General features: G+C 45.6%; 1 protein-coding gene across 14 annotated transcripts; it reads right to left on the bottom strand.

Annotated features, from left to right (window-relative positions):
- Positions 1 to 18,886: 18,886 nt before the first annotated feature.
- On the bottom strand, positions 18,887 to 66,062 carry PDGFRA (platelet derived growth factor receptor alpha). 14 transcript variants are annotated; one of them, XM_067736016.1, is made up of 25 exons: positions 62,045 to 62,177; positions 61,172 to 61,469; positions 56,887 to 57,022; positions 55,296 to 55,356; positions 53,515 to 53,832; positions 49,789 to 50,049; positions 48,419 to 48,549; positions 46,313 to 46,484; positions 46,030 to 46,219; positions 42,771 to 42,886; positions 41,717 to 41,843; positions 40,466 to 40,659; positions 39,583 to 39,677; positions 39,231 to 39,363; positions 37,430 to 37,534; positions 36,935 to 37,045; positions 36,535 to 36,688; positions 35,528 to 35,694; positions 33,170 to 33,285; positions 32,686 to 32,808; positions 31,633 to 31,744; positions 30,443 to 30,542; positions 30,223 to 30,328; positions 28,680 to 28,921; positions 18,887 to 21,942 (listed from the first exon to the last, which is right to left on the bottom strand). In XM_067736016.1, exons 4-25 carry the CDS (start codon positions 55,342 to 55,344, stop codon positions 21,795 to 21,797), a joined length of 3,270 nt encoding a protein of 1,089 aa, XP_067592117.1. In that variant the 5' UTR covers positions 55,345 to 55,356; positions 56,887 to 57,022; positions 61,172 to 61,469; positions 62,045 to 62,177; the 3' UTR covers positions 18,887 to 21,794. The 14 variants fall into 14 exon arrangements, with proteins under 14 accessions (XP_067592117.1, XP_067592119.1, XP_067592121.1 ...); XM_067736018.1 differs by lacking the exons at positions 61,172 to 61,469; positions 62,045 to 62,177 and adding an exon at positions 64,849 to 65,059; XM_067736020.1 differs by lacking the exons at positions 61,172 to 61,469; positions 62,045 to 62,177 and adding an exon at positions 63,669 to 64,225.
- Between the last annotated feature and the right edge of the window lie 5,410 nt (positions 66,063 to 71,472).

The raw sequence follows: 71,472 nt of genomic DNA, 5'->3' as shown, positions 1-71,472 counted from the left end.
AGTGCTCATTGTGATTAAGACCTATTTCAGACATTTCAGACAACTAGGAAAGTGCAGGTGTCTCCAGGCATGGGATGCACACTCATTCTGTACAAAGTTCCCTCGCAAAATTTCCCCAGAAAATAATTTTTAAAAATATGTATATAGGGGACTTCCTTGGCAGTCCAGTGGTTAAGACTCCGTGCTTCCACTGCAGGGGGTGTGGGTTCGATCCCTGGCCAGGGACCTAAGATCCCACATGCCATGTAGTGCAGCCAGAAAAAAAAAATGTACCTAAACCTCATGTTATTCTCAGTTCCCTCTGGTCCGCTAATTCTTCTGGAATTCTGTCTCCAGGTTGCCTGGCCAAAGGGGTGAGGGTTGAAATCCAGCCTAAACTTAGCTCCCAAAGTCTACCATGGGGTCAGGTCGGGTCACCCTGGAAGCAGTGGCACTTTTCATAATTTGTTCATTCAGAAGAGGCAACTTTTAGCAATTGATACAAAGATGCTTGCTCTGCTAGCTGGTTCCATGGTAGATACATGAGCCAACATTATTCCTTTCCTCTGAAAACCAGGTTGATTTAGATTGCATTCAAGAAGTTGAGGTCAGGGACTTCCCTGGTGGTCCAGTGGTTAAGAATCCGCCTTCCAATTCAGGGGACGCAGGTTGAATCCCTGGTCGGGGAACTAAGATTCCCACATGTCGCGGGGCAACTAAGCCTGCATGCCGCAACGACTGAGCATGCGGACCACAACTAGAGAGAAGCCCACACCGCACAACGAGGAGCCCGCGCAGTGCAGCAAAGATCCCACTAACCACAACTAAGACCCGATGCAGCCAAAAATTAAATAAATAAATAAATATTAAAAAAAAAAAGTTGAGGACTAGGAAAGCATATTAGGAGTCCCTCCGCACAGCAGGGAAGACGGATAAAGCTCTTTGAGACATTGGTATAAAGGAAATTATTACACGCAGACAGATATGGGTAATCCACAGCAGAGCCATATCCACTAAGTAAATGTAACCCCAAATGGAAGAAAACGTCTTACTTCCTACCAAGACCAAGGAAATGAGGATGTGGCCAAAAGGGGACATTTCAAAGAAGTTCCTTTAGAGTTTCTGTTGCTCTCTAGCATCCCCTTGTGGTACTTAAAACAATCTGCGGGACAGTGCCTCTATTCCAGGCCTGGTTCTTAACTGCAAGAGATTGGAACTATAAGACTCTGATACCCTGGATGCATTATACTCCCTACCCTAGGCACAAGAATCTTACAGATCTTTTAAGAAAAAGTTAACAGTAACCAAAATAAAACTAGCAATGAGTCCATTCCTGCACACCAATAAAACTCAATTCTTTAAGAGAACCAATTTGGTTAAGAATTTCAATCGTTCTCTCTCTGTCTCTGTCTTTGTCTCTCTCTCTCCATCTATCATCTATCTATCTATCTATCTATCTATCTATCTATCTATCTATCTATCTATCTATCTATCTATCATCTATCATCTATCTATCTATCTATCTATAATCTACCTATCTATCTATATCTTCATTCTCCAAACATTTAATAAGATCCTATTACGCACCAGCCCTAGGATTGTGGCTCAGGTCAGTAGGTGGACACAATGTCATAGTTTTGTAGGATAGACAGCTAGGAGAAGAGCAAAGGTCAAATCATGAAAGATCCTTTGTATTCTACTGAGAAATATGAAGGAGATAGGGAGGCATGTAGGATGTAAGCAAGGAAGTAATGTAATCAACTCTGTCATTTACGAGTGATCATTCTGGAAACAGGATGAAGCTAGTTGGGTGTGGGTATAGGATTATGAGACTGAGAAGTCGAGACAGCCTGACCCAAGGCAAGGGCAGTAGGCAGTGAGAAAGAAAAGGACCAACTGAAGAGATATTCAGGAGTAGAATTGAAGGATGTAGCAGATGGGTCAGGTTTCCAACTAAAGCAGCTGAGTGGTTGATGAACTAATGTTGCAAACTAGGAGGTTTGGAGTGGGGTAAGGGATGTGGAGGCCGGAAGATGGAGAATTTGATGAGTTTGGATGGTTTCATGGAAACAGCTTTATATCTGGAGTCAAGTTTCTGCTCTGATACCGTTTTGTTCTAACTGTATTTTCTTGGACTGTATTTGTCTATTTGGCATTCATTAATCACAGGGCCAAACTAATGACCAAATTTGTTTACATCTCCCCTGCTATCCAGCTTTCTCAGGTGCACAAAAGTCATATTACAAACTCTCCAACCAACCTCAAGCCCATACCTCCAACCACCTCCTTTATCTCACTAACACCAAGTCAGTATTTCCCCTGTCATATATCAACCCAGGGCCAGACATCTTGGGACAACCCCTAAGCCCCAAAACTTGCTGGAATTATTCAAACTAGCCAATCCCAAAGTGTTTAATCTGCCTTGCCTTTCTGGAAGAAACTCTAATAAGGTTGTACCTATACTTTTCCCTTTTCCTTCTGCCTCCTGACCGACTCTGGTACTTCCCCATATGCCCCTACATGGCACGGTGTGTGCTCTCTCCTCTCAGGAAATGTAAATAATAAAAATCTTCTTTCAATGGCATTAACCTCTCTGTCCTCTTTATAAAATAGACCTGGTCACAAATCACACCTCTTCCTTTGTAATTCTAGACATTACTACATTCTTTGAATATTCCTTTGCTCATCTAAAATAAATAATGTTGAACCTGGAATAACATGGGTTTGAAGTTCAGGGGTCCACTTATATGCAGATTTTTTCCAGTAGTAAATATTACAGCCCTACATGATCCAAGGTTGGCTGAATCTGTGGATGTGGAACCGTGGATATAGAGGAACCTCGGATATAGAGGATCAGTTATAAGTTACATGCAGATTTTCAGCTGGGCTGAGGGTCTGTGCCCCTAACCCTTGCATTGTTCAAGGATCAACCGTATAAGAATGATAATAATAAGAGTTAGCTCATGTGATTATCATGAGGCTTATTTAAGATATGTGATAGCAGTCTTTGCACATTATAAGCATATTCATTACTATCATTAGTTCTCAAGACTCTGATCTGTTAGTGCCTTTCCCCAGAAAAACCAACTTCTGAGTTTTTTCTGACAATATAGTTGGTCGATGAATCATACTCACGAAGCATCATCCCTGTGCAGGTGCAGAGTTTCTTATCATAACCCAAGTAAATTCATGTGACCTGACCAAAGCAACAGATACAGAGCTACAAGGAGCTGACCTGGTTAGTCTTTCCTAATGCAATATCATATACAAAAGTTCATATTTAAAAAGAAAAATCAGTAAAAGATTCCCCTAATGTATAAAACAACTGGATTCATCATTCTAGTTAGAACTTTTCAGGAGTCCAACTAATCAGAACTTGACCCTTAAGCCTTTGTTTAAACCCAGTTGCTAGTTTATAAAAACTTTCCACCAGATTCTTAATTATTGTTATATCAGAAACACAATGATTTGGCAACAGAAATGGAATAAATGATGTTTGTGGGAAAAGGAAAGACAATCTTTTGGGAGGAAAGAGGGAAATAGGAGGAAAATGCTCTTCTCCAGCAGCAAATGGTACTATTTATTCCAAAAAATAACAGTTTCCACAGAGAGCTCTCCATAATTTCAAGACGCTAACGAGGAAAGGTTTGTCCAAGGCCAGAGACCATCAGAATCAAAACGGTGACACTATTTAAGGGAATTCAGCATGAAGAAATTCTAGATTTCCTGGAGCATCTAATGCCAACTCCAATTGGTTCAGAATGGGAACAGATTACAGCAGGACCATGACGACAAGGGTAAGGCAAGTGAGATGCCTAGGGTGCAAAATTTGAGGCACTTGAATTCCGGGCTCTGTGAGAGCCCCCTGGTCCCTACCCTTCAGTACAACCACAAGAATAAATAATTTCTATTGTAGTGTCATTAACATAGAGGAGCTCTATCAAGTGGCTAGCCCTCAGCTGTAGCATAATCATAATGCAGACTATTGTGTGCCGTACTCCATGCTGAAGTATGCCTCTATGGACGGACTGGGTTCTTTGCCAAGTAGCCCCCATCGAAACCTTACCAGAGTCCTGAATTTGAAGAGGAATTGGGACTAAACAATGTTCGCTTATTCATTACAGAAGTGGAACAAATTCTCAATCTTGGTGAGGTAAAAGTCAGTGTTTCTGAGAAATTCACCTCAAGGTCTACAAATACATAAGTGTATTTCTTATGAAAATAGCCACCACCCAAGACCACCCACATACTTAATTCCAATAGTGTTCAGGATCAGAAATTCCTCCGCCTCTGGTTCTTGCTTTTGCTTCACTCCAGGCTTGGACAGGTTGCCAGCAAAACTCTGGGGTTTATTTAAAATAAGAATGTAGGACTTCCCTGGTGGCGCAGTGGTTAAGAATTCACCTGCCAATGCAGGGGACATGGGTTCAAGCCCTGGTGCAGGAAGATCCCACATGCCGCAGAGCAACTAAGCCCCTGTGCCACAACTACTGAGCCTGCGCTCTAGAGCCCATGCTCTGCAACGAGAAGCCACTGCAATGAGAAGCCCGCGCACCCCAACGAAGAGTAGCCCCCGCTCGACACAACTGGAGAAAGCCGGCGCGCAGCAACAATGACTCAACGCTGCCAAAAAAATTAAAAAATAAAAATAAGAATGTAATTCTTCCCATAAGTCTAAAAAGGATGTTATGGTGGCAAAGAGCTTCAATGGAGGGTCTGAGTTTTCTGGATTCAAGAGAAACTCTATTTAAACACTTTTTCAGCACTTTTCAGATGTGTCCCTGCTAAAAAACTTCCCACACATTCACTATCATGTTTGTTGTCCCTTTTTTCATTCGAGAAGAGCACAGCCATTATGTCATAGGCATTTTCGATCGACATACATAGGTAGGAGCTTTAGGTCAATGTTGAATTTGACCTCCAACTTAAGTGTTGCTTTCTCCATTTGTCTGCTGCCCTAAAGCCTCCTGAAACTCCTCCCTCTGTGGATGGGGATTCATTCAATCCTGCATCAAATATTTACTAAACACTTACTCTGGACCAGGCACTATTCTAGGCACCAGGGATAAATCAGTGAAGAAAACAGATACAAATCCTGCCATCGTGTAGCTTAGTTTCTAGCATCGGAGATAGAAAATAACCATGAGCTCGTGGATAAACTATACAGTGAGTTAGAAGGTTACAAGTTGGGGGACGGGGAGAGTATAGCAGGGTAAGTGCAGGGAGCAGAGGCAGCATGGGTGGGGTGGTGGATGGAGCTGAGGTCAATATTAAATAGGGCAGTCAGGGTCAGTCCCATGGAAAAGGTGAAGTTGAGCAGACACGTGACGTGAGACAATTATCCAAACATAGCAAGAGGAGGAGCATTCCAGGCAAAGGGAACAACCAGCCCTAAGGCCATAACATGGGTGTATCCTTCCTGTGTTCTAGAACGGCGGCAACGAGGCCAGTGAGGTTGGAAGGGAGTAAGCAAAGGAGAGAATGGGAGAAACTGGGAGATGCCAGAGGCTGGATCTTGAAGGGCTTTGACAGCTATTTGAAACACTTTATGTTTTACTTTGAGTAAAAGAGGGAGTCACTGCAGGATTTTGAGCAAAGGGGTGACCATGATCCTACTTCATTTTAAAAGGATCACTCTGGCTGCTGCTTTGAAAAGTCTGTTGTAGAAGGGGAAAGAGCAAAGCAAGGTAGACATTTCAGGACTACTGCAGTAGTCCGGGCAAAGGGTGATGGTGGCTTGACCCAGGGTGGTAGCAATAGAGGTAGTGAGAAGTGGTCAGATTCTAAGCACATCTTGGAGATGCTTAAGGTAGAACCAAAGTCTTAACAGATTAGATGCAGAGTGTGAGAAAGAGAAAAAGAATTGTCAAGGATGACTCTGAGATTTGGGGTATGAGCAACTGGAAGATTATAGAGTTGCCATTAACAGAGATGAGGGAGCTTGAGGTTAGATCAGCTTGAGGGAAGAAGTAGGAGTCAAGTTTTGAAGTTAAGAGGTCAACTCTGATATCCAAAGGAAGATGTTGAGCAGGTAGTTGGACACATGAATCTGTAGTTCAGGAGCGAGGACTCGGCTAGAAACATACAATTAGGAGCTTCCAGCGTATAGATGCTATTTGAAGCCATGAGGATAGGTGAGATCAAAAAAATGAAATTCAAAGACTTAGCCTTAGGGCACTCCAACACAAATAGAGGCCAGGAGAAGAGAAGAATCAGCAAAGAAACTGATAAAAAAAAGCCACCAGTAATGCAGGAGGAAAACCAAGAGAGGTTAATGTCTTGGAAACCCAGTGAAGAAAGTATATTAAAGATGGGAATTACAAACATTCCCATAGAAATTTTTCATTTGTTCCAAAAGGGTTGCATCACTTAAGAATGCATTTGTTGGGCTTCCCTGGTGGCGCAGTGGTTGAGAGTCCGTCTGCCGATGCAGGGGACACGGGTTCGTGCCCCGGTCTGGGAAGATCCCACATGCCGCGGAGCGGCTGGGCCCATGAGCCATGGCCACTGAGCCTGCGCGTCCGGAGCCTGTGCTCCGCAATGGGAGAGGCCACAACAGTGAGAGGCCCGCGTAACGAAAAAAACGAAGACCTAAGTAAATGAAGAGATATAGCATGTTTACAGATTGGAAGACTCAATATTGTCAAGAGCATATGTCCTTCAACACAAGCAACCTTCAAGTATCTACTGTATCATGTCTGATAACATCCTGGTAGTCAAAGACAGTCACACAGTCAAGTCCAACATCAATGAAGGGAGAATATCTGCTCCTATGAGGCTGAGGGGGAGGAATAGAGTTCCAAAGTATAATTCGATTAACCACAATGTTCACTGAACGTTAGTGCTATTAGTATCCCTAGGACTTAACATATATGGAAAATGGTTGTTGAACAATGACTAAATAAGTGTCTTTTTAGAAAAGTATGCCAAAATATCACTTTATATTTCAGTTTGGAAGGATCCTTGTTTCCAAAATCATAACTAGAAAGTCATGACCTTACCATATGGTCATGATATCACCTCACCATCCACATCTTTTAGACTCTACCATCACTATAGTCTCACTCTGGTTGCAAAAGGAGTTATGATAGCAGCTGAATGGCAGCACCAAAATACAATCATTCTCTTTTTTTTTTTTTTTGCCACCTTGAACCCCTACGTTGTGTTTTGTTTTGGTTTAATTTTTATTGGCGTGCAATTGATTTACAATGTTGGGTTAGTTAAAATACAATCATTCTTGAAAGTCTGGGAGGATGGGTGTGAAGGGGGCCATGGTGTCTGGAATCCAGCAAGGGGATTGCAAGAAGTGAGGCCACCAGGTCTGGCTACCCTAGCCCCAGCTCCCATTCTCGAACGTTCCAACAACACTTGTGTCCTCTGGTTGCAGAAAAGCTTTCTTTTTATCAGAAGGTTCCATCTACATCCTACTCCTCTGGCTCTTTGTTACCCCCAAGTAAGGACTGTGGCCTCCACCTACTGCAGTTCTCGGCTCTGTGCTGCTCTACTGTCCCATACCGTTCCCCTCAGGTAATTAGCTCGTTGGAATCAGGTCTGCCAGCTGCCTCATTTAGGCGTAAGCATTCTAGAGATCAAGGAAACAAAGAAAAGGCTGTTCTCTAATATGTATTTGTTGAAGGAATTAATTAAAAAATGACTTTCTGGGGCCGGATTATTCCATTATGTTCTCACACATTTTCTCCATTTAGGAAGGAAACCCCAACCTTTCTCCAAAGAAAGGATGTCTAATTATCTCAGGCTAATGAAAGACGCATCCATTCTGGAATTGTCTTCATATATACCGGATATCACACGCTATCCTGTAGGAACTCAAAAAATTAGAAACGCAACGGGCTTCCCTGGTGGCGCAGTGGTTGAGAGTCCGTCTGCCGATGCAGGGGACACGGGTTCGTGCCCCGGTCTGGGAAGATCCCACATGCCGCGGAGCAGCTGGGCCCGTGAGCCATGGCCGCTGAGCCTGCGCGTCCGGAGCCTGTGCTCCGCAACGGGAAAGGCCACAGCAGTGAGAGGCCTACGTACCACAAAAAAATAAAAAATAAACAAAAATAAATGCAATGTAATCCTCAGGACACAGAAGAAAAAGGTTTTCTTCATTTCAAAGAGTTACTTAATTCCTAATCAAGCCTAAAACTTTAACCAACCAAACAATCGGCAGTTTATGTGCCACACAGAAAATACTGGATCTGATTCTCTTTGGAGCAGTCAGCATGAAACGTAATGAAATTCAAAATAGACAGGATACACATGCTCCAGAGGGAAGTCATTAATACCCATGAATAATGATAAAGCAAAATACCATCTGCCAGGATAATGTGGCAAATCTCTTTAAAATTCCAATTAGCTTATAAACCAGAAACAGTGAGCAAATATGCTTCCCTGGCCACGTGAGACCATGTGTCCTTGACGTCTCCATCGCTTTAAATGTAGACAAGAATGTGGGTGATGGAAACATTACCCATGTATGAATACATCTGGGAGGATACATCCATTATTCTTTAGGACACGGGTGCTATTTATGTAACTGGGTGGAACAGAATGTTGGAATCTGCTAATTAAGGCCACATTTATATTTTCACATATATTTTAATGATGAGGGTGAAAAAATTGTGTCTGTTATAAACACAGTATATTAATTTTGCTGTAACAATGTGGTTGGACTTAATCCTTATATGTATTTGGAGTCAGAGATAATAAAGCATTTCTATCGCCCTGTTATCCCAGGGAAAATTGCCTAGTTTATGATGGTTTCGGATATTCTAAGCTATTTCCCTGAGCTGCATTTTATGAAGCACATAGCTATTAAAATCATAATGTCCATTATTAGAACTGTAGTACAGCCTGAAAAGAGATTGTTCTTATACAAATGCATAAAACAGTTCTATAGGCTGGCTAGTCCATCACTTGTCTTTTGAAATATTTCAAGAAGCAAAGCAACCTATTTCTGAATACTGACATTTCCCAGTAACTCTTGCTTTTCCATGGTGTGTTGTAGTGCAAACAACACTGGAATTAGTATATTTGGAATTTCTAATCCCAGTGCTCTCATTACTGTTGTATGATTTTTAGAAATCATGTGGTTTCCTCAGCTATAAAAAGTCTTCCCTGCCTCAGTGTTACTGTAAGATTCAAAATAAGTAAACATGAAAAGGATCTTTGAAAAAGTTTTAAAACCTTCCAACAGTAAAAATCATTTTTATTATTATGACTGTATAAAGTAGGAGAATTGCCTGCATTAAATTAAGAGGTAGAATTATACAGTAAAAAAGGAGAACAAGAAGATCTCTCGGCAGTGCTTGGAGCACTGATTTGATGCTAGATTAGGAAGCTATCGTTTAATCAGTAGGATTATTGTTCCTGATGATCTACCTTCTTCCTGGGCTGGAACAGAGGCTGAGCCAATATCCAACCAGCAGCCAAACTCCTTTCAGCTTCAACTCCAAGGAGGCGTGCTTTAATCTGCAGCCTACCTGAACATGGGCAATAAGGAGTTACATTGGAATAGGAGGCTATATTCCAATTAACAACATAATCAACCTGCATTATCCATGAATTGAAAATAAGACGAATTTATCTTTTTATTACTTCCTAAAGTCTTTTGATTTGGCATGCTTCAGAGCCCAAAACCCCACATCCTCCCACACGTCACATCAGTGAGCACTGTGAGGCAGAGGAAACCCTGTAAAACTGCAAGTAATTAGCAAAACAGACGATTCACATGCAGACATTCAAGAATTTACTGTGACAATCATATCTGAAGACATGGGCTCAATATCAGTTTACTTCTGCACACCATTTGGCCTAGCAATTTATTTCTACGAATTTGTCCTAACAAAACACTTCTGTATGTGCACAAGGATGTATGTGCAAGGACGTTCAGGAAGTCATTTTACATTTTTTTAAATTTATTTTATTTTATTAATACATTTTTAACATTTTTTAACATCTTTTTGGACAATAATTGCTCTACAATGGTGTGTTAGTTTCTGCTTTACAACAAAGTGAATCAGTTATACATATACATATGTTCCCATATCTCTTCCCTCTTGCATCTCCTTCCCTCCCACCCTCCCTATCCCACCCGTCTAGGTGGTCACAAAGCACCCAGCTGATCTCCCTGTGCTATGTGGCTGCTTCCCACTAGCTATCTATTTTACGTTTGGTAGTGTATATATGTCCACGCCACTCTCTTGCTTTGTCACAGCTTACCCTTCCCCCTCCCCATATCCTCAAGTCCATTCTCCAGTAGGTCTGTGTCTTTATTCCTGTCTTACCCCTAGGTTCTTCATGACATTTTTTTTTCTCTTAAATTCCATATATACGTGTTAGCATACAGTATTTGTCTTTCTCTTTCTGACATACTTCACTCTGTATGACAGACTCTAGGTCCATCCATCTCATTACAAACAGCTCAATTTCATTTCTTTTTATGCCTGAGTAATATTCCATTGTATATATGTGCCATATCTTCTTAATCCATTCATCCGATGATGGACACTTAGGTTGTTTCCATCTCTGGGCTATTGTAAATAGAGCTGCAATGAACATTTTGGTACATGACTCTTTTTGAATTATGGTTTTCTCAGGGTATATGCCCAGTAGTGGGATTGCTGGGTCATATGGTAGTTCTATTTGTAGTTTTTTTTTTTTAATTTTTTTATTTTGTGGTATGCAGGCCTCTCACTGTTGTGGCCTTTCCCGTTGCGGAGCACAGGCTCCGGACGTGCAGGCTCAGCAGCCATGGCTCACGGGCCCAGCCGCTCCACAGCATGTGGGATCTTCCCGGACCGGGGCACAAACCCGTGTCCCCTGCATCGGCAGGCGGACTCTCAACCACTGCACCACCAGGGAAGCCCCTATTTTTAGTTTTTTAAGGAACCTCCATACTGTTCTCCATAGTGGCTGTACCAATTCACATTCCCAGCAGCAGTGCAAGAGTGTTCCCTTTTCTCCACACCCTCTCCAGCATTTATTGTTTCTAGATTTTTTGATGATGACCATTCTGACTAGTGTGAGATGATATCTCACTGTAGTTTCGATTTGCATTTCTCTAATGATTAATGATGTTGAGCATTCTTTCATGTGTTTGTTGGCAGTCTGTATATCTTCTTTGGAGAAATGTCTATTTAGGTCTTCTGCCCATTTTTGGATTGGGTTGTTTGTTTTTTTGTTATTGAGCTGCATAGCTGCTTATAAATTTTATAGATTAATCCATTGTCAGCGGCTTCATTTGCAAATATTTTCTCCCATTCTGAGGGTTGTCTTTTGGTCTTGTTTATGGTTTCCTTTGCTGTGCAAAAGCTTTGAAGTTTCATTAGGTCCCATTTGTTTATTTTTGTTTTTATTTCCATTTCTCTAGGAGGTGGGTCAAAAAGGATCTTGCTGTGATTTATGTCATAGAGAGTTCTGCCTATGTTTTCCTCTAAGAGTTTGATAGGTTCTGGCCTTACATTTATGTCTTTAATCCATTTTGAGCTTATTTTTGTATATGGTGTTAGGGAGAGACATAATCTCATACTTTTACATGCACCTGTCCAGTTTTCCCAGCACCACTTATTGAAGAGGCTGTCCTTTCTCCACTGTACATTCCTGCCACCTTTATCAAAGAAGAGGTGACCATACGTGCGTGGGTTTATCTCTGGGCTTTCTATCCTGTTCGATTGATCTATCTTTCTGTTTTTGTGCCAGTACCATACTGTCTTGATTACTGTAGCTTTGTAGTATATAGTCTGAAGTCAGGGAGCCTGATTCCTCCAGCTCCGTTTTTCATTCGCAAGATTGCTTTGGCTATTCGGGGTCTTTTGTGTTTCCATACAAATTGTGAAATTTTTTGTTCTAGTTCTGTGAAAAATGCCAGTGGTAGTTTGATAGGGGCTGAATTGAATCTGTAGATTGCTTTGGGTAGTAGAGTCATTTTCACAATGTTGATTCTTCCAATCCAAGAACATGGTATATCTCTCCATCTATTTGTATCATCTTTAATTTCTTTCATCAGTGTCTTATAATTTTCTGCATACAGGTCTTTTGTCTCCTTAGGTAGGTTTATTCCTAGATATTTTATTCTTTTTGTTGCAATGGTAAATGGGAGTGTTTTCTTGATTTCACTTTCAGATTTTTCATCATTAGTGTATAGGAATGCCAGAAATTTCTGTGCATTAATTTTGTATCCTGCTACTTTACCAAATTCATTGATTAGCTCTAGTAGTTTTCTGGTAGCATCTTTAGGATTCTCTATGTATAGGATCATGTCATCTGCAAACAGTGACAGCTTTACTTCTTCTTTTCCGATTTGGATTCCTTTTATTTCCTTTTCTTCTCTGATTGCTGTGGCTAAAACTTCCAAAACTATGTTGAATAAGAGTGGTGAGAGTGGGCAACCTTGTCTTGTTCCTGATCTTAGTGGAAATGCTTTCAGTTTTTCACCATTGAGGATGATGTTGGCTATGGGTTTGTCATATATGGCCTTTATTATGTTGAGGAAAGTTCCCTCTATCCCTACTTTCTGCAGGGTTTTTATCATAAAGGGGGTTGCATTTTGTCGAAAGCTTTCTCTGCATCTATTGAGATGATCATGTGGTTTTTCTCCTTCAATTTGTTAATATGGTGTATCACGTTGATTGATTTGCATATATTGAAGAATCCTTGCATTGCTGGAATAAACCCCACTTGATCATGGTGTATGATCCTTTTAATGTGCTGTTGGATTCTGTTTGCTAGTATTTTGTTGAGGATTTTTGTATCTGCTCATCAGTGATATTGGCCTGTAGTTTTCTTTCTTTGTGACAACCTTGTCTGGTTTTGGTATCAGGGTGATGGTGGCCTCGTAGAATGAGTTTGGGAGTTTTCCTCCCTCTGCTATATTTTGGAAGAGTTTGAGAAGGATAGGTGCTAGCCCTTCTCTAAATGTTTGATAGAATTCGCCTGTGAAGCCATCTGGTAGTGGGCTTTTGTTTGTTGGAAGATTTTTAATCACAGTTTCAATTTCAGTGCTTGTGATTGGTCTGCTCATATTTTCTATTTCTTCCTGATTCAGTCTTGGCAGGTTGTGCATTTCTAAGAATTTGTCCATTTCTTCCACATTGTCCATTTTATTGGCATAGAGTTGCTTGTAGTAATCTCTCATGATCTTTTATATTTCTGTAGTGTCAGTTGTTACTTCTCCTTTTTCATTTCTAATTCTATTGATTTGAGTCTTCTCCCTTTTTCTCTTGATGGGTCTGGCTAATGGTTTATCAATGTTGTTTATCTTCTCAAAGAACCAGCTTTTAGTTTTATTGATCTTTGCTATCGTTTCCTTTTCATTTATTTCTCATCTGATCTTTATGATTTCCTTCCTTCTGCTAACTTTGGGAGTTTTTTGTTCTTCTTTCTCTAATTGCTTTAGGTGAAAGGTTAGGTTGTTTATTCGAGATGTTTCCTGTTTCTTAAGGTAGGATTTTATTGCTATAAACTTCCCTCTTAGAACTGCTCTTGCTGCATCCCATAGGTTTTGGGTCGTTGTGTCTCCATTGCCATTTGTTTCTAGGTATTTTTTGATTTCCTCTTTGATTTCTTCAGTGATCATTTCGTTATTAAGTAGTGTATTGTTTAGCCTCCATGTGTTTGTATTTTTTACAGACCTTTTCCTATAATTGATATCTAGTCTCATAGCATTGTGGTTGGAAAAGATACTTGATACAATTTCAATTTCCTTAAATGTGTTTGTATTTTTTACAGACCTTTTCCTGTAATTGATATCTAGTCTCATAGCATTGTGGTTGGAAAAGATACTTGATACAATTTCAATTTCCTTAAATTTACCAAGGCTTGATTTGTGACCCAAGATATGATCTATCCTGGAGAATGTTCCATGAGCACTTGAGAAAAATGTGTATTCTCTTGTTTTTGGATGGAATGTCCTATAAATATCAATTAAGTCCATTTTGTTTAATGTATCATTTAAAGCTTGTGTTTCCTTACTTATTTTCATTTTGGATGATCTGTCCATGGGTGAAAGTGGGGTGTTAAAGTCCCCTACTATGAATGTGTTACTGTCGATTTCCCCTTTTATGGCTGTTAGTATTTGCCTTATGTATTTAGGTGCTCCTATTTGGGTGCATAAATATTTACAATTGTTATATCTTCTTCTTGGATCGAACCCTTGATCATTATGTAGTGTCCTTCGTCTCTTGTAATAGTCTTTATTTTAAAGTCTATTTTGTCTCATATGAGAATTGCTACTCCAGCTTTCTTTTGGTTTCCATTTGCATGGAATATCTTTTTCCATCCCCTTACTTTCAGTCTGTATGTGTCTCTAGGTCTGAAGTGGGTCTCTTGTAGACAGCATATATATGGGTCTTGTTTTTGTATCCATTCAGCCAATCTGTGTCTTTTGGTGGGAGCATTTAGTCCATTTACATTTAAGGTAATTATCGATATGTATGTTCCTATTCCCATTTTCTTAATTGTTTTGGGTTCGTCATTTCTTTTCGTCAAGGTCTTTTCCTTCTCTTGTGTTTCTTGCCTAGAGAAATTCCTTTAGCAGTTGTTGTAAAGCTGGTTTGGTGGTGCTGAACTCTCTCAGCTTTTGCTTGTCTGTAAAGGTTTTAATTTCTCCATCAAATCTGAATGAGATCCTTGCTGGGTAGAGTAATCTTGATTGCAGGTTTTTCTCCTTCATCACTTTAAATATGTCCTGCCAGTCCCTTCTGGCTTGCAGAGTTTCTGCTGAAAGATCAGCTGTTAACCTTATGGGGATTCCCTTGTGTGTTATTTGTTGTTTTTCCCTTGCTGCTTTTAATATGTTTTCTTTGTATTTAATTTTTGACAGTTTGATTAATATGTGTCTTGGTGTATTTCTCCTTGGATTTATCCTGTATGGGACTCTCTGTGCTTCCTGGACTTGATTAACTATTTCCTTTCCCATATTAGGGAAGTTTTCAACTATAATCTCTTCAAATATTCTCTCAGTCCCTTTCTTTTTCTCTTCTTCTTCTGGAACCCCTATAATTCGAATATTGGTGCATTTAATGTTGTCCCAGAGGTCTCTGAGACTGTCCTCAATTCTTTTCATTCTTTTTTCTTTATTCTGTTCTGAAGTAGTTATTTCCACTATTTTATCTTCCAGGTCACTTATCCGTTCTTCTGCCTCAGTTATTCTGCTACTGATCCCATCTAGAGTATTTTTCATTTCATTTATTGTGTTGTTCATCATTGCTTGTTTCATTTTTAGTTCTTCTAGGTCCTTGTTAAATGTTTCTTGCATTCTCTTTATTCTATTTCCAAGATTTGGATCATCTTTACTATCATTATTCTGAATTCTTTTTCAAGTACACTGCCTATTTCCTCTTCATTTGTTAGGTGTGGCGGGTTTTTATCTTGCTCCTTCATCTGCTGTGTGTTTTTCTGTCTTCTCATTTTGCTTATCTTACTGTGTTTGGGGTCTCCTTTTTGCAGGCTGCAGGTTCGTAGTTCCTGTTGTTTTTGGTGTCTGTCCCCAGTGGCTAAGGTTGGTTCAGTGGGTTGTGTAGGCTTCCTGGTGGAGGGGGCTGGTGCCTGTGTTCTGGTGGATGAGGCTGGAGTTTGTCTCTCTGGTGGGCAGGTCCACATCTGGTGGTGTGTTTTGGGGTGTCTGTGGACTTATTATGATTTTAGGCAGCCTCTCTGCTAATAGGTGGGGTTGTGTTCCTGTCTTGCTAGTTGTTTGGCATAGGATGTCCAGCACTGTAGCTTGCTGGTCGTTGAGTGAAGCTGGGTACTGGTGTTGAGATGGAGATCTCTGGGAGATTTTTGCCATTTGATATTATGTGGAGCTGGGAGGTCTCCTGTGGACCAGTGTCCTGAAGTTGGCTCTCCCACCTCAGAGGCACAGCACTGACTCCTGGCTGCAGCACCAAGAGCCTTTCATGCACACGGCTCAGAATAAAAGGGAGAAAAAGTAGAAAGAAAGAAAGAAAGAAAGAAAGAAAGGAGGAAGGGAGGGAGGGAGGAAGGAGGGAAGGAAGGAAAGAAAGAAAGAAAGAAAAATAAAATAAAGTAAGATAAAATAAAGTTATTAAAATAAAAAAAATTATTAAGAAAAAAATATTTTAAAAAAACAAAAAAAGGAAGGATAGAAGCCTAGGACAAATGGTGGAAGCAAAGCTATACAAAATCTCACACAGAAGCATACACATACACACTCACAAAAAGAGAAAAAGGGGAAAAATATATATATATTGTTGCTCCCAAAATCCACCTCCTCAATTTGGGATGATTCGTTGTCTGTTCAGGTGTTCCACAGACGCAGGGTACATCAAGTTGATTGTGGAGATTTAGTCCACTGCTCCTGAGGCTGCTGGGAGAGATTTCCCTTTCTCTTCTTTGTACGCACAGCTCTGGGGGTTCAGCTTTGGATTTGGCCCTGCCTCTGCGTATAGGTCGCCTGAGGGCGTCTGTTCTTCGCTCAGACAGGACGGGGTTAAAGGAGCAGCTGATTCGGGGGCTCTGGCTCACTCAGGCCAGGGGGAGGGAGTGGCACGGCGTGCAGGGCGAGCCTGCTACGGCAGAGGCCAGCGTGACGTTGCACCAGCCTGAGGCGCGCCGTGCGTTCTCCCGGGGAAGTTGTCCCTGGATCCCGGGACCCTGGCAGTGGCGGGCTGCACAGGCTCCCCGGAAGAGGGGTGTGGAGAGTGACCTGTGCTCGCACACAGGCTTCTTGGTGGCGGCAGCAACAGCCTTAGCGTCTCATGACTGTCTCTGGGGTCCGCGCTTTTAGCCGCAGCTCGCGCCCGTCTCTGGAGCTCCTTTAAGCGGCGCTCTTAATCCCCTCTCCTCGCCCACCAGGAAACAAAGAGGCAAGAAAAAGTCTCTTGCCTCTTCGGCAGCTCCAGACTTTTCCCGGACTCCCTCCCGGCTAGCCGTGGTGCACTAACCCCTGCAGGCTGTGTTCACGCCGCCAACCCCAGTCCTCTCCCCGCGCTCCGACCGAAGCCCGAGCCTCAGCTCCCAGCCCCGCCCGCCCCGGCGGGTGAGCAGACAAGCCTCTCGGGCTGGTGAGTGCCGGTCGGCCCTGATCCTCTGTGCGAGAATCTCCCCGCTTTGCCCTCCGCCCCCGTGTGGCTGCGCTCTCCTCCGCGGCGCCGAAGCTCCCCCCTCCGCCACCCGCAGTCTCCGCCCGCCAAGGGGCTCCTAGTGTGTGGGAACCTTTCCTCCTTCACAGCTCCCTCCCACTGGTGCGGGTCCCGTCCCTATCCTTTTGTCTCTGTTTTTTCTTTTTTCTTTTGCCCTACCCAGGTACGTGGGGAGTTTCTTGCCTTTTGGGAGGTCTGAAGTCTTCTGCCAGCATTCAGTAGGTGTTCTGTAGGAGTTGTTCCACATGTAGATATATTTCCAATGTATTTGTGGGGAGGAAGGTGATCTCCGTATCTTACTCTTCCGCCATCTTGAAGCTCCTCCCTCTATTTTTTTTTTTTTTTTTTTTTTTTTTTTTTTTGCGGTATGCGGGCCTCTTACTGTTGTGGCCTGTCCCGTTGCGGAGCACAGGCTCCCGACGCGCAGGCTCAGCGGTCATGGCTCACGGGCCCAGCTGCTCCGCGGCATGTGGGATCTTCCCGGACAGGGGCACAAACCCGTGTCCCCTGCATCGGCAGGCAGACTCTCAACCACTGCACCACCAGGGAAGCCCCTCCCTCTATTTTATTTATTTTATTTTATTTATTTTTGACTGCGTTGGGCCTTTGTTACTGTGCGCGGGCTTTCTCCAGTTGAAGTGAGCAGGGGCTACTCTTCGTTGCGGTGCACGGGCCTCTCATTGCGGTGGCTTCTCTTGTTGCAGAGCACGGGCTCTAGGCACGCAGGCTTCAGGAGTTGTGGCCTACAGGCTCAGTAGTTGTGCTCATGGGCTCTAGAGCGCAGGCTCAGTAGTTGTGGTGCATGGGCTTAGTTGCTCTGCAGCATGTGGGATCTTCCCAGACCAGGGCTCAAACCCGTGTCCCCTGCATTGGCAGGAGGATTCTTAAACACTGCGCCACCAGGGAAGTCCATGAAGTCATTTTAACAGCAAAGGATTGGAAACTATAAATCTATCTATAGGAACGAGATTGCATAAATTATGGTATATTTACACAATAGGATACTATGCAGCTGATAAAAAATTAGGAAGGTTTACCTATATATACTTGTGACAGAGATCTCTAAAAGATAGCACTTAAAGAGAAGAAGCACTGTGGACTCTGGTGATAATGATGTGTCAATGTAGGTAACAAAGGTACCACTCTGTGGGGGATGGTGATAATGGGAGAGGTGGTGAATGTACGGGGGCGTATGAGGGAAATCTCTGTACCTTTGCTCGATTTTGCTATGAACTTAAAACTGCTCTAAAAAAAATTAAGTCTATTAAAAAGAAAGAACAAAGCACATTACAAAGCATTACATAAAGTACAACCCCATTTAGGTAAAATATAAAGCAAAGTAGAGATGTGTATATATGTATATAAGCAGATGAACAAAAAGGGGGCTGAAAGGATAAAAGAACACGCAAAAAAGATGCAGTTCTTCCTCTGGGAAATGGGACAGGGACAGGGAAGAAGATACAGTGAAAAAAGACTTTAACCTTTTATTTTACGTACTTGAACAATGTTTGAACCGGGTCCAGAGTAAATGCAGTCTTGTATTCCTTGTGCAGGGGAAAATGCACAAAATGCTACTATAACAAACAATAGACAGGATCAAAGATGAGCTAGGTGCCAGTCATCTTTAAGCCAAATGCTGGTTCTGAGAACTAACGACCTCAAATAATGCTTGAAACTAGAATTTTCTATTGGTTTCATTAAAACCATAATACAGAGTCCTACTAGAACGTCACTAAAGTAAATTAAACAGGATTGGTTTAATTTATGGTTAAACTAAAGACAAAAATGCTAAAACCTTAGCATAATTTAAAATTATATATATATCTCATTTATTGAAATATAAAGATCTTCATTTACACGTTTTAAAACAAAAACATGAACGGGGCAATTTGTAATACAATTGTATCGGTAGACTCTTCCTATCGAGTTAGTTCTCCAACATTCACCACACCACCGTTTTGGGAACATTTACGTATTTTTCTCTTTATTATTTCTAAAATATAAATTTTGGACATTCAAAAGTGCAACAGTTAATGTGCCTGTGGGGAATATCACAGTTAAAAAAATATAAACAAAGGCAGTGATACAGCTTGTCATAAATGTTTTGGCAGTATTCTCCAAGTCTATATAGAAATACATATATACATATTGATGTATAACATCATTTTATCTCACGTCCCTCTTCACAAAAATAGGACCATTTTGTACAGATTGGCAGACCACATTTTAAGGACATAATCAATCATTTAAAAAGTCACAAATTGTGTTTCTCAGGCCAACTTTGATTGTCTTCATAAAAATAGAAAGCAGGAAGGATTGACAAATTTTCATCTGGGGTCTTTGCAGGAGGCCAGAAAGGAAACAAATCTGTCATACACTGAAAACACTATTTAAGAGAGAAAAAAAAAAAATGCAGCCACATACAAACTCAGGTGACAGCATTTGTCAGGACTAGATCCTGCTGGTCTGAGAATTTTCATCCAGCCTCATGATGTCATGCAAGACTCAAAGGACATCAAAATGCAAAGCACCAACAAAGGAGGCTGTATGATAAACAGGGAGCGATAAACAGAGTGCTTGAGCTGTGATCCTAGAAACACAAACGTATTTCAAGTCCAATTGGCTCTACAGAACCTAGTCAGGTTTTCTTTTTAAATTGGCCAATCTGGCTCAGTCTTCACACTTACCATGAAAAAGGTGGGGCTTGCATTGAGATTACACCAGTAGGTAGTCAAGTACCTTGTTATTGCTTCTACATCTTCCAAAGCATCACCTGCCACGAGTACGCACAGTGATTGCAGTAATCACAGCCCATGTTTCATTCATATGGTGTCAGCAATTAAGTGGTATCGCACAGAATGCCAATGAACCCACAACAACCGGTTTGACAATCTGGATGGATGTGACAATCTGTCCTCCCCTCTAACCCCAAAGTATCAGTAAAACTTAAAAAAAATTTTTTCACCAAAATAGTGACCTGGTCATACAGAGACTTGGTACACTGAATTGCATCATTTTTGTACATGCCTTTTGGCGGGAAACTGGTGGGGAGGGGGTTCAGTTCCCCATGCAGTGAGATCTACTAAACCAAGACTTGGCTTGCTCAGTCTCAGCTAAGACTGTGATATTAAATTAAGTGTGGCAATTGCCAGATATATGGCATTAAATGTCACTGACCCAGAGCCAAAGATTTAAATGGAGGCTTCCTACGTGGTTGATTTCTATTTCCAATTATTTTTTTCCCATGGCAACTTCCTGTCATCTACGCCGGTGTTCCCCAAATCTGGCTGATCAGAACAGCCAGGATGTTTATAAAAATACAGGTCTCTGCTCCCCCAGACCTAATTAATTCAGAATCTCTCAGATGGGGACATAGAATCTCATGATTCTGGTTGCCGGTTCCATATGGGGACCAAGGATCCAGGCTATGGCATACACAGCCTTCACTAAACAATGCCTTTATTGTCTCAGAGTTCCAAACTATTCCTCCTGGGGGTAAGGAAGGGGGCTCCTGTTCAGGGCATACTTCTGACTTTTTCAGGGTTCGCAGAATTTAAAATATCTATGTGTTGAGATCCACCAGAATTATCACCAGGCATGAAAACAAAATCTCTGCAAATCCAGTCTTTTTGCTGATGATTACTTTTTCCACTGGGTAATAATATGAGAAGTCATGTTAGGCAGAGACTCATGCCTTAATATTGAGAACATTTAGGATTTAGGGGTTTTGTTTATTTATTCCAAATCGCATTACTTCAAAGGGCAGTTAATTGCTTTTAGTACAATGGATTAGGGAACTATTCAGTACATAGTTAAAAACTCTGACTTGCTGGAAGACACTACTCTTACTTTGTTCTCTATGTTCAACTAAATTTAATCCACTAAAGCTATAATCATATTTTATAGAGAAACATGTTATTTAATATAAATGTCAAAAACTGTCAAACTTGTCACCTACTTAGTAAGGATTTTTTTTAAATTGTGCTTTTTCTGTAGGGAAAACGTGTTACATATTACACATTTAGCGTTACTGATAACAGTAGCATTATTATAAACGTAGATTACAATATGAAAATGAGTTGTCGGGCTTATAAATGACCCAAATCTAATAAACAAAGTTGGTTAATTATTATCTTTTATCTCCTCAACACTAAAAAAAAAAAATGTAAAATGCTATAGTACCAGTACCTTTTAAGGTTCAAAAGTGGTTTTGCATGTACTTCATAAGAAAGTCCAACAGCAGCTGATACCAGGTTTCAAGCGTGAAGTACATGGGTGGACTGAGTGGTCTCTCCAGAAGTCCAGAGAAGATAGTTAATACAAATCAAAACACATCCTTGGTTAGAGTTATTTACATAATTACAATGCTGGAGTTTTGTTGCAGTAAAAGTTGTGTACGTTGGAATCTCACCAATGCCCCTGAATCGCAAAGTTTGTCTCCTGTGGCCCGTTATCTCCTTGTCCATCTACCTCCATACTTCACATGCCAATGAGATGCTACTGAAGCATTGCCAGAGGCCACAACAAAAAAGTTCATTTCAGAATATCCCATTCATTCGTATTTAGAAGGTTCCCTGAGGCCCTTGGCTGGGAACTTCTCTTTACACATCATCCAAGTCCTCCCCTCAAACTTTGCATTGCAGTAAAGTGGTTTTCTTAAAAGGATCCAAGTTGGTTCCAGGAGTGGAAGGTCCCCTCCGAATCTGCCAGTTACAGGAAGCTGTCTTCCACCAGGTCCGAGGAGTCTATGCCAATGTCGTCCATCATGTCGATGTCCTCGATGGTCTCATCCTCTCTCTTGATGAAGGTAGAACTGCTGGAACCTGTCTCAATGGCACTCTCTTCAGAGGTCTGCGAGCTGGAGAGGGGAAAGAATAGAAAAGATCACAGTCAGACCAACTAGACCATGGGGGCATTTCCAAGGTGGCCCCCCAAAGCAAAGGAGCTCTTCCTGCAACATCCTTTGGCATTCAAACCCAGGCTACCCAGCTGGGCAAGATTTTGCCACCAAGCCAGACGCAGCCCCCATCACACTGCAGTGGGCCGTATGGAAAACCCAGATCCACAGGTCATCTCCACACTTCAGCTTCCCTTCTCTTCTGCCAGATCCTCCATCAAAGTTGCTAACAAGCTGTGACAATTTCTATTTTCCCTACTCAACCCCAGTGGAAGAGAAAAGAAGCAATGCCCGATCAAAAGACCTGGGGAAGAAAAAGCAGAGGGATGAAATTGGGGCAAAGTGCAGCCGGGTCAGTCACTTGCTAGCCCTGAAAGCTCCTGAACGTCCAAACTGTGATCTCAGGATTTCACCCCACGCCCCAGGCATGCCCTCCTTCCCCTCCTCTTACATCCAATCCCCCCTTGAGTCCTAAAGGCCCAGGTGAAGGCTCTTTACTTACTAGAGTAGCGTCTGAGAAGGGAGTTCTAGAGACAGACAGCCTTAGATGTGGAATGGTCCACCACTTACCAGCTGTGGGACTTCACACAAGTCCCTTAACCTCCTGAACTTGTTCCCTTGCCTATAAAATGAGATGACAACAGTGCCTGACAATATTCCTGTTTGTTAGGGAGATTAAATACAGCAGTAAGGCAATAACCATACAGCACTGAGTAGAGTACCTAGCACATAATAAGCGCTCGATAAATGTTAGTTATGATTATTGTTGCTGTTATCCAAACTCTGAATTTGAATAGGGCCCGGATATTAGATGATATCAAGGAATAGTTGTCAATTTTCTCATGTGTGGCCATGCTATTATGGTTATGTAGGAGTCTCCTTATTCTTAGGAGACGTGTGCTGGAATTTCAAATGACTTTGTTTCAGGTGACTTAGCAAGAAAAAAAGTATGAGTGTATGTTTGTGATACACACAACACCTACCATATATATGTATATTATATATATAATATATAGGTAAAGCAAATGTGATACAGTGTTAACAACAGCTAAATCTAAGTGGTAGATATATTCTTAGAATTTTTCTGGACACTTAAAATTTTTCACAAAAATTTTTAGAAAATATTCTCTAGGGTCTCCAGACTGTCACTATTGCCTGTCTTCCCTTCTCTGAACTCTTACTCTCTTACTGTTATCCTACCCTGTGTTGCTAAATTTTCATGTATCTCTTTTAGCTCCAAGCAGATTATCACCTGCTGATAGGCAGGACCACAGCTTCACCTCCTCATGGCGAGGCTGCAGCACCATGCTACACACACGGCATAGAAGCCATACCATCAGCTGGGTGGCCACATGACGGAGTCTCACACATGCACACCAAAAAAGAGGCTCTCTCCCCTCCTTTCCGTATCAGTTTCCAAGTAGAGAACCAAGCCTGGCCAATAGAAGCCCACGGGAAACAGTCTGCTACCCTCCACCGTGGGGCCCCGGTGGCCCAGAGAGCTCTTTGAACCTATGGGGCTACTGGACTGAGTTCCCCTTCATAACCCTCCAGATTGGGCCCTTCCTTAAGACTGAGCTTTTGCTCAGTTCCTAGTCTGTACTCCAACTTCCCTCCCCACTTATACCCTGATCCTAAAGCCTCACTGTGAATCCTAGTCCACTTGGCTGGTCTTAATAACCATCTAGTCCTGGCAGCCTCTCTCCCCAAGAGGCCAAACCCAGTTCCCGGGACCTTGGCCAATGGCTGGACTGTGGGCACAGAAGAAGCTAGCTTCCACCAAGACTCAGCACCACATCATCCTTGCTGCTCATCAGGCTTCACGGACGGGGGTTCCTAATGCTGATGACTGGGCTTATTTCTGGTTCCCAAGCCACAGTGCTCATCTTGTAGCCCAGGACCTGACTCCTGATAGGCTCTGACCTAGCATCCCCAAGTCCTCTACAGCAAGGCCCTTTCTTTCTCAGGCCCACTCGCCTCCCAAGGCCAAGCATCCTGAGCCTGAGGAGGGTGTTCCACAAGACCACCATGCTCACTCCTGCCCGCCTACACCCAGAGCATCCCAGATCTGGAATCCCCCATCTTTTATGGGCTGAATTGTATCCCACCAAAGTCATATGTTGAAGCCCCAACCCCCAATGTGAAAAATGTGGAGACAGGGCCTTTAAGGAGGTAATTAAGGTTAAATGAAGTCATAAGGATGGGGCCCTAGCCCAGTAGGATTGGTGTCCTTATAAGAAGAGACACCAGAGATGCACAAACAGAAAAAGCCCATGTGAGGACACAGCAAGAAGGTGGCCATGTGCAAGCCAAGGAGAGAGGCCTTGGGAGAAACCAAACCTGCCAACACCTTGATCTTGAATTTCCAGCTTCCAGAACTGTGAGAAATTCCTGTTGTTTAAGCCCCTTAGTCTGTGGTACTGTGTTAAGGCAGCACAAGCTAAGACACTCACCATCTCAGCCCACCTGTCAGGGCCACAGTCTCGCTGACCTAGTGTAATCATTTGGGACATACTTTGTGTGATTCAGAGAAAACCAAATGTATCACCCTTACAGAAGTCCCAGTTTTTTAATACAACAACTACCTACCAACTAGAATTGCTCTCTCTGTGGAATACATGTCAAATTCTGAAGTCCAGCCTTGTGTACCCCTAGAACAGTTCTTGGCACCTTTCTTATGTTATTTATCCCAAAGTGATTTTCTAACTTTATTTAGAAGCAGAACCCTTTTTTACAGTTGAAATATTCAGGGCCCTCAAACACAAAGTAACCAAATGGATGACAGATCTGGGGTATAGTGAGCACTCCAAGACCCACTGTTCAACCTTCTTCCCACCCCCAAGAAGTTCTACAAAAACTACCCAAAACTTGGAGAAACAGTGTTTACTAAAGGAACATAAACACCTTTAAAAATTGTTCTGAGCAGAGGATAAACAGAAAGGTAAGTCAGACAGCTCACTTTTTCCCATCTCCAAATCGCATCACAAAAACAAATAAAAACTATATTTTTAAAATTACCTGGTGCATACACATAAACAAGGGCTGTCTATATCTTACACCTAAATTGGTTGAGAGAGGTCACAGTTATAAGCCTCCAAAATAATAATGTCATGTGCTTCTGCCTAAATATTTATATGTATTCAACTGAATGAGAAAGAGACAGCAATATCCTGAATGAAGAGAGAAAGAGAGAAACTCATAAGCAACTTGGACCTTGAACTTGGGGCCACTATCACCACCTACCTTCTCCTGCCTCTGTCCAAGGGTTATGCAAAGAGAGCAAGGAAGTGGGGCATGGCCCCTCCCCCTGGACCATACAAACCAATGGTTCTAGTGCTGGCTGTGCATTAGCATCACGTTGGTAATAACTTAATGGGTCTAGGTATGATCACCAGTGGCTGCTATTGTCACAGAAAGAGACAACGGTACAGCATGTACCTCCTGTACACCGCGCATCATCTTTGAAGCACACTTACCAAAAATCTACTGAGTCAGATCAAGCCTCCAGACTAACTACCAATTTCCAACAAATATAGGAGACAGAAGCATATGATAAAACTCACAACAGTAATGCAAGCAGCAAAATTCTGAATGTGGGAACTCTACAGGCAAATGCTCTGGTTTTTACACAAACAATATGCAAGGGGGCTAAAAGAGGCAGAACGAACTTATAGAGCTCTATCAACCAAAGTCAATGTGTGACTCTCATTTGGGTCTTGAACAGAACAAACTAAATGTAAAATAATATTTATGAGAGAATCAAGGAAATTTGAACACTGACTGGATATCGGATGCTTTTAACTATTTATTGTCAATTTGGGGGGTGAAATAATGGTACTGTAGTTATTTTTAATAACTATAGTTATTTTTTAAAATAGAGCCCTTATCTTTTTGAGATGTATGCTAAAATATTATGGGTGAAATGATATGATGTCTAGGAGCTGCTTCAAAATAATCCAGAGGGAAGTGGTAGAGGAGGAGTAGATATGGCTACGCAAGCAGACAGGTCATGGGTTCATCAACACTGAAGTTGAGTGGTGGGTGCCTGACAGTTCACTATACTGTTTGAATTATGCACGTTAGAAATCTTCCATAATACAAAGTTAGAAAGAAAGAAAGAACAAATCAGCCAGAGAGTGCTTGTGCTTCACTCCCAGAGATTATCATTTGTTGGCCTGGGTGAGGCTTGTATAGCAGTAGTTATCAAATCTCCCCAGGTGGCTCCAACTTGCAGCCAGGGTTTAAAACCGCTGATGGGGACTTCCCTGGTGGCGCAGTGGTTACGAATCTGCCTGCCAATGCTGGGAACATGGGTTTGAGCCCTGGGTGGGGAAGATCCCACATGCCGCGGAGCAGCTAAGCCCGTGTGCCACAACTACTGAAACCCACACGCCTAGAACCCATGCTCTGCAACAAGAGAAGCCACCGCAATGAGAAGCCCGTGCACCACAATGAAGAGTAGCCCCCGCTCTCCACAATTAGAGAAATCCCAGGCACAACAACAAAGACCCAATGTAGCACGAATGAATGAATGAATAAATGAAACCACTGATGTAGCGTCAAATAGCCCAGTACAGCCTGCCTCTCAATTTTCTCCTCAGTTTGAATTAAGAAACTAAATAAGAAAACAGGAAGAAGGATTTCTCCGGCAGTCCAGTGGTTAAGACTCCAAGCTTCCACTGCAGGGGATGTGGGTTAGATCCCTGGTCGGGGAACTAAGATTCCACAAGATCCCACCCACATGCTGTGGGGCCAAAAAAGAAAAGAAAAAAGGGGCTTCCCTGGTGGCGCAGTGGTTGAGAGTCCGCCTGCCGATGCAGGGGACACGGGTTCGTGCCCCGGTCCGGGAAGGTCCCACATGCCGCGGAGCGGCTGGGCCCGTGAGCCATGGCTGCTGAGCCCGCGCGTCCGGAGCCTGTGCTCCGCAACGGGAGAGGCCACAACAGTGAGAGGTCCGCATACCAAAAAAAAAAAAAAAAAAAAAGAAAAGAAAAAAGAAAAAAACCAGCAAGAGAGGCTTATATTATTTCAGTAATCATAGTTGCTGTGTCAGTTTGATCAAATTACTTGAGGACTTCAGTCAAAGGTTCTCCATCAGGGAAACATTTCCCTTCCTGCCCCAGACCTCCACCAGCTCCAGGGAGCAAATATAGGCAGTACACTCTTTGACATTGGTCTAAGCAATATGTTTTTGGACCTGTCTCCTCAACCAAGAGCAACAACAACAAAAATAAGCAAATGGGACCTGATCAAACCTTTTGCACAGCAAAGGAAACCAATAACAAAATGAAAATGAGAGAAGATATTTGCAAAAATATGTCTGATAAGGGATTAATAACCAAAATACATAAAGAACTCATACAACTCAATATCAAAAAACCCCAAACAATCCAATTAAAAATTGGGCAGAGGACCTGAATAGGCATTTTTCCAAAGAAGGCATACAGATGGTCAACAGGCACATGAAAAGATGCTCAACATCACTAATCATCAGGGAAATGCAAACCAAAACCACAATGAGATATCATGGCATGCCTGTCAGAATGACTATCATCAAAAAGACAAGAAATAACAAGTGGTGGTGAGGATGTGGAAAAAAGAAAACCCTAGCACATTGTTAGTGGGAATGTAAATTGGTGCAACCACTATGGAAAACAATATGGAGGTTCCTCAAAAAATTAAAAGTAGAACTACCATACGACACAGCAGTTCCACTTCTCGGTATTTATCCAAAGAAGATGAAAACACTAATTCGGAAAGATATGTGCACCCCAGTGTTCTTAACAGCATTATTTACAATAGCCATGATATGGAAGCAACCTAAGTGCCCATCAACCGACGAATGGATAAGGAAGATATGGTATATATACACAATGAAATACTCAGCCATAAAAAAGAATGAAATCTTGCCACCTGTGACAACGTGAATGGACCTGGAGGGTGTTACACTTAGTGAAATGAGTCAAAGACAAATACTGTATGTTTTCATGTATATGTGCAAGCTAAAAAAAGAAAACAAATTAACAAACAAAACAAAAACAGACTCACAGAGAACAAACTAGTGGTTACCAGAGGGGAGAGGGGCAAAGTAGGTGAATGGGATTAAAAGGTACAAACTACCAGTTATAAAATAAATAAATCACAGGGGGCTTCCCTGGTGGCGCAGTGGTTGGGAGTCCGCCTGCCGATGCAGGGGACGCGGGTTCCTGACCCAGTCCGGGAAGATCCCACATGCTGCAGAGCGGCTGGGCCCGTGAGCCATGGCCGCTGAGCCTGTGCATCCAGAGCCTGTGCTCCACAACGGGGAGAGGCCACAACAGTGAGAGGCCCGCATACCGCAAAAAAATAAATCGCAGGGATGTAATATACAGCACATATAGGGAAATAATCTAGAATTTATAATAACTTTGTATGGTGTATAATCTATAAAAATATCAAATCACTATGTTGTACACTTGACACTAATATAATATTGTAAGCCAACTATATTTGAGTAAACAAACAAACAAAAAATTTAAAGAATCATCTGGGAAGCATTTTCAAAACTAAACAGACCCCTGGGGGTTCTGCCACTGGCTCCCCCAGGACAGATTCAGCACCAGGAGGGCCTCACAATGGGGCAATGGCTCCTCCCCTTCAGGTGTGCTGGGGGAGGGGACGGGAGAGAGCTCGGCAGGAAGCTGAGGTCTCGTGTCTACCTGTGTCTGTTCCTTTTGCCCAGGTCTTCCTCTTCAGGAACAGGGTCGATGTCAGGCAGAGGGATGATGTAGCCACTGTCTGCGCTCAGCCTCTGCTCGTCAAGGCCACCCTCCCAGTCCTTCAGCTTGTCCTCCTCGTTTTTGTAGGTGACGCCAATGTATGCATTGTCGGAGTCCACGCGCATACGTGCCACGGCGGGATGGTCACTCTTCAGGAAGTCCAGGTGGATCTTTTCATAACTCTGCAAATGTTCATTTCACATAGTTACTCAAGGGTTACTGATAGAACTGCAAAAAAGAACACAGATGCTCAGAGCTTACTATTTTTTAACTGTTGACAACTGAAGGAGAGTCAGGTGTTAACTGTTCTGCAGAGATGTGTAACATGAAGAAAGGGCCACCCGTGGCAGAGATCTCCTGCTGGTAGGTCTTGAGATACCAAGAACCCCTTCTCAGTCAGTAGCTACAACTGCGTCCCCAAACACACACACTCCCTTCTCTGGGACTAGCATGGACCCTTCTGGTCCCCATCACACAGTCTCTCCAGGGCTTGGATGAGTCCCAATAAGAGGTGAACAGGGCTTCCACTGGGAGCACCATACCAGAAGTCTTCCTAATCCCCAAACACTGGAGAAATGTAATTCAAAACTTAGGGACCATTGATCTAAAAAAGACCCCCCCAAAAAATAAAAATAAAAATAAAAAAATAAAATAAAAAATAAAATAAAAAAGACCCCATTTTCAACAATAGTTCCAGTCTGTTCCCATCAACACAATTTCACCAACCAGAGTGTCTCTGACTTTCCTATCGTTAATTTCCTTCCTTCCTTCTGCCTCACTTATGGCACTTGTAAGGGGCAGTGAGATAATCGATAAACAAAAGTATTTAACTTCCAGTTCAGCTAACACTGCTCTTCCTCGAGAAGAAGGAAGAGAAGCAATAAGTATGGAAAACCTACATGATGACTGAATCTAAGAAACTGAGTTTATTACACAAGTGTGTCTGGGCTTCCTTCTCAGCATCTCAGCAAAAATTTGTTTCATTCATTACCGTATCCTGCTTGGTTCCATGAAATTACATTTGTTCCTTTGAACAATGCTTCCTATTCCACAAAAAACCAGCTGGAGCCACAGATAACAGCTGAGGTTGTTCCTTCCAGTTGGCTGGTAAAAGCCAATTTCGCATGGGTTTAAGTGCATTCAAATTAGCGATTTAATGGCTGTGGGTGCTCTGAGACTTCTAACTGCACAGTAGCTTCAGATACTCAAGCATATGGAGAATGAAGTGCTTACAGGTGTCGCACACTCAGGATGAAAGGGAGCCGTGCAGGAAGAGGAGGGTTTCTACTCCTCATTGCTACCAAGGGCCCAGGGAGCACTCCCTGAAGCCCCGGCCACTGGATCACACCATCTTTTTCCTCCTTTGAAAATGCTCCTTTAACATAGTGTTGAACAGTACTGCTCTCCTGTGCAATGACCGGCTGTTGTCTCCTCCCTTTGCCCATTCCTTTCCACTCACCCATCTTAAGAGGCTCAGACAAACCTTTTTATATTGTCCAGGCAGCAGATTCTCCACAATCTCACTCAGGTGGTAAAAGGAGGGTCTCTTCTCTGGCTCACTGTTCCAGCACTTCACCATGATCTCGTAGCTGGAGAAGCACAGGACTCACAGTGGGCACAGGGAGGAACGTCAGGGCACCCCCTACCCCCATAGACCCACCGGGCATGAACACAGGCCCACGGGATAGCAAGGGGGGCCTCACACTTCACTGGTGGCGTGGTCGGGCTTGGCCATCCGGTACCCACTCTTGATCTTATTGTAGAAAGTAGAATCCACCACCATGCCAGGGTAGGGCGTACCACCTGAGGACCCAAGAAGAAAACGACCAGGACTGACGAGTGTGTGGTACACTGTTGAAACACTTGACACCTTTAGAAAATGTTTGGGGATCCCCGCCTTGAAGTAGCGGTTCTTCCAAAGAAATTAAGTGTTATCATCTGCTTGATTTCACAGCCTTGCCCAATGGAAAGTCATTTCCATCCGAAATGTTCAAATAATTAAGGCAGCAGTCTTGAAATGTCTAGATAATTCTCTGTTTGTCACAGAATACGAGACTCAGTTAGGCCACACACTTGGGTGACCCACAGTGACATCTCTGGAGGGATGAACTAGGGTCGAAAAAGGAGAACGGGCAGGGAAAGCCCTTTACTGTCACATCAGGACAATAGTGGATTCATGAAACATTTCCCATTTTTGTGGCCAAGGCCAGGTCAAGTTTAGTTTCCTTCCAAAACTACTCCAGGACTCCTCTGTTCTCTGAGCTTCCATTACAATTTTAAATCAGGAACACACAGCTTATCATTAAATGTGTAAGCTTCACCTCCCCAGGTGAACTGTCTGGAAGTCAGGGGTGTGAATCACCCCCTCGCAGGGCCCTCACCTGGTAGCTCGGGGCACCTGTATTCTTCAGGAACCGGTGCCTGACTTACTGAATGACTAGAAGGTTTCTCTCCTCCAGAATGATGACCAGGAAGGGAGTCACTATTCCCCTTCCCTCACTGCACTGCTTTCACTGAGTGTCCACCACCATGAGGTGAGGGAGGGCGAATCCCCACTGGTGAACCCACTTAACCCAAAGTCCAAGGTGAAGAAGCAGCGGGTGAGTGAATGTCATCGGGAGCATTTCCAGCAGGAGACGGTCCCTCTGATGTAGCTCAGAGGAGAAGTGGGGCAAAGGCCAGGGGTGAGGGCACAGTTCCCCAAGACCCCTTCTCGGTCTGCTCGGAAACACACTAGCCATCGTAAGTGCACAACGTGTGGATCGGCCGCAGTGCACCTGACCCACACTAGGTATCTTAACATTGTTTACATCCTGGAGCTCGGCAAACACAGCATCTCCCTTCCAGTGTTGTTCCAGAACAACCCAAACAAGCAGAGATGTCAGGCCCATACCGAGGGAAAAGATCTCCCAGAGCAGAATGCCGTAAGACCAGACGTCGCTCAGTGTGGTGTAGAGGTTGTCGAAGATGCTCTCGGGAGCCATCCACTTCACCGGGAGAAAGGTCTGCAGGGAAGCGGGGAGGACGTTAAAGCCAGCAGATGCAGCTATGATCTACGGCAGCAGGAATAGAAAGGGGTCCTCTCTGGGCTAATAGCTTGCACTGGCAACCTTGCCCCACAGGAGTGTCTCTTTAGTTCACTTCTGTACTCTCGGCACTCAGGAGAGTGCCTGCCACCTAGTGGGTGCTCAATATGTATTTAATGAATGATGGATGGTCACTGCTGCCTCTTACACCCTTCCAAGGAATAACATGCCAAGATATTTAATCCTGAATGTCTACCCCAAAAGCGTGAGCTCTGAATGGACCTGTCCCCTCTTTTCAGGTCTTCCTAGGAACGAAATTAAGAACAGACCTAGTGACCCGAGAACCAATTACATTTTTGAACTATAAGAAATAGTGGGGAGAAGGTTCAAGTGTAGGACAGAACGACTATCTTTAAGGAAACTGTGCCTCTAAGATGTATTAACTCAAGTGGTTTTAACATTTTAGGGGTCGTAGACACCATTTGAAAATTTGATAAAAGAGGTGCTCTCCTTGGAAATAAATGCACAACTTATGTATTAATGACTAACACTTACGGGCTGCTTTGTATGTGCCAGGCACTGTCCTAAGCATTTTACATGAATCCAGTGATCTAATACTCTGCAGTAACTCAGGAGATAGGTACTAATGTCACTTCCCTGATACAGACAGGGAAACCGAGGTACAGAATGGCCAAGTAACGTGCCCCAAGTTCCCACACTAGTAGGTGCTGGAGATGGTGCTCACACCCAGGGAGTCTGTCTGTAGAGCCTGTGCTTTTCATACTGACCCCTGGAGCCCATTCATGAATGTCATGGACTCTGTGTTAAAAATCTGGGCACTGAATGGCTGGAAGCAACACCTGCTTTCAGAGATGCAAGTGAGGGAGGGCGAGCATGCCAAACAAGGTGAGAGCACGTACGCTGCCTTTTGACACGTAGTTCGAATCATGCATGATGTCTCTGGCCAGGCCAAAGTCACAGATCTTCACGATTTTCCCTTGCGCCAGGAGGACATTGCGAGCGGCCAGGTCCCGGTGGACACACTGCGCAGAAAGGGAAGAAATGACGGGGAGTGTCAGTCCACCTGCGCTAGACAGCATCACCCCTGCAAGACTGGACACTTCACGGGGGCGCTTGGAGCTGCCTGGCACACAGCCTCAGGGAGGCTGTCCTGGCATAAAGAGCTCCCCTCTCTCAGGCTCTCATCCCAGTCCCTCCCCAGAGGGACAAAGCTCTGGAGAAAAGTAGACACCTGATCCTGTTGGATGCCCCACTCTGCTTTGGGGATGAGGAAGAGAGAAGCAGCCATTGCTACAGGCTTCTCCATGATCTCCCTTCCACGCTCACCTTGCTCAGATCTGTGGCCTGGGTCTAAAGAAGTCTCTGTCCCCTGAATACACTTACATTTTTTGAAGCCAAAAACTCCATTCCTCGGGCAACTTGATAGGTAAAGCTCAACAAATCCAACAAAGTAAGGCCTTCTGAGTTATCATCCGAAAGCAGGTTTTTGACTTCTGAGTCTGCAGGAAAGGAATTAAGTGTGTTGGTGCTGGCGGACAGCATGAAACATCACCCACCTTGATACTCCCGAAGGGCTGGGCCGCTCGTCAGACTGCGGAGGCTTGTCCAAAGAACACACTTAAGATCATTTTGTTATAGTTTCTAAACCTCACAGCGGTGTGTGTAAAATATGCAAAAGTGCTCTCTTTAAAAAGAAATACATCTGTAGAAACATATACCTGGTTTAAGTATATATATAAGTATATATGATTCCATAAGGACCAGTATCATGCGTTCTCACACATATTTTGTTGTTTGCCTCCCAAATTTCTTTTTTCAATCTTAGTTAGCAAATCACCTCAGCCACTTTAAACACACACATACACACACACACACACACACACACACACACACACACACACAAATCTGTGAGGAATGTACACGAGGGCTCTTTGAAAAAGCAGCTTCTAGGAATTGCTTTTTTTTTCTTTTTAAAGCCACCTTCATAGTACTTGGCTTACTTTGTGAATAAAATTAGCCACCAGTCCAACTAGAGATAGTGATCTTAAAGGTCAGTGCCAAAGACTTCGCGCGTAGTTCCCTTTCTTTGTAACTTGTCCACTTTCCCCAGTTGGTCCCCTCTGGAAGGGTCCCAGGGTTTTCGAGGAAGGAGGCAATCTAGGCCAGCAGTTCTCAGCACTTTTTGAAAAAGTTCAGGCATGTGAAGAGTAGCTGCAGCCCTTCACATTTTTCCAGCCAGAAAGCAATGGTCTGCCTGCCAACTGGGCCTGGGTTGAGCATGAATCAGGTTCCCCTGACATCTAGAGCTACGTCCAGCCTGGGAAGCAACGTAAACTATTTTTAACGATACAGGAGGGGAGAGGAAGGACTGGTTCCGACAAGTCTCACTGGCTAATCTTTTAAAAGGGCTTGGAAGTTTACCCAGCTGGCAATGAGATGTGAATGGACCTTGGAGCTGCAGGAGTGGAAAATATTATTCTGTACTGCGCTTTGCAGAACAAGCACATTCTTTTCTTAATGACTGTACCTTTCACTTAAGAACCCTGAAAGCATCCAGAGTACATTAATGATTTTCAAAACAATTTCCATGACAGCTCAACACCTTTTTGCAGGGACCAACGGGAGGTCTCAGACCCGGTAATACAAGATTATGGAACAAGGCATCGTCAGATCTATCTAGCAGCCTCCTCCCCACTCCAAGCCTGTGATGAGAGTAGAAGCCTGGAAGGACCACCCCCAGCAGATGTGGGGTGGTCCATCTGCTATGGGCATCAGCTAGGCTCCCTGGAGTTTACAAATCAGTTCAACCCTGCCACATGCTCATCTGCTTTGAAAACAAACGGATCTTCCTTCAAACAACATTCAGTAGAAAAACCCAACACCCTTGTCAGAAAATATAACCTCAAATTGTCCACTTTCCAGTTTCTAACACAAACTGGATATTAGCAAAGCTAAAAACAAGGGCTATGGAACTCACAGATATTAGAGATTTATATAATTAAATTAAAAAAAAATATTAGGAACCAATATAAGATTGCCAGCTTTTAATTGTTCCAAGTAAGGGTACTGAGAAAAAACATCAACTACCACCATACTTTCATTTGAAGAAGAAAAAAAAAAAGTCATGCTAACACCAAAAAATGAATATCATTATGTCAGAATAAACAATTCTTTAAAATGACTACATTTTAAAATGTACATTACAGGGATATAATGTACAACATGATCAATATAATTAACACTGCTGTATATTATATATGCAAGTTAAGAGAGTAAATACTAAACATTCTCATCACAAGGAAAACAATCTTTTTCTTTTTCTTTTATTTTGCATCTGTGTGAGATGATGGATGTCCACTACGCTCACTGTGGTGATCATTTCATGATGTTTGTAAGTCAAATCATTATGCTGTGCACCTTAAACTTACACAGTCCTGTATCTCAATTATATCTGAATAAAACTGGACAGAAAGATAAAATTAATAAAATAAAATATTTACATTTAAAGTCTGAAAAATTTATTACATGAGGTCTATCTTTATTCTTTTTCTTTTTTCAATCCACAGGCCACAGACCTTCAAAAACATGTCCTAGACTCAGGTGTGCAGATCTGCAGTTAGGAACCATGTGGCCTGGCGGCCCTACTTCCCAGGCCTGCTCAGCATCTTCTGAGTATTTTAGGCATCATACTAAACCACCGGAAGATCACAACACCCAAAGCGTAAGCAAAGACGCCTTTACCTAACATGGATTTCTTCTTATATGAGGCTGGGCGATCGTACAGCGCTCTCTGGATGTCTGAGTACTTAGAAACCTCTTTCCTTTCCAGCATGGGGACATACTGTGTAGTGTCAGCTTGCTTCATGTCCATGTAGTCACCGTTGTTTTCAAAAGATAAAATAACGTAACTGTAGAAACAGAAAAAGAAACCTTAATCAGGCTGTCCTCTGGAGTGATCGCCCGACATTCAGTAGATGACAACTAGGTACCCACCACCTGCGAGGCAGTGGTGGCCATGGGGGCGGCACAGGGAACAAAAGCACAACCACCCATACCCTTCACGAGGGTGGTCTAGTCGGGGGCATGAGCATCAATCAACGATCGCACAAACACATGGACCATCTCAACTCAGCTGTGTCTGTCTTTATTCTGTTTTTCAGTTCACGGGCCACGAACCTGCACCCCATGACCAAGTGGCTTGGGCAGACAAATCCTGCTACTCAATACATTTAGCACCAATCTGGTGTCCATTGAGTAAATTAATATGAAGTGAACTCACGTCCTTTCTGATCTTACGGAGCTTCGTATCTACAGAGATCTTTTTAGCCACTTTAGACTTCTGCAATGGGGACTAATAGGCACAGCGTTCAGCAAGGACCAGTATCTCAAACTTAGAAGTTTCTCACAAGGTATGAGTACTGGGGCATCCCTGGCCAGAGATGCATTAGAGGTCTTAAGTAGAACACACATAAACAGCAAACTGGTTCCCAGAACTATTCCAACCCTCACTCTCATTCAAACCTATCAGCAAACCTATCCCCAACATGATATCCCGGTTCAAAATATCTGCAGACATCAGGTATCTCTCAGCACCATGTTACAGGATGATGGAGCAGGGTAGTTGACTCTAAGTCTTGCTACCTCCTGGCACTGAATCTGCAGACACGGCCTCTATCAGGACATGGGTTCTCCCCACTGGTGAAGCTCATAAGACGACAGTTCACAACAGCGTCTCTCTTCGCACCTACCTTCGGGTGCTTTCGTCAGCAGGGTTCAATCCAAAAATGTCCAGCTCTTTCTTGGGCTTCTCTGGGTGGCGGCTCAAGAAGCTGTCCCTATTCTTATGCAAATAGTTGACCAAATCCCCATAGAAGCAGTACTCAGTGATGATGTAAATGGGGCCTGTGGGGTCCAAAACCAGTTGGAGGTGAGCATGAAAGTGAAGAACAGAAGGGCCATGAATTACACTGTGTCTACACTGCTAAGAGACGCTGCTCAAGAACGGTGAGCTTCCCTCAATAGAATCTAGTCAACAGCTCCATTCAAGGGACTTATATTTGCTGGCGTGTTTGGGCATTTCAAAGCCTAGACAGTCTTCACAACCGTAGTGTTCTATGAAAATCCTCACTCTCAGGTGAGCAAGCCTACCTGACTTGGTGCAGGCTCCCAGCAAGTTCACAATGTTTAAATGCGGCCCCAGGTGGGTCATTATCTTCAGTTCAGACATGAGAGCTTGTTTTTCACTGGATCTGGCTGTGGCTGTTCAAGAAATAAATCACGTATCGGTTCAACTAAACTATTTACTACCCAGAAAAAGCCCAAAACATGGCTAACCCTACGACTGGACATCATTTTATTTAACAACAGTCTAAAAGAGAAACAGTGACTCAGTCTAGATGCTAATAACTAATCCCTAGGCTTCAGGGTAAAAAGACGCCACTACAAATAACTCTTGATTTTCCAACATATAGGCAACAAGAACAATCTAAATAAAACTAACTGACAAAACAGTCTAAATATGCATAAAACCTAGAGTCAAAAGAACCAAGATCTAGTCCTAAACTTTCATTTACTGGCTGTGTGATTTTGAGCAATTTACTTAATATCTCCATGTTCAAAAAATCTCCAGAAAGGGGCACTTACGTTTTAGCATCTTCACTGCTACCTTCATGACAGGTTGGGATCGACTTAATCCATAGGCAGTTCCTTCAACCACTTTCCCAAATGCACCAGAGCCCAGGATACGACCTGTGGGCAACCAGCACCATCAACACATGCAGAATCAGGCATCTCGTCAGCTTCATTTACCGCGGCCAGCGCTCATGGGTACACAGCTGGGTGGTGTTTCTCCCATATGGAGGAAGCATAATGATTCCTCCGAGTCATCATGTCAAAACCAGAACTGAGCCCACAGGGAAGGAAATTAGTATAACTGCTTTTGTCAAATAACGTTTGCAAAGGAAAGGAAAACACAGGCGGGAAGAAGGAGGGTGTAGCCCTCGCTGGTGTGAGCACTCTGTCTACCAGCTGGAGAACCGGGCCAAATCGTGGGCTCTGTGGTACTTGCTTTCTGTGGCTCTGGCCCAAACCTCCTGGTTCTCTACCCTTCTGTTTTCCGCACACAAACAGGGGCATCTTTTGCATCAATAAACCTTTATCCACTGGCAATACTTCAGTATTCAAGACATCACGGATTCTAAGCAGTGATGAAGACAACTTCGGGCTGGCTCCCTTGCTGCCTGTTTCTTAGAAAGACTAGGAAGGGCAAAGGCTAAACATGCCCTAGGAGCACAACACTTTGCCGCACGCTGGGAGATACAAAATGAAATGGAAGCTCTGGTCCCCACTCTTAAAAGAGCTCACAGTCTAAAACAGATGTTTCTGCCAAGCCAGGGAAAGACTCGGCTCATAAAAGGGCACTAACAGCCAACACTGCCTGTGACTGCATGTCTGCACGGCTGGAAACTGTTCCTGGAAAGGTACTGCTTCCCTAGCAACTTGACAATACACGGAAGCAGAGAGACACAGGACTGCCTCTTGGTACGTTAGGGATGTTGCCCTTTTTCTCCGTATTTTATTACTTTTTAACTTCCCTAAGCTCCTCATCCCTTTTTGTAAAACAAGGGAGAAAATATAATAAAGAAAGCTTAGTTCCCAGGTATAGGTATGTGAATAGGGTGTCTCGTTTGATTTCAGTTTAAGTAACTCTGTAAGAAGACCTAACTTGGCTGTACTTTGGAATGAGACAAGTGGATAATGTTAAAATGCCTTTGGCATCCTCTGAAGTACATACTGTTAGAATAGTCATGATGACACAACCTCTAGCTCTAACTTTCATTTGTCTTTGTCCTGTTTTCATTCAATCAGGATGTGATTTTAAAAAAACCAAAAAAAATCCCTTGGACTAAGCTTCATGTTCTTGGTCTCAGCCCAAGATTGAAATATTTGAAAAGTCTGTGATAAGCTGGCTTGATGATTTTTTCATGTTTGTTCTAAAAGAAACCTATATTTTTATATTCTATATTTTAAAGAAGTATCTAATAATCCTCAGAATGTACTGAGTCAAAATATATTTTCTGATTGTCCTCATTCATTTCTCATCTGTTCCTTTTTAGTTGGAGAACTTCGTCTCATTTTCAGTTGGTGTCATTTCCAAAGCAAAGCCACTTTGATGCGTAGCTTTGGCAGGCCTCCTCATATTCTCTTCTCCCTTTGTAAAATGTTCTTTAACCGTAATTTGCTAGGGAAGGAGGTAAAAACAAGTCATTGCTGTGATTCAATTAACTCATTTTCAAGAGAGAAAACTATTTCTGAAAGCCAATTTCTAATGCTTAGCTTTTGCTAAGCACAAGCGCAGATCCTTTATTCCTCCACAGGCCCGTAAAGAGTAAAGTTGCGTACAAATCAAAGGGAGTCTTGGGAGATCACCCCAGTAGGAGCTTACCAAGCACTAGTCCATCTCTTGGAAACTCCCATCTCGAGTCATAAGGCAGTTGCATCGGGTCCACATAAATATATTCATGTCCATCGGGGCTGATTGATTCAATGACCCTCCAACGAATTTCATACCTTGGTTTCTATAAATGACCAGGACAGGTAACTGGTGAATTACCAACGTCCGAATGTACCAAAGCTTAACCGCAGCAGCAGAATGACTGGACACAGTAGGATTCAATAACGTTCACTCATCATGCTGTTACTGAGCTCCTTCTCTGTGCCAAGCCCTGAACTAGGTTGCTCTTCTTCTTGTTCTTATTGGTTTCAAATAGTTTTAGTTCTTTAAAAAGAAAATCTACCTGTTTCCAAATGACAACCAGGACAATGAGTGAGATGATTACAATCACCAACAACACCAGGACTGCGGCCGCCACCGTGAGTTCAGAACGCAGAGCTAGAGGACCAGAGAGAGAGAGAGAGAGAGAGAGGCACGGTGGAGAACTTGCACAAACACGCGGGAGGGCAGGAAGGCAGGGTGGCTGTTTCTGGGCCAGAAATCTTTCACTACTGGTGGAGAAGCATAAGAGCCACCAGGCTTATTTGGAGGATGGGCAAGACCATCTCTCAGTTATCTACATGCATGAAACTACTCCAGCTCTTCCCTTAGAAGTGAAAGGGACAAAATTCAGTTGGGAACAAAATACCTTCCCCAAAGGTCCTCCAACATTAACCTTCTGGACAAAATATGAACTGGAATATAAATATTAATAAGTGAGATTGAGAGCTACCATTAGTAGCATAAGTTTAGAACGTAAGTTCAGAAAATCAAGTTCAGTTATTTTGAAAGGTTGCAGTTTACTTATATTGCTTTTGGCTTCATTGATTTTTTTTTTTTTTTTTTAAGAATTCAACCTGTCTCAACTGTTATGAAGAGCAACAAGGAGGAAGACCCTTCTTCCCCATCCTCCATCCCCACATGCTCAGACCAAAGAGACTGGGTAGCTATACGGCTAGACAATCAAAATGCCTAGGGGCCTCTGCACAATGCGGTTTGGGATTTGAATCTGAAAGAAAGGGCTCCCACAGAGATGCCCAGAGAAGGCCCGTTAAGAGCATCCGGAGCTGAATTTCCACCGAGGGACCTTCATTCCTACGGGACCCCATCTGGGATTCAAAGTTCCGCTTGAGAGAGGAAGGGCTCGGCTGCTGACTTGGCCGTGTCCTGACCCATGAGCTACTCACTGGGAGCCACCAACTTCAGCTCTCGGCTCTCCACCCCGAGGAGATTCTTAGCCAGGCATCGTACTGCAATGGTCTCCTCCACCTTGGCGAATGTCACTTGGCCCTCCACCATGCTCCTGTCTCGGGGGTGGACCTCCGTGATGATGTTTGAGACATTGTTGGCCAAAATCGTCCATGAAGTTTCGTTATTACATCTGGAGACGGAGAAAAAGGGTATAGGTATAGAGCCAATTACGGGGAGTCATGGGGGTGGGTGGAGCAGTGAGAATCATCTAAGACGGCAAGCAGCCCCGACTTTGTCTGCATTTGGGGGGCTACAGGTCAATTTTCTTATTTTATGTGCAGATTAACATTCAACACCTTGTTCTCCAAGAGAGAATAAGCTACATGTGGGTATTTAAAAGTTAACTGGTTATGAGGACAAGGCAGAGATAAACAAGTTCAATCCAACAGAACTACCCATCCCAAGCCTTGAACCCATGAGCAACCTGGACTTCAAGAACTTAACTATCCCAACGTCCCACCCCTCCGAAAAGGCCTGCTGCCCTCCCTACTCTCCACCCACACTGTGAGGACCCCCTCAGGTGTCACTAGGGTGAGACCTCGACACCAGCTCCAGTCTGGATCCAAGTCTGCTGCCTTGTGGCCTGCGGGGGGCGTAGGTCTAGGAGTCTCCTTCTCCAGGAGAAGCAACGAGGTTTCTGAGCACAGCAGTCACTACAGGTGGGAGTGCAAATGTGCTGCTCACGTGCCCGCCGGAGAAGGGTGAGGGGTGGGGGCTGAAGGAGGGACGGGGACCTTAACTCCCGCCACAGAGCAGGTAGCGAGAAGTCACCTGGGCAGTACCTTCATTTATTTTCACGTGCCAGTCTAACCACCAAATAACATTCACCACAGATGAAATGGGAGATGAAACTGTGGGCCAGGGTAGTAAAAATCCTCTTACAGCAGTTCTTTAGATTCATGCTCTTTTCAGATTAGAGACCCTTTGAGAATCTGCTGAAAGCTGTCGACCTTCTTACAGCTACTCAAGGACACAGAAGTGCACCTGCGTGCATGCACGCCTGCATGCACGCACACGCGAGGTCCATGTTTGGAACCCTATCTTGCAGTTTATGAGACTTAGGCCAAATAAGAATCACAAACACAAAAACAAGGGCCAGCAAAAGAAGTAAAATGCACTTGAGGTCCTCTGTCCCAAGGAAGAAACATTCTGACCACAAATGGAAAGGGAAGGTGCGATTTCCATACTTCTTAATATCCTTGCAAATCAGCCACTCAATATCAGGAAGAGGGGTTCCTTCAGCCGTGCATCTCACTGTCTGGCCCCCATTAGAGCCATGGTGGTCGTCAACCAAGTCCAGAATGGATGACGGAACTGCAAGAGGTGAAAAGAAATCAGAATTGAATTGGTTCGTGTCCCAGAACTTCTGGGAATTACGAAGTGGAATTCCAAGAGTTCAGAACTTGTCCGCGTGACATTCAAACCTACAAACCAAGCGGCCACTGAGTCATGTGCACAGTTAACACTCCAGTTTGGACAGACCCACTTGGGTAAGAGCATGGTCACATTTTCAGTGATTTGGCATTTATGCCCCGTGGTGTTTTAAATCCTCAGTGAAGAAAGCAAAAAGCCCCTGTGGTTATTTGGCTTGAAAGGCAAGAAGGCTCTTAAAATTATCTTATAGCTTGGGAATCATCTAATGGATTCATCTAAATCTAAAGCAGCATTTACCAAAGTGCATCTATGGGGTATTATTAGGTTTTAAAGATGTTTTTTCAACCTGGGATCAAATAATTTAGAAATATGCTGATACTTGTATCATAGATTGACTGTGAGGGTCAAATGAGCCCACCTAAGACAGTATGTGGCCCAAGGTAGGTGAGTAGGTTCTGAACCAGGATGTAAAGACTTGGGCACTCCTTTCTGGGAAGGGCCACTGTACGAGGTCTACAAGGAAAGCAAAGCAAAAAGGCCAAACACTCTGGAACAATCTAAGGTCATCCAGACCAAAAAGCATCATGTCACTCTTCCCAGACCACATTGAGAAGCAGATGGTAAGGAAGCTAGTGGAGCCTAGGAATTCCCAAATGATTCCAGACTAGCCTGGAACCTCCCAGAATTATGTGGATTTGTAAGTCCAACAAAGCTATCCCTGACATGTGACATCTACAGTCCCTGCTTCTCCCCTAAAAGGGCTGCTTTTCCCTCCACGACCTGGGGGAAAAGTGCCAGGCTCTCCTCGGGAGACTCTCAGTCACACATCCACTGAGCTGGCATTATCTTTATACGGCCCTTACATACCTTGAGTTAAGAGTTCAAAAGTATAGCTCTTCACATCGTCTTCATTTTGAACTACAATAGTATAATGGCCGCTGTCTTCTTCCTTAGCTCGGATCAACTTTAATTTGCTTCGATACCTTAAAAGTAAAGGACTTTGTTTCAGCAAGTTGTAGCCAAATAAATTCTAACCATTAAGTAATAACCATATTCAATTCGAATTTTGTTTTTTGTAAAAAAGTAAAAACATCTTTTTTTCTTGTCCATATCATCGCTTTTCTGGGATTTTTGATACACTTTCTACGCACTGAAGGTCTGAGTCATAGACACTTAATTCTTAAACATAAGACGGGACAACCTGAGATGAGCAATGGCTTATGTGGCTACAAGAGCAGTCAGCTCTGCTAAGGCCAGACTTCTAAATAGGAATAAACCCACCAACTTTCCTTTTTTTTTTTAACCCTTGATTTTTACCTTCTAAAAAAATACTTGCTTCCCCTAAATATTCATCATTTGAGTGATTAGCCAAACAATGGAACATCCTTGGAAGAAAGAACGAGGACACTGTCTCTGTATCGATACGAAGAGGTCACTAGGGTATAAAATTCCTGCTTGCTTGTATCTGCTTTAAGAAACTCTGGAAGGTTTCATAAGAACCTAACAAAACTAACAAAAGTATTCCCCTGGGGGTGGAGAGGAGGGGGTACGGAGGAACACGAGGACAGGAGTGGAATAAGGTTTCTTACAATGCACTGTCTTTAGGCTTGAATGATTTTAAAGCACAGGATTCATCTTAAAAAATATATAAATTAGAGAAACATAGTCCTTCATACTTCACTAATGGGAAGTTTCTCCAAAAGGTTTCTTACACGTACAATAAATGACATTTGGCCATGAGCGTGTGTGTGCGTGCACGTGTGTGTACGTGCATCTATAAAGTAATGGCCCATTTGGCTGTCATTAACAAAACAGCACAGTGTGATAGGCTTCCCTGGTGGCGCAATGGTTAAGAACCTGCCTGCCAAGGCAGGGGACATGGGTTCGAGCCCTGGTCTGGGAAGATCCCACGTGCCACAGAGCAACTAAGCCTGTGCGCCACAACTACTGAGCCTGCGCTCTAGAGCCCATGAGCCACAACTGCTGAGCCCTCGTGCCCAGAGCCTGTGCTCCACAACGAAGAGCAGCCCCCGCTCGCCGCAACTAGAGAAAGCCCATGCACAGCAACAAAGACCCAACACAGCCAAAAATAAAAATAAATAAACAAATTTATAATTAAAAAATACAGTACAGTGTGGAACTGTGAGTGAAAGGAAGGTGGAGTGAGGGGAAGAGCACTGGTCATGAAGGGAGGAGATCTGGGGCATGACTGAACTTCTCCATGCCTCAGGTTCCTTATGTGCAGCATTGGAAAGCTGTATGCAAGTATCATTTTGAGAATTAATTACATGAAATAATCTAAAGCATTTCACAGGCTCCAAAATACCCTGCTAATGTAGAGTCTTCTAGCCCAAGACGCCAGGTGCTGGGACCTGTGAAGGGAGCATGCTGGGCTGGCTTTCCCTCTGCCACACCACACTGGACACACTCTGGAATGGACTTCCTTAGAGTCCCCTTAGCGACCCTGGCTGCCAATGACCAGACAGTCTTTTGTTGTTCATTTTCTGCACTCGTTCGGCCAAGGAAGCTGGTGGATCCACTAGTTTGTTTGGGTTTTTTTTTGGTTTTATTTATTTATTTATTTTTGGCTCTGTTGGGTCTCCGTCGCTATGCGTGGGCTTCCTCTAGTTGCGGCGGGCGGGGGCTACTCTTCATTGCGGTGCGCAGGCTTCTCATTGTGGTGGCTTCTCTTGTTGCAGAGCACAGGCTCTAGGCGCGCGGGCTTCAGTAGTTGTGGCTTGCAGGTTCTAGAGCACAGGCTCAGTAGTTGTGGCGCACAGGCTTAGTTGCTCCGCAGCATGTGGGATCTTCCCGGACCAGGGCTTGAACTCGTATCCCTGCATTGGCAGGCGGATTCTTAACCACTGTGCCACCAGGGAAGCCCGGATTCACTAGTTTTAAGTAAGCCAGACACCCCTCCATCATATGCATCCTATGTTCCCTTGCCCTTCATGGGGATCAGATGTGCTGGAGGAACTCTCGAAGCACCTGAACAGGCCGCTCTCCTGGACCACTCAGCTGACGACCGCTACCTGGCCGTCGCTATTGACTGTAGCTCGCAGAGAGCACTCAGACGGGTGTCTCAAGTGTTGGCTGTGCCAGGATCACCCTATTCCTCTCTGGCCTCACAGCCTAGTGGAAAGTTGGGCACTGCGCACCTCTTTGTGCACCTCCATTTCGTGTCATCAGAAAGCCTTCCAGATTCAGTATCCCACTTCTTTTTCCATCACTGTTCCACAGAGGTTTCCACGTCCATTTTCCCAGATGTCGCTTCTCAATTACACATGGAATTTAGTTCAGAAAGAAGAAAGCAAATCCTGAGGTTAAGCGAACTGATGAGAGAGGGGTTCTGTCTTCTCTTCTTCCCTGAAGGCTTGAAATAGAGGACTGTGTCTCCCTGGGATGGTTTCTGACAAAGGTGCAGGGCTGGATTAGCTGAGCCCTTCAAGAGGTACCTTCTACTCCTAAATTCTAATCAGAGCTTAGAACTGCAAGAGACCTCAAAATATCATCTGGTCCAGTTCCTTGCCTTGAAGGACACAAGGTATTATTAACCCTACATTATAGATGGGAAAACTGAGGCTGAGGGGTGACTTACCCAAAACTCCATCACTGGTTAAGAGATGACAGCAGTCTCCCGACTCCTCAGAGGGCAGGGATCTAAACTATTCACTGTATGTCTTCTCCTAACCACAGTTAACCAGACACTACTCTTATTTCCCATGGAGGCCTCACTGGGGCAAATGCGTTTCAAATGAAGCCAGCAACGTTTTGTTTCATGTAGGTTTATGTGCTAATTGCCCTGGAACTGTAATCACCATACAAGTGGGTCCAATTTTACTTTCTTTCCTCCATCCCTTGCTGAATCCAGGAACGTATCTTTCATCGGGAGCAGAGATTTTCAGTTCTTCTTTCTCTCGTTTGATCATAAACTTACCAACATACTATTATTGCATTGCAATGTTATCGGAAGAGGTACTCGATTTCCACTATCTCCTATTTCTGACTGCTAAATTTTCTATATGGACTCTTGGTTTGGGTTGTAAGACAAGCGCAAGCGTCAGTCTATCTAGGAATACACACACAATAAAAAGAAAAGGCATACTCAGGAAGGCTGTTTCTTTACCTGATTTCCTGAATCTTTTCTATGTCAGTGGTGATCTCCGTGAGATTCTCAATCAGAGTCAGGTTGTCCTTGAGCCAGGCTATCCTGGGAGGGGGGTAGGCCTGCACGTCCACCACAAAATGTTTGACTTCATGCAGGTTGACGGCTTCCAACGGGCTGAAGTTGGGTCTGATTTCAATAAACCCTTTCTCTGTACAGGGAAAAGTTTCCGTTAAACAACGCTTACTGCATAGTGGATCCCCGAGCAGCACAGTCAGTGGACATTTTGGAAAGCAGAATGTACCGTGCACAGAGATGGTGACTTTCTTCATTTCTTTGACCTCCTTGGTGGCCTGGCGGGCAGCACATTCGTAATCTCCACTATCTTTCACCGTGGCCTCAGGGACCATCAGAGTGTACACCAACTTGATGGACGGGACCTTGGTCTCCTCCAGCATTGTGAGGCCTTTGCCTTTCTACAGAAAAAGGGGAGGAGAACCGACTTTAACAAGCTAGCTCCTAAGAGCGAAGCCTCACGTAGGCTACGGAACCTGGGAGATAATGACGCACCGGTATGGGTTCGCGGACTGTAACAAGGGTACCACCCTTGTGGGGATGTCATGCGGGAGGCCGCTCTCGTGTGAGCCCAGGAGCTATGCGAGAAATCTCGGTACTTTCCCCTCAATTCTGCTGTGAACTTAAAACTGCCCTAAAAAATAAAGTCTAATTGAAAAAAAGGGTTTTTTCAAGCTCACTCCTTTGAAAATCCTGTGTTAAAAAGATATTTAATGACATAGGAAGGTGTCTGTGCTCTACTGCCGCAGGAAAAATACATAACAAAGTACTATTTAAAGTATAGTAGCTATTAATTATTACATTTATAAAGTATTTAAAGGATTTTATCTCCCTAAAATTATAATGGAGGTGTTCTGGGAAGTGACTTTTCCTCTGTTTCTCTAAATTTTATGAAGTTACAACAATAAGCCTACGTTATTTTTAATATCAAACAAAAATATGATTCATAACCAATACTTTGATCATATATTTGGGGCCAAACAGTACATAGTTTGGTTTCGAGGGGAAAAATATTTTATCTCCAATAAATGAAAAGTTTCTGTTTTAAGGATTAAAGGCAATCAGGTATGAACAGAAAAATCAGACAGCTTTACATTTCAGCAAAGATATATATAGGTCTATGAATGTCTCTTCAAAACATGAGGTTTATAAGGCAATATGTGAAAATGCACAACTTCCAATCAGACGCCCTGGAGAGAAAGGAAAGGGGCAGCAAAAGCATGGGGGAGAAAAATGGATAAAAGAAGAGACACTATAAAATGCCAAAAAAAAGAGCAAGGAGCCGAAATTTGCAAACTAGGAGTGAAGGGGACAAAAAAGCATATATATACATATATGTTTTTTGTTCTCCATGAGGCCCCTGCATTCAATACTGTTCATTGTTTCTGCGTGGGACCATCATAGCCTTTCACAATGGTTCACATACACTTACCACAATGCATTAGAATGAATGAGACCCGGGATTAACATATACGCACCGCTATATATAAAACAGGAAAACAACAAGGACCTACTGTATAGCACAGGGAACTATACTCAATATCTTATAATAACCTAGAATGGAAAAGAATCTGAAAAAGAATATATGTATGTATAACTGAATCCGTTTACTGTACACGAAACTAACACCACATTGTAAATTAACTATACTTCAATCAAAAAAAAAAAAACCAGAATGAATGAGACCCTATGTGTAAGTCCCCAGGGATCAGAGATGGCACGGTGGCTCCCCTTCCCCGCTTCCATCTCCATTCCTCCCTCCTTCTCCCTCTTTCTGTACATGGGCCAGCTTTTAACAGAGTGCTTGGGATTTGGCAAACATCATTAAATCTTTGTTGAATGACTCGAGTTATGCCTGTTCACTGAAGAAAACCAGGCAAAGAAAGACCAGGCATGCAGGAGGCAGAAGTGTCGTGGGTGTCCACAAAGCAGAAATATAAGGGGGCAGACAACCAACATTATCAAATGCCTCAAAACCCAAAGGTATGAGAGCCAAGAAAAGGAGAATTCATGACTCTGTCAGCAATCAGCAAATTTTAAAATCCATTCTCTTTTTAATTTTTTTGGTTGTTATCTTGTAGCCATAGAACCTTCCGGTTTCTTTCATACTTATGAGAAAAAGGGCTCAGTGTGAAGTATCTATGCATTCTGTCCAGTTGTCATCATCTCAGACTCTCCCATTGCTCCAAGAGCCATGAAGCCATCTGGTCAGTGAGCAGCTTAGAGATGGGAAGCTGGGGTCTACAGGAGGTCAATGTCGTGCCCCATCAGTGATGGGTCTTTGGACCCCTCCTGTACTCCATTCCATGCCACCAGGGGCCATGAGGGTACCTACCACTTGTCCAGGGTAAGTCCACTGAAGGTCCACAACCTCATTGTTAAAGACGGCGCAGGTGACCACAATCGATTCCCCTGCCTTATAGACAGTTTTAAGAGCTTCCATTTCCAGATCAAGTTCTGATGTTGCTATTTAAAAAAACAACAAACACAAGGACCTAAATATCCACAGTATAGTTAGGATCTTATAAGGTTTGGGCTTTTTTAAGATGACCCTGAACAATAATTTGCAAACCACCTTGATCAAGACAAAATATTGAAAATCTCAGAAACCTTGATTTGCGTTGACATACATAATTTGGCACAAAATAAGACACACACACACACACACACACACACACACGCAGAACAATAACAATAGTAAAAATAAACTCCAGTTAAACAGAACCACATTTGAATCTGCAAGCATTTGGGTTCATTTGGGTTAATTACGACTGCAGCCGCCTTTACTGATGGATCTACTCAGCCTTTGCTGACCTGCGCTCCCCTATAGGCACTAGTTCCCACCCCATCACTCATTCTCCTCTCCCACTCCGCTCCCCAGGTATTCTCAGCACTTCGAGAACCTAGCACAGAGCTGGGCATAAAAGAAGCCCTTCACAGAAGTTCAATGGCACACTCTTGCTAACGCCACGCCTACACGTAAGCGTTCGATAGATCTGTTGCCCCCCAAGCATGGTTTATCCTTTCCCGTTTGCATTAACCACTCGCATCAAAGGGATGAAGTCGACAACCACCAGCTTTTCTCAAAATCAAAATCACTTTTCTTAAGTTACTAAAATTAACCTAGGGGTCCAACCCTCACAGGTGTGTGTTTGTTGTTAGGGCCTTTGTAGTCAGGAATGTGACTAAACAGTAAGAGGCTTATGCAAGAAAAGAATTCCTTAGAGTATTTTGAAGTCAACTGATGAAACACAAAATCTTCCAGGGGTAGGAAAGCTTTTGCCTTTGGTATTGCTAAGCTTCGTACTGTTACAGCCACAGAAGTCAGCTTAACATTGTACGGTAAAGGTGGGATCCTAAGTTCCCATATCAGAATTTGGGGTCTCCCATCACCAGGGACTAAGATCAAGGGAAAAAAAAGCTACATGCATCTGACTGTTTTGCCCGTAACTCTTATTTTAAGAAGGAGGGGGCTTCCCTGGTGGCGCAGTGGTTGAGAGTCCGCCTGCCGATGCAGGGGACACGGGTTCGTGCCCCGGTCCGGGAAGATCCCACATGCTGGCGGAGCGGCTGGGCCCGTGAGCCATGGCCGCTGAGCCTGCGCGTCCGGAGCCTGTGCTCCGCAACAGGAGAGGCCACAGCAGTGAGAGGCCCGCGTACCGCAAAAAAAAAAAAGGGGGGGGGGGGCGGAGAGGGCACAAGTACCTTTTAAAGCATAAACATTGAATGGGATGGTCTGGAACTTCTTCCCCCTGACGGTGGCCTCGCAGATATAGGGTCCGACAGTGAAGGTTCCATTAAAGCCTTGTCTGCTGTCATAGGAGGCGTGCACCACCCCGTCACTGCTGAGTAAAATCACTGGCGTCTCAGGATCAGTCGTTCGACAAGGGATGATGGCAGAATCATCGTCCTCCACGATGACCAAGTAATCTGTCATTCCTAGAGGTACGAAGGCTACATCTGGGTCTGAGGTTTGAAAAAGAAAGAAAAACATGTTAGGGATTAATTTCATCTTTACACATATATGCAGAAAAATTATTCCTTTACCATTAATCAAATTCAAAGGTATGAATTTTACCTTCACACATATATATATAGAAGTGTCACCCCACTGACATTAATCATCATAAAAGCTAGAAGGTTCATACTTCTTAAAGTATGAACAATACCAAATTGCCTATACCCTCATAAAAAATACTGATGCTAGGGCTTCCCTGGTGGCGCAGTGGTTGGGAGTCCGCCTACCGATGCAGGGGACGCGGGTTCGTGCCCTGGTCTGGGAAGATCCCACATGCCGCGGAGCGGCTGGTTCCGTGAGCCATGGCCGCTCGGCCTGCACGTCCGGAGCCTGTGCTCCGCAACAGGAGAGGCCACAACAGGAGAGGCCACAAAAGTGAGAGGCCCGCGTACCGCAAAAAAAAAAAAAAAAAAAAAAATACTGATGATAAATATAAATATTAGTCAGGAATTGAGGTAAAAATTTAAACAACTACTAAAAACAACAAAAAATGGACAACAAAATAATCAGGTCTGTTCAAAACATGAGAAAATACTTATAATTTTAAAATTATGCAATGCTTTTGACAATGCTTATGGCCTATAGTCAGTATTATTGAAAAGTAGTACAGAAACCTACCTATCAAAAAAAATGACTCTCAAATAATAAATAAAATGTATAATCCCATAGCTTGAGAATTTCCTTTCCAAAGAAAACCAGCTACTTAAGCTACTATAGTAAGAAGTACTGAGAGTCTCAAGCATCAGTTTCGCAAAGGATGTGCAACTCTTCATAATAGCAAACAAGATCTCTGACAATGCAGGGCCTACCCAGATGATGTTTGTGCTAGGGCAAGGGAGGAACAAGAAGAACCTTTGGACTGGGAGTTCCCTGGTGGTCCAGTGGTTAGAACTCCGCACTCTCACTGCCAAGGGCCCGGGGTTCGATCCCTGGTCGGGGAACTAAAATCCCGGAAGCTGCACAGTGCAGCCAGAAAAAAAAAAAAAGAAGAAGAATCTTTGGGCAATCTTAGGCAGATCAAAACTCCAAGACCCAGGGACCTTTAACATACCTACCTTCCTACCATTGCCTTCACAACGGGAGAAGGAGGGGGGGGTGGTATTTATGGTGGCAATGACAGGTGACATTCTAAATACCTACTCTTTTTGAAACAATTTTTTTTGATTGGTAGGAAGGGAGGCTGATACAGATAAGAGTGTCAGAACAGAAGTGAAGAGGGTCTAGATCCATGGAGCACCCACAGTTAACAGAAGGCAGGAAAAGGAGCCAATTTTAAAAACTTGAAAAGACAGAAAGGTATGAAGATACACTTCTGAAACCCCCTTACTCTACCTCTGCTAAAATGACACGGATGGCAAGAGCTGTAAGTGGTTTATATGTTTATTTGAAACTGACTACTCTGGCTGTATTCCTCTTTAATTCACCCATCTATATATTACAACTGCCGTGACTTGAATTTGTGTTTAGAGTTCCAAATTCTTGAACTCTGTTAGCAAAGACTCCAGCAAAGTTAATTAAGCTGCAAGTTAATTTCAGGTTAAAATATACAGTTTGATATCCATTACACATCAGCCAGAGATTCCTTTAAAATGCAAGTCTCCCCTACCATCATGCGTTACCTATGCAATGTTTAAATAACATGGTGGTCCTTCTTTTAACAACTGTCCTTGGAAGAAGCCAATATATACAGATACAGATATAGATACAGGTACAGATACAGATATAGGTACAGATACAGACATAGATCATTACAAAGGAGTACCCAGGCAATGCTAGGAGGGTGGCAGACCAAATGCATCTCAAGCTCATGGCTAAGGCTAGTTAATTAGGGTGGCTGCTGTGGGAAAGCACCACACCTTCCTCCAGCAACAGGGCCTGGCTCTGAAATCCATCACAACCCGAGGCCATGCCCTCCAGAGATGCTTCCAGACAATGACTGTGTGGAACAGGGGTTCCTTAGGCTGGAGGACTCCCCAGCTTTCTTTGCCCAGAGGTCTAGGACTCATCTACCCCACCTTCCTACCCACGGTCCTTCATTCAGGGTCACCCTTACAATGCAGGCAGACAGCTCTCCCAGCCTCTGCTGGATCCCTCCCCATTTTCTCTCATAAGCCTCTCTCCTAGTAAAACCCTTACATACTTAATCCCACCTTACTCCTATCCTGGCACGTGTGTCTTGGAGGACAAGAGACAACATCAACCTGAATTTTTATTAAAAAGAAAAAAAAATATTCTAACTCATCAAGAGTAAATACAGGCACACCTCGGTGTACTGCGCTTCGCAGATCCTGAATTTGTTACAAATCGGAGGTTTGTGGCAACGCTGCATCAAGAAAATCTATCAGGGGCTTCCCTGGTGGCGCAGTGGTTGGGAGTCCGCCTACCGATGCAGGGGACGCGGGTTCATGCCCCGGTCCGGGAAGATCCCACATGCCGCGGAGCGGCTGGGCCCGTGAGCCATGGCCGCTGAGCCTGCGCGTCCGGAGCCTGTGCTCCGCAACGGGAGAGGCCACAACAGTGAGAGGCCCGCGTACCGCAAAAAAAAAAAAAAAAAAAAAAGAAAATCTATCAGTGCCATTTTTTCCAACAGCATTCCCTCAGTCCGTGTCTCTGTGTCACATATTAGTAATTCTTGTTAATATTTCAAACTTTTTCATTGTTATTATCTTTGTTACAGTGATCTGTGATCAGTGATATTTGATGTTACTATTGCAAAAAGATTACAACTCACTGAAGGCTGAGACAATGGTGTTTCTAGCAATAAAATATTTTAAACTTACAGTACGTACGTTGTTTTTTTTAAGACATAATGCTATTGCACACCTAATAGGCTGCAGTATAATTCAAACATAACTTTTATATCCACTGGAAAACCAAAAAAAAATTTGTGTGACTCGCTTTATTGTGATATTGGCTTTAATGAGGGGGCCAGGAGCTAAACCTGTAACATCTCCAAGGTACGCCTGTATATGTTTTATTGAATTTAAGAAATAGCATGGTTATTTGGAAACTATTCTAATGACTATGGGCAAGTCCATGATAAGGCCTACCTAATTATTTTGTGGCCCCAGCACTTAGCAGTGCCTGTCACACAAAGCATACACAGTAAATATTTGTTGAACTCGATCAAACTGAATAGAAATGAGTACATTTCAGACATTCTGCACAATGCCAATAAAAGATGCCACAATGACAATGATTTTCAAAACTTAATACAGTTCCAAAATATTAAGTGAATATTTCTAGATGCCGGCATGACAAATGATCTTGATTTAAGTTTGTGTGTTCGCCTATAGTTTTCAAATTTTCTCCGATGAAAATTTATGATTTTTATACTTATAAAAAACTCTCATACAATCAACAGGAGAGACGGGACGACGATAAGCTTGGTCCAGGGGACCCAGGCAACTCACCTGGCACATAGATGTAAATGCGTCTGCCCTCGATCTCGCTTTCTTCCAACTGCGTGTGGTTGTAATAGCAAGTGTACAGCCCCGTGTGGGCCGCCGAGGCACTGACCACTTCCAGCACTGTCACAAAAAGGCCACTGTTGTTCTCCTCGTCCCTGATTTCCACATTGGGGTTCTCTTCTTCAGACATGGGGTACTGCCAGCTCACTTCACTCTCCCCAAAGCATCTCAGAGAAAAGGACGAATTCAGCTGCACAATCCTCTCGTTTTCATTGGGCAGGATGGAGGGTAATGAAAGCTGGCAGAGGATGAGGCTTGGCCCTGTAAAAGGAAACATGCTCTGAATAGGATGCAGGCCAAAAGGACGGTCTCACCCAGAGCAGCTTCCATGAACAATGACCATTTCTACGCAAAAATCCGCTAGCCTGGGTGCCCTTGAAAGGCCCCCCATTATAACGGCACCGCATCTGCTGAGAGCAGCAAATGCTCCTAAGGCCTCAATAGTCCCGCTAAGCGCCCCTGGATTCACCCCTCCAAACACTCCAATGGATAGAGGACGTCTGACTCCAACTCCATATTTTAGACTCTCATGTGTGACCATGAAATATCCCAAGATAGTATAAGCTCAAGCACACGTGCATTCTTTACTGTGGACAGGGAACGCAGACAGTAAAGACACAAGGCAGATTCGTGCTCAAGAAGTACGCGTCTTCCGTTCCTCTCTACCCTCTGGCGTGCCTCCTCTCTAATGACTTCCAGAAACCAAAGCAGGAGGATGTGGATTTCAATTCAAAAAGAAGAGTCAAGCCCAAGAGCAAAAACGCCTAAGTTCATCTTAGAACCTAAAATGTCAGTCTAGCTGCTTCCTCTGTCTATAAAACTGGTAGAAGAGATGTTATGACTTAATTCATTATTCATTAATGTTCTCTAACCTCCCTCTGAGCCTGGTGTGGGAATCCCACCCGACTTCAGTTATGTGTCCACTATGATTGAACAGCTTTTGTTAACGGGAAGTGGTAAGTACACCTGGGTCACTATCCCGCAGGTGGGGAATACTGAGTGGACTTCAGAACTCTTAAATCACTGACAGTGCTTAGTTCTACCATATCCATCTAGATACGACCTAAAGAGACTAATAGACTTAAGTTAACTCCTCAGATTAGAAAAACACTGGTGTCATGGTGAACATCTGCAATTTATAAATATCTGGATGAAAACTAAGAAAGTCCAATAAATATTTCAACAAATGGCCCCAGTGGCATCCCTCCCGTTGGAAGAGAGTTACTAAGCTTCCCCAAAAGTCAGTCTGTTAATTCAATTTCAAGGCCAATGGTGATTCTAAGATTTTGTAGCAATGAAAGCATCTTCCACCTAAGACAGGTATAACTTTAGACAGGTATGATTTTCTAGATGAGATTTTTCCATTATGTGTTCCCTTTGAGCATTCTTGAATTCCCCTGATCCACCTCTACTGGAAACCCATGTCCCACGAGATGGAGGAGGGCGGTGGGCAAATTTAGACTATTATTCCTAACAATATTTCAACGCCATGATGACACACAGAAAGAACATTCTTTTTTGAACTGGAATTAGTGCAATACAGCAGAGAGAACTGAAGGTTTGTGGTCATTCTAGATAATGTCCCATAGGTTTCTACTTCTCTTTACTCTTTTGGACTGTTTGCAGTATGCGCAGTATAGGTCATATACCCGCAGAGCACAGAACTTAGGGGAAGAAAAGATTTCCCCTAGGACAATGAACTCAGATAGGCCTGTGATCCATACCTGTGACGAGACAGCCTAAGACCAGGAGTGCCCAATGGGAAGTCCCCATAGTTCTGGAAAACTGAAAAAGTCAAACAGAAACAATGTTAGTCAATAAAACAACCCATGAGCCTAGTTCTCTTTGCGCTTTGCACTATGGAAAATGTTTTTTTTTCTTTTTTTAGTTATTAAATTGCCTTTTTATTTAAATTTAATTTTATTATTTTTTTTATACAGCAGGTTCTTATTAGTCATCAATCTTATGTTAACAGCATCCTTTTAGTCAACAACATCCTGGGTTTTAAGATTCACAGTTAAAACAGGAAGATGCCTAAGAAGCAGAAATCAGATGGCCTTGTGCGGCCCCGAGATCATGACAGGAACCATCTGAAGCCCAAACCCTTTTTGATTGTCTGCAGCTTTCAAATTCCAAAAAGTCTGACTTTATTGTCTTGGAATATGTCCAAAAGTACAGAAGAACGGTTCCTCTTAAACCATATAAATTAAGATTGCGAAAAACAAATAAACATGTATTTACTCAACTGCTAAACTTGAGCTGTTTTCACTCAAAATGCGTTGATTGGCTTCGTGTTTCGCTAACAGAAAATACTTGGTCACATCCTCGGCAACTTTTGGGAAAAGATGCTTAGGCTGCCAACAAATACCTTAATACTTGAGAGCCATCCTGGTATAGACGTTTTTACAAGTTGCACTAACCCAGTGTCACTCAGAGGATGTCACAGGCAGGCCTGTACCAGGCTAAGGCCTGGGCCCCCAGCCCAAGTTCTCCCAGGACCTGCTACATTCACAGTCAAGCTGAACAAGGCACAGAAAAGCCGAGGGCACAGGCATGGAAAGAGGATCCGTAAAGGAAGTGAAAAAGGGAGAGGAAGTGCGAGAGAAAAGTGTGGCTAAATTCTTGTGTTTCAGGGATGCAGTAAACCACGGGATAAAATTCAATGGATGATTCGTTCTCACACAGGTACCTGTACCTGCAAAAGCCAAGTTCTCCACCCTGATTTCCTGCAACAAATTCTAGGGAACGGAAGAGAAGTAGAGAGAGAGAGAGAGACTGAAACTGAATGTCCCTAAGACAAAACAGGGAAAAGCAGTGGGCAAGAAAGGGGGGGATAAGGAAAATTAACGGAGGGAAAAATGAAAAGCAGGACCCATACTGCCCTGCAGTAAAACCACTGAAAAATCCGTTCTGGTCCACCCTCTGAAAAGGCCCCTCTCCTTTATCCTTTTCTTTCCATGCACACCCCACAAATGTTATTATCTCCCGCTTCACTTCCCACATGAAGTCACTGAGAAAGTGATCTTCCTGAAGTCGACCACGATGAGCTTCCAGGTATTGGGTCTGCTGAGCATCCAAGTTTCAATTAAAGAGGCTCCGCGGAGGGGCCTGGGCAGGGGCGCAAGCTTTAAGATGACCCATAAAAATCACCTAAGCCTTGGCCTGGGAGGTACTGGGTCTCTGAGTTGCTCAAAACCCCAACTCATGCAACGGAAATGATTTCATGGGACTTGACTTGTTCCATCACTGACTTTGATGTGTGCACAGGATTCCTGAGTAAGCTGTCTAAAAAACGAAACCAAAGAAGAAATTCACGTATGCCTGTGTTTAGTCCTTGTTTTCTTCTTTTTTTTTTCGTTGCAGAGGATCCAGTTGATAATAGCCTAGTCGTTTTTGGTGGAGCATGAGAGCTTCGTCATGTATTCTTGCTTGGAAGTGGCAACTGGTCTACCTGCAGACATCACATTTCTGCCCTATTCAATTCTACCAGTTAAATGGAAGAGGAAGAAAGACAGATGAAACATGGAATGCTGGTAGCAGTGAGCGGGCTAGACAGGAATAAAATGATAATTCTGTTTTCTCCAAAGCAGGAACGAGAAACCAATATGTATGAAGCCAAAGTTGTCATGTGTATGCCGTGTTTGTTGATAATAACCCTGTGAAATATCTGATTTTAAAAAGTGCCGCTGGTGGCTCAGATAGGTTTAGCAAATGACCCAAAATCACACTGTTGGTGGTAAAGCCAGGATTGTAACACCGCGTCTGTGTAATGCAAACACCACGCTCTCTGCAATCCACCATATGTTCTCTCTCAAGGGAAGGTCAGTGTTTCAACCTTCTGTGCTCCCTCCACCCCCAACTATTTCCTAATGCAAACTGGGGCCCTGCTTTCCTCCTCTGCTCTCTGCCACAGTGAGAGCAGCACAATGTGCCGTGAACCCAAATGCAATTTGCACAATGCTAGCTGGCTGATGGCTTCCAAGGATCCTGGCGTGTGCCCAGGGATGCAGGGTCTCCTCACTGCTGTGGTGACGGGCACAGCGGGCCCCAGAGCCGGGCTGGAAAGACTGACTTACCACAATTAGCAGTAACGGGCCTGTGTGTTTGTACATATAAATATCAACCTCCCACTGATAATCCACTTAGCAAACTTCAAAGGAGCCCTCCAGAGCCAGCTTGATGTCTTGGGTTTTATCACATTTATATCCTGCATTCCTTCAGCGGGGCTTGCCAATGATGCATCTTTAAAGCATTCCCAAGCTTAAGAGAGGGGCTCACTGCTTTTACAGCGCAGGCTCTGACGAGCGTTTTGCCCCGGCCAGGCCCCACCATGTTTCCTTCTGTGCATCCAGATATGGGGGACCCGATGCCAGGGGAGGATTACTTACTGACATACAAAGGGGGCAATGAAAACAGGGCCTCGGAGCAAGCGATAATGATACAAATACTGAAAATCAACATGTGTTTGCTTATGATTTCGACCTCCCTTCTCTGATAAGAGTGGTTCCCTAGCTAGAAATCTAGGCATATTGGTGAAGTTTCGTGTCATTACTCGTCTGTAACTCAGACAATTTACTCGTGAATAATTGCAGACTGTTAGCCCTACAGGGAGGTAATAGAAAACAACTGGAAAGAACGGAGGCTTCCCTTCCTATTGGCCCTGGAGTGAGACTCTCTAGGAGTCATGTTGCTATTTCCAGTTCTTTTCTACTCTGGGAGTAACTGCTCATCCTTAATCGGTAACCCCTATCCTAGAGCTCCTCCAAAAGTCGGACATGCAAATATCAGGAACTGAGGTTACAGATTCAGGGAAACACAGCGTGTTATGAGTCAGCAAGAATAAACCACTTTGCAAGGACGAACAGTGGATTTCATCCAAAAAACATCTTTTTTAATCATAATCATTTCTCTCATGCCAGCCGTGCGCTGAGACTTCAGTCTCAATCCTCTATACTCACAGCTCGTTGCCACGGGTTAGAGAAACGACTGGAGAAAAGAGATCTCTTCCGTGTTCACTCTCAGACAAATGAGTGTGGTCTCTCCTCCCACCCCCCATTCTCTGGTCCTTCATTCCTTCTCTCAGAAGATATGATAGAAATGGCATTAGAGCAGGCCTTGATCCCACATCTGACACCTAGGCCACCTCTCTGAACCTCAGTCTCTTCCGTAAACCAAGACTAACACCTGACTCGCTGGCTTGCCTTACTGCATTATTATAAAGACTAAATTCTATAGTGTAATTGAAAGGGCTTCAGAAACTGCAGCTGTTAGGCTTCATACTGCCTCTTTTTCTGCAGGCTCCAAAAATGTTTTAGATGAGAGGGACATCAGAGGGGCTACTGCAGCTTCTACTTACTGAGACCAGTCAGGCCCCAGAGGCTTGACTGGCCCTGTACCGCCTGCGTAGTGGAGAACTGAATCTGAACTCGCATGTGGTGAAGCCTGGTGTAGTTATCAACACTGTTTCAAGTTGAACCAATATATACAGTCATGTAAACAGAGAAACAAATCTGTTTGCAGCCACTATTCTTTCTCTTTAACAGGTTGCCATCTCTGTCCCTGCAAACAGAAGCAAAGAGCCATTAACTATGACTCTACAGTCAAAAACAACATGCTAAGCTAGAGAGTAAACACAGGACAAGCAATGCAAGGGCACTATTTCCAGAAGAGAGAGCATGGCATTCTTCTCACAAAGCCAGAGAGCTGGCTTCCGGATCACCAGCTGCACAATGCATCCCGCTGCAGAGCCGCTGAATACTGAATTTCACCCCACCCTGGCATGACTAGAGGCCACAGAAGACTCTCTCACAGTCCCAAAAGTCACTGACGACCTCAAGATTCAGATTTCCGAGGTTCAGTTAATTTCAGCTCTCTTCAGTTAATTCTAACTGTGAAAATTACATGGGCTGCTTTTCCCCTGCGACAAATGTTCTTGCAACTTCAGCCCAGGCAATCCAAATGCTGGTCTACCCTGGTGGCAACTTCAGCGAGGGTGTGTTTACTGGGATCTGCACCTCACCAGAGCCTGTTTTACTGTTTTTATCTCCTTGAGTTCCATTAGACATTCCAGTGAGGGGCGGGGGCTGGAGCATTTTTACATGGGAACATTTTATGGGACCGTCTGAGCTCATAAACCTTTCTGCTCTCCTGCACCAGATACTTGACCACAGGAGACTACAATGTCAACTTCCTTTTGATTGTCACCAAACTGGTGTGACACCTAATGGGACAACCTTAGGCGTAGCAGCTTGTAGTATACTTGATCTCACCAAGTCCCCAACACTAGGGCTTCACTGTAAAAGGAAATGCAAATAACCCACCTATCTTCTTCACAGGTCTGTTCTGATAATCAGATGTGGTAGGTCAGCACTTTGCTCATTAGGTAAATACAAAGGATTAACAACTAAGGCGAAAGACTACCCAGAAGTCCATAAAATAAATGTTGTCAGCCCAATGACTCTTGCAACTTCACAGAAGAAGAAAACTTGGTCCTACCGGGTGGAAAATGCATCTTCCTGGTGCCACGACTCGCTTAGAATATCCGCGAAGCCCATTCTCTCACAGGGTCGTTGCAGTTCTCAAGTAAAACCAGCAGGTGGCAGTATTGGTCCAAGGGACAGGCAGTCCGGCTTAGATGCTGCTACAAGTTCTGTGCCAAAACGTCCCAAATCTTAACTTCCAATCTCTTATTTTATTGGGTTGTACATTTAGGTTTCGTGGTGACCTCAGCTCAAAGCCCGCAGAATAGAAACAGGAATAGGGTAACTGCCTGCGAAATGGCTTAAAGTTCCGCGGGGCCCCAAGAGAATTCGCTGAAGGCCATACATCACCACCACCACCATCACCATCACCATCACCCCTGCCAGAGGGTCGGCCGGGGAGACTGAGCTTCGGGAGCCAGGAAAATGGCGCTGCCATCCCAGGTCGCAAAGGTTTAGAAAGTTCAGCAGGAAAAGCCACTCGGGAGGAGGTCGGGCGGTTCAGGGTTTTGTTTCACCAACGCTCTCCCCACCTTGCAGTTTCCGCCCGCTCAGGGGAGGGAGACCACCTGGGCAGCGCTAGGTGGGGGTCCCGACGCCGTGGCCGGGCCCGCGCTGCCCAATCTGTTCGCATACCATTGTCACCCCTCGTAAAGCCCCCGGCGGGGGCCGCGACGGCCGCGCAGCCCGGGAACTACGGGCTGATTGGAAACGACTGCTCCCATTGCATAATAACGCAGGGTCGTAAAACAAACAGCAAGAGGCCGCCTGCGCGGCAGGAGAACTTTCGAGGGGCTTGACACCGACCCCCACCCAAGAGCGCCCAGGATTTTACATCCTCCGCTTCTCCCACATGTAATTACTATGACGCCCCTACCCTTATCCCCAAACCCGGAGACCTCCGCCCCTCTCGTCCACCCAGCGCCATCCGGGCACACAAAGTGCCCGCGAGGCGTCAATCTGAGGCCTCCAGGAGGGGGTAAGGTGACCGAGGTTAGTCTTCCCCTGGGTCTCAGCGCTGCGCTCCGACCCGGCGGCTGCGGGGACCGCCGGAGGCTGGCGGAGAGCCGGATTGCGAGCCGGACGCCCGCTAGAGGGCGCGGTAGCCCCGAGAATCTTACCCGGCTAGCTCCTCGCTCCGGCCGGCCGCTCTGGCTCCGGGTCCCCGACAGCGCAGCGGAGACCGCTGCTCGCCCACCTTCGCCGGGGTGGTTCCGCGCTGGCACAGTCCGGCCTCCGGCCCCGCCACGCCCACACGAACACCGAGCGGGCCGCTCCCCCTCCCGCTGGTCCACGTTCTCGTCAGCTCAGTCACCCCGGCGCTTGGGGCAACGACCGCTCGCTCCCAGGTTTAGCGCCCGCGTCCGCCGCTGCGCCCCAGGCACGACGCTAGGCGTTTGCATTGTTTTCGGCTGAGACCTGAGAGGGGGCCGGACGGGGTGGAGGGAGAAGGACCGGGTGGGTTTAGGGTTACAGTCGCACGCTAGCGCCTCCTATGGGTCGGAAAGCGCCACGGCCGCGGACAGCTGCTCGCAGAGAAGGCCGCCGTGACTGCGCCTCCTGCGCTTTTAAGAACCCAGCCTTTCCCCAGTGTCCCCCTTGCCCGACGCTCGCTCAGCCGCGGCTGCCCTAAGCACACAAGCGTCGCCTGCGCCTCTCGCTCCCCTTTCGCGGGAAAGGGGAAGACTGCTATAGGCGGGGAAGGAAGCACCCTGATTCCGAGGTCGTCCATCCCCTACAATCTACTTTTCCAACGGATCCCTGGCTCACTGTTCAGTTTAAAACAAAAGGAAATGCCACCAAGCCACTACAGCACAAGACAAGCACCGGCAGAGCCCGGACTAGAGTGTTGTGGGGAAAAGCAATTTGCCCCGACTCTGCCTCCCGCGCTCGAGGCAAGACCACAAACCTTACCCCCCGCCTCGCGTACCCCGCTGGCTGATGCTGCGCGCGGACCCCGTAAGACCAGACGCAAGGGAGGCTGAGAGCCGTACCTTTCGCCGACCGAGCAAGCTTTTAGCTTTCCCCCATGAATTGCCACTTTTCCATCAACAACATGTAACCCTATCGCAGCTCCCCGGAGGCCAGAGGGAGTCCCACCCACCGGGGTCTGCAGGAAGGCGCCGGTCACCACGTCCCCAGGATGCGTCCCGGCACTGCGCGCCGCCCACGGCCGGTCCCCAGGAGGCACAAAACGGGCCCGCCTCGGCGCCAGACGCGTTTGCAGCTGGGAAGCCCGGCCCGATGCCCCTCCCCCTACACCCCTCCCCAGTCCGTGCCCCCGGAGGAAAGCGGACCTGGGGCCGGGAGCCAAGGCTCCGTTTCGAGTCCCTCTCGGTCTAAAGGCTGGTGCAAGGGCCGAGGGGCAGCTGAGGGCTCCTTCCTGGTGCCTTCTCCCTCCTCGTCTATCTCCCACTCGCCACCACCCCTCGCTCTTGGGACTCCAATCCTGGACCAGCTACACTTGGGTCAAACCAAAAGCAAGACTGTCCAAGAGCCCGAAGCAGGGACTCACTAGGGTGTCAGTGAGGCTGGTCGGGCCGTCGCCTGTCGGGGAGTGGAGGAAGGGCCCCCTTTACCGTAAGGACTGTGAAGAGGAGAAAGGCAAGAGAGAAAGAAAAGACGGAAGGGGAGCAAAGCAGCAGTACCAGAGCCTGGGTCGGTCAGATGGAGGTGGAGATTGGGGATGGGAGGGAATGTTAAAACCAGAGCCAGAGCGGAAACAAATGAGGTGCTCACGTCCCGGGGGCCCCTTCCTCCCCTCCAGCGGCCCCCGGGCTCGCCGGTCTCTGGGGTGTTAGTCCCGTGAGCTGTGCGGCTGGTTGTCGTGCCCCGTTTGCCCCGGATGTCTCTCCCTGCTCTAAAAACCTGCCTAGTTCTGTTCGAAGGCGACCGCGGCGAGGCGAGGCGGTCCAAAACGTTGAGCAATTCGGTTGCGGAGCCAAAAAGCCATTTCCCACACAGCGAAGCCAGGGGCTTTTCCAGGCGGCCGGGCCGGGCGCGGGGCAGTCCGGACCTGATAAGTGTCATTCACGCTCCCTCTCCAGCCCCAATCTGCCTCTCACCCTTGGAGATGGGCTGGGGGAGCAAAGGGCGGGGGTGGGGGGGCCGCTCTGGCGGCGGGAGAGACAGCGAACCGACAGCCCCTCGCTTCCTCCACGGCTGAGACGCTTGCCCAGGCTACTGGCAGCTCCTTCACACCTGGCCAGGCGGCCGGGGTTCCTGGCCCCCTCAGACAGCGGTGCTCGGATCAAGCCACACTCCCTCTCACTCTCAGCTGGCCGAGACCCTTTCCGACCTGAACCGCTGATCCCAGTTGTTTCCGAGCCAAGTGGACGCCGCCCGCTCCCCTGGCGCTGCCTGGAGAAGTTAATCTCACGTATAAAAGCCGATTTCCATGGGGATAGACGGTGGAAGAAGGAGGGGCGCGAGGAGAGAGCTCCGAGGCGGGCAGAGACTCTGGCCGGCGCAGGGAGTGGAATAGAAACAGGGACACTGGAGAGGGTGAAGCACGGGCGGCGAGTGCCACGCATCCCCGCGCGGAAAGGGGCATGCGAGGGGGGTGCAGGGTCCGGGTGCCCCGAGGGAGGTATTTCGCCTCCCATCTTCCTGTCTTACCTGGGAACCAAGTTTCTCCGTTACGAGTTGTCCCTAACTTCCCCCACAAGAAGTTCTCCACTTTTTTGGCGACCTTCCTTCTTTCCTTCCTGCGGCCGGGACTGGGCAGGAGCAGAGCCCCGGGCTTTGCATAAACGGTTCGACCGAGGAAGGGGGTGCGCAGAGATTGGTGGGGGTGGGGACCACCGCGCACAATGAGGGCCCCTTGGAGCGCAGTTCGAAATTCCTCAAATCTCAGTTGCTGGAATGCGAGGCGACGATGACTTCTTCACTCGGGGCCAAATGTGTTTGTCATTACTCCAGACCGCCTGCCTGCCTGCCCTGGCCGCCGTCGCCCCCGCGCTAGAGCGCGCAACCAGAGCGCACTGCGGCGCTGGCGCCCGCTCTCCCTTGCACTTCACTGATCCCACAAACCGCCGAGGAGCTCCCCAAACCTCGCCCAAATCCGCGCCCCCTCTGCTTGTCTCGAAGCCGCCAAGGCTGTGGTGAGTCTGGCCCCGGCTCGCACCGGGCGCAGCGTCGTCCAGTAATTACGCGCCCTGGGTCGGCGCCATGTGCACCCGGCGGGCACCCAAGGTCCGGCCCTCTCCAGCCGAGCCTTTCACGCCTCCCCTCCCTTCAACCCCTTCCGCGCCCCGCTCCGCGCTCTTCTCTCCCCACCTCCCTCGGTCCACCGGCCGCGCTCCACACCACCCGCTACAGCGCTGTCGCGCCAAACTGCGGGCGAGGAATGAAAATACTCGTTAAAAACCTGTCGCCTTCCAGGACCCAATGCCAGGAAGAGGGCAAACACCTCTGCCCCAACTCCCAGCAGTACTAGGTGCTAGTCCCAGTATACAGGAATACCACCCCCAATCCCAAAAGAAACCTCAAAAATGTAACCTTAAACAATTTCTTTGGGAGGCCATAGAGTTGTTAGAAAAACACTGCTTTTAAAAATAGGTCTGGAAAATGTGGGTTTTTTTAAAATGCCTAGACTTTCTAACTCTATAGTTATCTTTCCTCCAAGTGAAGTTTATTCAAAATAAATTACTCTCTGGACACACAACTAGAATTCAACTCCAATTTTTTTTTTTTCTGATCGCCCAAACTTTAAGTGAAGTTACTTCACTTCTTGTAGCCCAAAGGGCCTGATTAGGGACTTCTCTTAGAAACAAAAATCCTTTTTCTCCTCCCTTACCTTCTCCTCCTATGTCAATTCGCAATGAAAATCCTACATATGGAGCAAAAAATGTGTCCACGGCCTTCAGTCCTCTCCTGTAGTCCCCTCCTCTGTTTCTCTCACTCTAGCTCCAACCGTAATGGGCTCAAAAACCGCGTTTTGTAATTGATTCAATGTTATAGTCCATCCTTCTAAAACTAATCATTTGCTCTAAGTAAATAGCTGTCAGGAAATGAAGGCCCCCCCTCCCCTCGGCCTCTTCAAAATAAGAGTTTCCCTCGAACTCCGTGCGCTCTGAATCTTCCAGCCCCCAGATTGCGCCTTCACTTTTCGCTCTTATGCAATCAGGGGGTCCAGCCCCAACCTCCAGACTTCGACAACAACTGGGGGGCGGGGAGAAGCAGACCAGATGGGGTGGGTGGGATGGAAGAGGGAGGTGTGGATGTTCTGCCGGGGAAGGGGTTCGCGAAGATACAAACTGCCCATCATTTCCAGAATGAGTTTGCCTCCTGATCTGGGGGACATTTTCCTACGCAGCTAAGTTGCTTTGTATTTTCTTTGAAAGGAAGAAAAAGAACACGTTAAATTGTAGTTAATGCCCAGAGAGAATATAAATCTGGAATCGAGAAGTGGCCCTTCTGTAGGAATTCCTAGCCCGACTATAACTGGGGCCGTCAGGAGAGATCTCCGAGCGCTCGCGTCGTTTTGAACCTGGGGTCTTTTAGGGAAAGTTCCGTGCAGTTGCTAATCCTTTAATGGGATTAGGCAAACTGTTGAGTCTAATAAGAAGATGATGGGTGTTTTTTGGTTTGCTTTGGTTTTGTTTGGTTTTGTTTGAAAACGGGTTTGAAGGAGGGTACAAAGAGTCGAGGGTCTGCATAGGTTTGGAACGTTCTCTGACAGAACGACCTTTACTCCCTTGGAGCACTTATCTTGTCATGTCTTTGTTTTCATGGTTATCTGGGCGAGGTTGTCCTGGCTTCTATCACGCACACAAAAAGGCTCAGGCTTGAGCGTCTGGGGAATCCTCTACAAACAGCCTGTCACCTCCGCGCTCGGGGTGGGGGGGAGGTGTGTGGGGGGTGTTGGGGGGTGCAATTTGACTCTCCCTGCGCTCCCTCCCGCCGCCTAGGTCGGACCTTACCTGTGCCCTGGGGGTTGAGAACGGAGCCCCAAACCCTTTGCCGGGGGCGCGAGGCAAGAGACAACGCCGGGAGAAAGCGATCCTGCTCGCGAAGGAAAGGGGGCGCTGACGCTCCAGGAACCAGACCTGGGCGGAGTGGGACTGCCGAGCGAGGGCGGGGGAAGGGAGCGAGTTCACCTTCCCCGCCTTCCCTAATTTTGAATTCTCTTGCTGGGTGGAGGGGCTCATCCCTCCCCCACCCTCACTCCCCACACACAACACACACACTCCTGAGAACGGCCAGCGCGGCCTGGTTTAGGCTGGAACGTGAGACAGCCATCACCTTTACCTCATCCAGAGGATGGACGCGGGACAGCCTGCAGGGGATGGTCCCAGAGAAGTACTCCAAGGGGTGCTGTATTGAACTGGGACCGGTTCCTGGGATGTCAGGCAGGGGAAGACGCCTGAGGCTGGGCTAGGGGCCCTATACCCACAGCCCTTCTGCGCAACCGCCTCTCCTGCATCTTCGGTTCGGGTGACTGCCCTGCTCACTATTACTTCCACATGTTCTTTCAGGAAATCATTGAAGGCGAATATATGAACAGCCCCTTGTTCGGAATGCTAACAGGATACCGTAATGTTTGTAGATAACGAACGGGAACTAAAGACACCACCCCCCAAAAAAATTGGAGTGCGGAATAATAGGGGGAACGCGGGTGCTGGCTTTCATGCAATTAAAAAAGTCAAGCTGAGATCTAAGTTTTTATACCAAGTACCCAAGAGGGTAGGAAGCGAGGCAGGGAGCAGGGCCTACCCAGGAAGGCCTGCTTTGCTGCTAAGAGATTGCCAGACCGGTCACGCCGGGATCTCCCGAACGCAGGGCCCCAGCACTCCCCGCCCACAAATGGTAACTTCACAGTTCATTTCAGAGAAGCTTAAAGGGGCCCGAAAAACGGACTGGGCGGAGGGTGTCTTCGGACCATAATTCCTCGCCAGTTTAAAGCAGAGAATGGATGAGCCAGTAAGCACTCAGTTGTCCTTCTGGTAGTAATTACCTGCCTAATTTGAATGATGCCTTTGTTATGATCATTAACAAACATTTGCTAAAGGTTTCCATGTGTGACATTCCAGACGGTTTAAAGGCCTGCGGAGCAGACTCCCGGCATAGAACACCGGTGGGGGGTGGCGCAGAGAAGCAAATGGTTGGGAGAAGTTTTCGCCGAGTCTGGGCCGAGCAAAGATGGAGAGAGGGCAACATCTGCCTCTCCAGCAAAAGCAAAATAAACCCAGTGGTCAGGAGCGACCTCGGGGCTGGAGGTCCTCGGGAAGGGGCGGTTCGTTCCTTAAGACGAGTCCCGCCCAGCTGCCCCTCCCACTGCTCATAGGCGGGTTTGAATCTTGCTGTCCGCCCTCCGCCGCTGGCCAGAGGCTTGGAGAGGTCGGGGCTGCGCCCGTCAGTCAGCCCGGGCGTCGCTGGGAGGTGGGGCGAGCCGAGTTTCGCTCTCCCCGTGTTGTTCTAAGATCCTCCAGATTGCTCCCCCCGATGCCCGGTGTCCTGGGTGGTCCTGGAGCCGCAGCGGGCAAGAAGCGCCTCCTGGCCGAGGCGGACTGAGGGGTCTCTTCTCGTCGGCTTCTGCCTGGGGCATCGCGGGTGACCGGGCCACCCCTGTGCGCCCCGAGGAGTGACCCTCGCCGGCTTGGGCAGCTGAGCGAAGGTCTCAGCCTGCACCCGGATTTTGATTTTCAACCTCTTCTGCTTTTCCCTTGAGGGATCATCATGGGGTTAAGAATGAGGGTTTATCTCCCCAAACCCGGAGTCTGGGCAGCTGCGACCCTCTGGGAAGGAGGCCCAACTCGGGAGTTGAGCCAAGTGGGAAGTTTGGGGAGTGCGGTGTTTCTGGCGTGACCTTGCGCATCTAGGCGCTCAAGCGACTGTGAAAGTGGAGGCAAAAGATGTAGCAGAGCCAGCCATCAAAAAGAGGACTCCACAAAGTTTTTACAACCAAATCGAAATGGTTCCTGAGAACAAAAACAAAATCTCCCCCTGCCCTGCTTCCCGGGCTCGCGCTTTCGGTCCCCACCCCACCCCTGGCAGACCGCTGCCGCAGCTCGGGGCGTCACACCTTCGGCTTTCATGGGCGTTCCCCGCTGAGTTGGCTTTTTGTTTCTCCTTTACTCCTCCCCTCCTCTCCAGCTCCGCCCCCCAATTCTACTTTCCGCGGAGAATTCAGAAGGTCCTTTGGCTTTAGGAGACCTTTGGTTGCAGCAGTTATCAAAGCCGTTAGTTAACGAAAATCACATTTACACCAACCTGCAACTGGTTTTTCAAATGAAATTGATGAGGGGGGCACATTTCTGGCTTTCTGAATTGAAAATGAAGGGCCGTTTGATGGTTGGGAGGGAAAAAAGGCTCTAACTGTCCCTTTTCCCACCCCCTTCAATTCTTGATTGGGCCTGGAAGAGACGCCTCCGTGGGCCCACCGAAGGGACCTTCGTCGGGAAGGCCCGGAGGAGGCTTGTGGACGTGGTGCACAGATGTGTGGAGTCCCCGCATAGCGCCGGGAACCCCGCCCTTGCCTCGGGTCTGCCTCGGCTAAGGCTTGGAAGCTTGCTGCGAGCCTCAGCACGCTCAGAACGCAGAGAGGCCCAAGTCTCAGAAAGGGAGGAGAAAGAGGGTCCAGACCGGCCTGTGTAACTTGGGGTGACAGTTCTCTCTGGGGCCCCTGGCACACCTCCTCTTCTTCCCAGTGTCTGGCTAAGGGCGCAGCGTCTCTTCTGGGTTCCTTGCTCTCTCTGCGGAGATTCGTCTCCCGAGAGACGTAGAAAGCGGTTCCCCGTGGCTGGAGACCAGAGGCACCCTCTGCTAGGGTCCCTAACACTTCAGCCTGCTTACCAACCTGAGGACCAGAGACTGTGGAGTTGGGAAAGATGTGGTAGGACTAGACTCCTCTGCGTCTGGATTTATGGATACCCTTTTCCTAGGGAGAGAGCCCCACTTCCTCAATCTAGGGATGTTTCTGTACCTCCTACTCCCCTCTCCTCCTCTTAGGCCTTAGCTTTGAGTTACTTTTAATTTGAAACCCGTGTGAGGGGAGAGGGAAGGAACGAGGAGATTGGGAGGTCTGCTCTTTATTAGGGGCCCCAGCTTCCAGCTTTCCAACACACAGCTGTGGCTTGGGAGGGGAAGGAGGGCTGGCTCTGTTTAGGTCAGCTTGACTGAAGAAAGGGCCTTGTCCTCTGGAAGTCCCAGGAGTACAGCAAGGCCCAGTGATGTTATTTAAAAAAAAAAAAAAAAAAAGCAAAGCAAAGCAAAAAGCTTCCAGCTGAAACGTTGTTCAGGGGAAAGCCAGTGGAAACTGGGTTCCACAACTACATTAATTAGAGTACCTAAGTTTGAATATGAGCCACATTATTTCATCAGGGTATTATTTAATCCCCGAGACAACCCTGGGGGTTGTGCGTGATTACCCCCCGTTTAACAGAGGAGCACACGAAATCAGAGGGTTAAGCAATTTGTATACAGCAGTGCCAGGATCTGCCTAACAGATACCAGGTACAGTGTGATCTGGTGAAGATAGGTCATGTCTCTGAGCCTCAGTCTCATCTGTATGAATGGACATAATGTCTGCATTACACCCCCAGATTGTCGTGAAGTTTAAATGAAATGAGGTATAAGAGCCCAGGAAGGCACTAGATACATTTTCTCTTTCTCATCTTTCTTCAGGCTTTCCACAGGCACAGTCACTGTCACAGTCACCGCCAGTTCTCTGCTTCCCCTGGATTGGCCTCCAGAGCTGGGTGAAGGCCAGTCTAGTTTTCTAGTTCATATTCTCAATTAAGGGTGGGTCAGGGGCATCTTGGTTCCCAACTATTAACCCCCGATGTTTCAGGCCCTCTCAAAAAATGGGGCCTAGGCAAGAACGCAGCGGGGGAGCCAGGAAGGAGTAGAAAAAGCAACTGAAATGAGAAGACAGGCCTGGCATCACCAACAAGAGGGTCTGTAAGAAAGTCAGGAAAAAGAGAAGTTGAGGCCTTAGCCTCGGGGCGAGGACCTGTGAGGGAGCCTCTGGGATGTCTTGTGCACCAGATGCCCGGACTTTGAGAGGATGCACTTGGTAGGGCAAGGTGTCCCATACATGCATCTCCCAGACAGCCACCCTCCCCCACCAGACTTCCCCCAACCTTGATTTTGGAAGCGTTTCTTTTCCCATTTTTCAATTCATCAAAAACTTAAGGCAGGGCTTCCCTGGTGGCGCAGTGGTTGAGAGTCCGCCTGCTGATGCAGGGGACGTGGGTTCGTGCCCCGGTCCAGGAAGATCCCACATGCCGCGGAGCAGCTGGGCCCGTGAGCCATGGCCGCTGAGCCTGCGCGTCCGGAGCCTGTGCTCCGCAACGGGAGAGGCCACAACAGTGAGAAAATACCGCAAAAAATAAATAAATAAAAAACTTAAGGCACACCTGAAACTAACACAACATTGTAAATAAACTATACTCTAATATAAAATTAAAATTTTTTAAAAAGGAGTTTAAAAAAACCTTATGGCATGTGCCAATCAGAGTTTCCTCTCAGCTAGAGAGAATTGGTTCAGGGAATTCTTTGGTGGTCCAGTGGTTAGGACTCAGCACTTTCACTGCCGTGGGCCCAGGTTCAATCCCTGCTCGGGGAACTAAAATCCAAGCCGTGCAGCCAAAAAAAAAGAGAGAGAGAGTTGACTGAGTCAAGAAACATTTATTGAGCATATGCCTTGTGTCTGGCTCTATATTAGGCATTAGGGTTACAATAGTAAACAGAATGGATATGGTCCTTGCCTTGAGGGACTTGCTACAATTTTCTTGTCTAGCCACCAGTGCCCCCTCCCCATTGCAGACTCACTGCTGCAATGAGAGAGCCCCCGTTAGAATAACACTCATTTTTTCATGAGACTGTAATGAAGAAGATGACTAGAGAAGGCAGACCTCTTGAATCGTGGGCCACAGAACGCACACACACACCCCCACCCCCGAACTCTCCAGAATGTGTACAACTGGGATCTCCAGCCTGGCTGGAGAGGAGCTTATCTTTATCCAATTCAATATAATAAATACTTCCAGAGCCAGAAATGCCCAAGACTCCATGTCAAGGGTTGAGGATACAGCCCGGCCTGCATAGAGTTAGCTGAACAAACAATCAATAAAACATAAAGTCGGAATATAGTGCTGTAAGCGAATGTTAGGGTGCCCAGTGATGTCAGAGCACATAGGAGGAGCCTAACCCCAACTTGGAGGTTGGAGAAGACTTCTTAGAGGGAAGGGATGTCTCCTCTGTGAACCTAAAAGGAATAAGAATCTAGTTCAGGAAGACTCTTGTGAGTCTCCAAGCATGGGCTTGGAGATGAGAGACAGCAGGAGGCCATCAGCAGTGAAAGAAGTTTGGAATGACTGGAACTTGTAAAGGTCCGCACGGGGAGGAGCTAGAAAGAAGTCAGATCCTGGAGGCCTTCCAGGCCATGTTAAGAATCTGGACTGAATTCTATGGAGAT

This window comes from Pseudorca crassidens, chromosome 4 (genome assembly GCF_039906515.1).
Source record: "Pseudorca crassidens isolate mPseCra1 chromosome 4, mPseCra1.hap1, whole genome shotgun sequence".
Classification (NCBI taxonomy): Eukaryota; Metazoa; Chordata; class Mammalia; order Artiodactyla; family Delphinidae; genus Pseudorca; species Pseudorca crassidens.
Note: the sequence above shows the minus strand (reverse complement) of the source record. Positions and strands in the feature narration are given on the sequence as shown.

What these genes read in the sequence shown, in the direction of transcription:
- PDGFRA (XM_067736021.1), bottom strand. Translation starts at nt 55,344, where the DNA reads ATGGGGACTTCCCATTGGGCACTCCTGGTCTTAGGCTGTCTCGTCACA. An exon ending in GCTGAAGTTGGTGGCTCCCA is followed by an intron (nt 39,678 to 40,465) that starts GTGAGTAGCTCA and finishes CTGGTCCTCTAG; the next exon opens with CTCTGCGTTCTGAACTCACG. An exon ending in GCTGACGAAAGCACCCGAAG is followed by an intron (nt 35,695 to 36,534) that starts GTAGGTGCGAAG and finishes CTGTTTCTACAG; the next exon opens with TTACGTTATTTTATCTTTTG.